Source organism: Phocoena phocoena, chromosome 11 (genome assembly GCF_963924675.1).
Source record: "Phocoena phocoena chromosome 11, mPhoPho1.1, whole genome shotgun sequence".
In the NCBI taxonomy this organism is placed as follows: domain Eukaryota; kingdom Metazoa; phylum Chordata; class Mammalia; order Artiodactyla; family Phocoenidae; genus Phocoena; species Phocoena phocoena.
In genome coordinates, this window is record NC_089229.1 from 47,604,581 (window position 1) to 47,676,669 (window position 72,089).

Sequence of the window (72,089 nt, forward strand, 5' to 3'; positions counted from 1 at the left end):
GATTAACAAATACATTATGCCACCTTAGGAGCCTCCTGTGGCATGCTCCCTTGACTGTATTCCTCTACCTCCCTGCCTCCGGAACTATTATGCTAAATGTTGTTCATGACTTCCTTGAACTTTTCTATTGTTTTCTTTACATAGGAATCTCTAATACACACTCAAAATTTTGCCTGTCTTGGAACTTTACATAAATAGAATAATACGGTGTGAATTCTGTGACTTGCTTCTTCCAGTCAATATAATTGTAAGACTCATTTATGGTGTTGTGTGCAGCTAGCGTTCTTGTCTTTCCAGCCTATGTAGTATTTCATTATTATGGATGCCCTGCTATTTATCTGCTCTATTGTTGGTGGGCATCTGAGCCATTTCCAGTTTTTTTGCTATTGGAAATAATATTGCTATATACATTCTTGTAAATGCCTCCAAGTACAAAGACACAAGGTTCCCTGGTGTATACATGCACATTTACTTTACAAAGCAATGCTAAACTGTTTTCCAAAGTGGTTTTAACAATTCAGACCCTTTCCAGCAGTATTCTTCATTGCACCATCTCCTAGCCAATACTTAGAACTGATTAAACTTTTTTTTTGTGGGGGGGCAATCTAGTAGGTGTGAAATGGCACCTGTGATTTCAATATGCATTTCCTAGATCACTAACTTAGTTGGGTATCATTTCATATACTTACGGAATATTGTGTGAAGTATCAGTTCATGTCTGTTGCCCATTTTTCTACTGGGTTTCTGTCATTCTCTTATAGGTCTGTAGTTTATTATATATTCTTGATATTAACCCTTTGTCAGTTTTATATGTTCCAAGTGTCTTTCCCCAGTTTGGGGCTTCTCTTTTCACTTTGTGGTGTCTTTTAATGAACGGAAGTTCTTAATTTAATTTATTCACATTTATCAATCTTTCCCTTTATGATTTGTACTTGTATCTTAAGAAATCCTTCTCTAATCCAAGTTCATAAAATTATTTCCTGTATTTTCTTCTTAATAGACTAGCTTTGCCTCTCCCATTAAATCCACATTTAATACACCTAGAATTGATATTTACGTATAACATTAGGTAGATCCCATTTTTCTATTTCAGTATAATCCATAGCATTTCCATCTTAGCATAAAATCTAGCTTTCATATATATGTGGTTTCTGGTCCCTCTATATTGTTTCATGGCCTACTTATTTATTCGTGTACAAAGTCTGCACTATCTTATTACAGGCCTTGGTATGTGACAAGAGCAACTCTTCCCTCTCTTCGTTATCATTTGCTTTTAATTCCGCATAAAGTTTAGGAGACTGTCATATCCAGTAAGACCTGACAAACCTCTTGGAATTTTAATTGGATTTGCACTGATGCTAAGTTAACTTGGAGGGAATGGCCATATTTACATTAAATCTTCCTATTCATGAACATGGTATGTCCATTGATTTGGGTCTATACGAACGCCTTCCATTAGAGGTTTAAAACTTTCTCCTAAAGGGCTTGCACATCTTTTATTAGATTTAAAACTAGCTACTTTATATCTAGTTTCTATATTGATGTTGTGTCCACAAAGCTTTCTAACCTTTTGATTCTAATAATTTATCTGTAGAATCTTTCATACCATCTCCTATCTTCTGTAACTAATGACCAGTAAATCCCACTGTCACATTCTCTAGATTTGCTCTTCTGACCCTAAAGTGGATTACTGCTCTGCTATTGAATCTTCCTAAATTTGTTTCCTCACCTGTAAAATGAGGAACTCCAATGGAATTGATTTGATGCTAACATTAAAAATACCACCTGGGAAAGTGGCCAACATATATTAGTCTCTTCAATGGCTTTCTTCCAGACAGCACATGGTTTTCTTTCTTTGTGTATTCATGGTATTTTGCACATGGCAGTCATTTTGAGTATTCACTGAGTATAAATTACTTTATTTCCTGACTCTCGAAGGGCAGAAAAAATATTCCTTGGCTTATGTCCCCTTCCTGAATGCCAATTTTAGCAGAGTGGCCACTCAAACGCTAAAAACGATAGGCTTTTTCACCTAGGGTTAAAAACAAAAAAAGTATTATATAGCTAAGTAAAATTAAGCCCACACTCTTATACCTACCACAGAATTCTATTCAGAATGACATTAGAATACTATACTTTCCAAAGAAATGTTATATTCTCCATATAATCTATATATAAATACAAAATATGTAGGTACAAAATTCCTTCCCTTCAAATGACCCCTATTATGTGCAGAGAAAATTTAGAAACATTTTCAGTATAACGATGGAAATAAAAAAGGTTTTATTAACTGACTTCATCGGAATATTATCATTATTACTTTGATCTTTTGGTTTGACTATATTGCTGTGACTTAACAGGGACAATGATTAGAAAAGAATCCTTCAGATCTTTCTTGGATAAGAGCCTGGCTTGAATTTTTCAGTTCTTGAGTTTGTCTTTAATTAGTTATTACTTTGGGTCCGAATGCATACACTTATCTGTTTCCTCAATTACAAAATGAACTTACTAAATTACAACTTACCCTTTTTTCTTACATAGTTATCACTAGATGGCAGCACACTAATATTTTAAAATATTAAGCCTCTGTAAAAAAAAAAATCACAATATTTTAATATATCAATTTTCACCTCTAAAACCGATAATTTTTAAAGCACCCATTATTGAAAAGGATGTGGAGAAGTACGCACTTTCATATACAGCTGTGGTGAAGGTCAATCAGAGGGCAACTTCATGTGTCAAAAACCTCAATTGTTCATACTTACTGAATCAAGCACCAAAAGAAACTTTTTGGAAAAGACGTGCATTTAGAGCATTTTCATTATAATATCCTTTATACAAGTCAAAAGTCTAGTGAGATAACCTGAGTACCCAATGATAAGAATTAAAATGCCCTCCACATAACCTACGTGTACAGTCTCTCTATAAAACTGACTTATTAACACAAAATTCATGTCCAAGAACTTCTGCTTACTAATTACATTACATAAGATTCAGTGCGTGTGTTCCTGAACTATATCGATAGTATTTTTTCCTGTGATTTCATGACTTAACATTATGTAAACCAATAAAATGTGAGTGCAAACACAACTGGTTCAATGTAAAACTATGTTAAGTGCTTTGGAAAGACTGGCTAAAGATGAGCCACTTTAAAAATCAGTTGATAAAGAGGGACATTACACAATGAGAAAGGGGTCCATTCTCCAAGAAGACGTAATTCATTTTTTTTTTTTGTGGTACGCGGGCCTCTCACTGTTGTGGCCTCTCCCGTTGCGGAGCACAGGCTCCGGACACGCAGGCCCAGCGGCCATGGCTCACAGGCCCAGCCGCTCCGTGGCATGTGGGATCTTCCCAGACCGGGGCACGAACCCTTGTCCCCTGCATCGGCAGGCGGACTCTCTCAACCACTGCGCCACCAGGGAAGCCCGAAGACATAGTTCTTAATGTGTATGTGCCTAACAACAGAATATCAAACTACATGAGGCAAAAACTGATGGAACTTCAGGAAAAAAATTAAATAAAAATCACAGTTCACAATGTCACACCTCACACCCAACAAGATGGCTATTAGAAGAAAAATGGAAAATAGGTTTAGTAAAAATGTGGAGAAACTGAAATTCTCACGCATGGCTTGTGGAAATATAAAATGGTATAGCTGTTGTGGAAAAGCTTCAGGGTTCCTCAAAAAGTTAAATATAGAATTACCATATGATCCAACAATTCCACTCCTAGGTATATATCTAAAAGAATTTCAAGAAGAGACTCAAACAGATACTTGTACACCAATGTTCACAGCAGCATTATTCACCTCAGCCAAAAGGTGGAAACAACCCAAATGTCCACTGACAAACTGATAAACAAAATGTGCTATACACATACAATGGAATATTCACTCTTAAAAGTAATGAAATTCTAACACATGCTACAATGTGCATTTTGAAAACATTACGCTAAGTGAAATAAGCCAGCACATAGGACCAAATATTGTGTAATTTTACTCATATAATGTACCTAGGACACACAAATTCATAGAAAGTACAGTAGAGGTTGCCAGGCTAGAGGGGCTAGAAGTGGGACAGGAATGGGGAGTTACTGTTTAGTGGGTACAGAATTTGTTTAGGATGTTCTAGAATGTATAGTGGTAATGGCTGAACATTGTGAATGTACTTAATGCCACTAAAATGTATATTTTAAATGGTTTAAATGGCAATTTTTGTTATATACAATTTGAAAGATGCTGAATTAGCTCTTACAACTGTACTACCATAAGCATAAGCTAACAGGATAACGTGGTAGACCTAAACCTTAAGGACATTCATTCATTATGTACTGAACATCTATGTGCCATACCCTTATGTAGGCACTTGGGACTTACAAGATATACGCTTTCATGTGCCTGATAGTCAAACAGACAACAAAGATAACATCTTGTGCTAGGTAACAACATATATTATGTTAGGAACACACAGAAAAATAAAGCAGAACTAAGGGAGATATTGGGTTCCATTCTTCAATAGAAAGGTGAAAATAAATCTCATTAAAATGATACTGTCATGCAGATATCCAAAGCCTTCCAAACAAGGAAAACGGCCCATACAAAGGCTGAGAGGAATATGCCTGGACTATTTGAAAAAGGCCAGGGGAATTCCCTGGCTGTTCAGTGGTTAGGACTCTTGAGTTCTCACTGCCAAGGGCCCAGGTTCAACCCCTAGTGGGGGAACTAAGATCTCACAAGCCACGTGGCATGGCCAAAAAAGGCGGCGAGAATGGCTGGAATGCAGCGAGCATGGGGAAAGGTACTGGGAGGTCTGGTTAGACAGGTAATAGGAGCCAAATTATGGAGGAACCTTTTAAGGACTGGAGTTTTACTCTAGTACAAATGGGGAGCCATAGCAGGATTCTGAACAGAAACCACAGAAGCTCTGACAGCTGTGCTAAGAACAAACTGCAGGGAGGCAGGAGTGGAAAGCACAGAGAGCTGTTAGGAATCACTGCAGTAATACAGGCAAAGAATGAGCGCAGTGCAAGCAGTAATGGGTTGTCAGATTCTAGGTATTTTCTGTGGTGGACAAGATTTCCTGATGTACTGGATATGGGGTGTGAGAAGTCAATAATTTCAGGTTTTGACCCTAAGCATATGAAATGATGTTGATGTTAGCTGTTAGGGACAACTGTGGGCTGAGCAGGTGGTGGGGAATGGGTGAGGATAAAAGAATTCAACCTTGGCATGTTATGTTTGGGATGCCTGTTTGATATTCAAGTAGAGATGTCGGTAGACACTTAAATCTCCAGTTTGAGAAAAAGGTCTGAATTGGAAATATAAATTTAGAAACTGACAGCATATTAATACTTAGAGCCATGAGACAGGAAAAGAGGACCAAGGAATGCAGGGAGGCTAAGCCTCCTGGGAGTACCCCACAATTCAAAGGTTAGGGAAGAGAAACAGAAGACTAAGAAGGATGTAAGGAATAAAAAAATTTTAAATTAAAAATCTTCATTTATGACCCCATTTTATCTATTTATGTTGAACTGATCAACTTCTAATAAGAAGGCATGTTCCATCCTCAACATTCACGTAAGCATGTGAAACAACTGGTAAAAGGTACCTTCAGGTCATCTCACCCAGGGGTGAGGAGTTGTGCCATTTATCTCCCTCCTCCCTTTAGTGTTCATCTACATACTCAGATCATTTAGAAAGCCAAGGACAATATAAAACTGATTACCACAGAAGTTTACAGGTAGGCAGTTTCCCGGTGTGTAGATATACACAGCATGTTGGCTGCCAGCCATCCTGAAACAATTTCTGAGATGCATAAAAATGATTTCAACAAATGTTTACAATGGATATACTATTATTAACTGGGAAAAGCCAGTCATCACTAAATTCAGCAAATAACAATTAGCTCCAGTCTTCAGTCTGCAAATCGCTTTCTAATAAAATGAGCATGTTCTTAGGCTAAGTTAGATGCTTAGTTAGATTCCAGCATTTTGTTTTCATTTTCTCCCTTACTTGGGAAAAGTTGAAGAAAGAGTAATGTAAAATGACTTACCAGTTTCAGGGGAAAAAGAACTAAAGTGGTACACAGTGATACTCGAGTTTCTATACTGCAATGGGGTGCGGCCCAATTCCTGAGTCAATGCCAAATTTTCCCACAATGTTAAATTAACATTTCCACAAATGTTACTCATTGATCTTATATCTAATAGGACAGCTACAGGAATTATGTCAGTAGAACCTGTACAACTATTAATATGAAATTTTAAAAAATAAAAATAACGAGATACAACTGAGTTGCTATGGTCCGTCCTATACAGCACAGTATATTTTACAGAACAGGTATGTTCAGTATTTGTGGAAATGAACATTTTTTGTTTTGTTTTGTTTGGCCACACTGCACGGCATGTGGGATCTTAGCTCCCTGACCAGGGATCTAAACCCTGCACCCCCCCCGCGTTGGAACAGCTCAGTCCCAAGCACTGGCCAGCCAGGGAAGTCCCAGAAATGAACATTTTAAAGTAATATACTCCTAAATGCTTACAGCTATCAATAAAGCTTTTTAACTTAACAGCAGTGGGGGCTTAGTTTGATAACCATTCAGCACACAAGCTGTGTGGATTTGCAGTCATAAACCTACTCTAACTTCAACTCACCATTCTGCTAGCCATAACCCCTCAGAGCCTGTTGGCTCACTTGTAAAAGGAAAAAACCACCTTGTGTACTCGACAGGGTAAGAAACTCTATCGAGATAATAGGTACAACAGCAATTTTTAAAAAATGCTCATGGATGGACCTTGAGCATATGCTAAGTAAAATAAGCCAGACAAGTACCCTATGATATCATTTATATGCGGAATATAAAAAATCAAACATGTAATGAATCCTGATGGCACTCCCCCCACCCCCAAAAAAACAATGAGGGCATGGGTGATTCTATTCTGCAGCTGGGTTGACAGCCATTAAATTGAAAAATGATGAAGACTCCCCCCATTATTTAGTTTCTTCTCTATTTTAATTGTTACTACAAAGTTATGGCTTTAATCCACGTCTTCTAAACTCCAAAACCATGTAACTATTGAATACATGACTACTTGCTATTTCTTGGATCTCAAAGGCATTAAATTCAGTGTCTTTTTCCAGTGTTTCCCATCTCAGGCAATGACAAACCTACCACTAAGTTCTAAACATCATCCTTCCAAACTTTCAGTTATTACCAGTTTTGTCTCAAGTCTTTCACCAAATCAACTTTTCTCTACCACTATTATTCCCACTATCTCTCTAGTCAAAGACTCTTGCAATAGTTTCACTGGTTTACCTCATCTATTCTCTACCTGATTTTATCTGCAGCCAAGCTTTCAGAAATGCTTTGACACTACACACACTTCAGTGATGCCACATCATTCCTGGGACAATCTTTAGTGTGATTTACAAGCCCTGCAGAGTCTTGGTCCTTGTCTGTTTCTTGAGCCCCACACACAGGCCATGCTTTTTTTTTTTTTTTTTTTTTTTTAAGGCCATGTTCTTCATTCCCTACTTCAGTCAAATCAGTATTCTTCCTAATACGCTCCCTCATACCAAAAGGTCTTTTGTGCAAACCTCCCTTTGCCTAGAAGGTACTCCCCTTCCCTTTTCCCCAAGTTAAATCTTATTCCTTCTTTAGGACTCGGTGTAACTTAAGGACGTAAACTATTTTCTCAAGTTTTCCTGTAAGTCATAGGTTTTTTGAAAAGTTTGTAAAAAATATACATGTATTCCTTATCTAACACTGAAAATAGCAACTGACTGGAATTGATATAACATGAAAATTCAAGAACTGTTAGTGAAATATAAAAGAGAAACAAAGATACAAGACAAGACAGCATTGGAAACTATTTCTAATATCATTTACTTTTGGAATTAAAACTAGAAGACTGGGAAAATTCTGTCTACGAATCCTTTATTATTATTATTTGGTCGCACCACATAGCTTGCAGGGATCTTGGTTCCCTGCCCAGGGATTGAACTTGTGCCCCTGCAGTGGAAGTGCCGAGTCTTAAGCATTGGACCGCCAAGGAACTCCCTTAGAAATCCTTTATTAAAAAGCTCCCTCTTTCACTAAATCAGGCCTTGACTGACTCCTATTAAGTTTTGTGTAGCACCTGATTAAAAGATGTTCCCAATAATCTTTTCTTTCAAATACTCTTCAAGAGACTCAATTAACTCAATGCAAGTGAGGATCAATGAACACAATCCTCTTTAAAATGTAAACATATAACAAAGAATATTAGGGAAACTAATAAAACCTCAAGCACAATTTTAATGGGGTCGCGGAAAGAGATCCTAGTAATGGTCATTTATTTCTTATATCGTTATTTCAACTGTTCAGAATTGCTACCTTCAACATACACTGAATCATACATATGAGAAATCTGGGGCCTGATTTAACACCTAGCACACAAATCTTTATTGAAATCATAATTTGTTACTGTTTAAAAAGTACTCTGTATTACTTCAAAGCTAGTATGAAATATTTTTGCTGCAACCTAGAAACATTTTTACTTGATTAAAGTCTAGTAAGGTTAATAATCCTCTAAAATTAGGCAAACATTTTCTGAATCTTAGACTTAAAAATAAAGCAGCCTAGAAATCTTTTAGGCTTCTAAATCCTAATTTAGTCACATATCATCTGCTTTAAAGACCATCAAAAGGCCAAAACAAAATGACCAGTATCTAGGAGGCTGGCTTAAAGATAAAATACAAACAGTACAATTTCTGTTATACTGCATATTGCAATTAGATATGAATTATTCACACCATACACAATGGTTAAAAAATTATAAATCAAACAAGACAAACTGCAAAGTATTATAAAAACTGTGTTTTATTTTCAATACAAGATAAATACCATGCTCATTACTAGTGCAGTTTAAAGGCCAACAATGGCCATATAGCAAACTGCTGAACAGTCACCTAAATGCTAAAGAAAGAAAAGACAGAAAGTAAACATTAAACACAAAATTGCAATTACAAACATTTTAATAAAATGGGATAAGCTTTTTAATAGAAGCGAATATGGAAGTCTAGTTCTCAGGGACACCAAAAAGATGTTTATTTGATCAAATATCACCTTACCTTTTGCACAGAAATCTTATTGTGAAGTCACCATAGAGTCAATAGCTAAAATTTTAAGACTTTCTTTGGCCTTCTGGTATTAGTCAAATTATTTACAAACCATGGTTCAGTAATGCATGTATACTGGTAATATGATACAGTTTTTTGTTAAGGGCTTTCGATTAAAAATTGTAAAACAACTTTGTAAGGCTGTACAAGGCTGTAAACTACTTTGCTAATATACCATGGAATGAAGAGGAAGAAGGAATAATAGACCTTTCTTTAAGGCTAAAGTCAATGTTATAGATGCATTCCTTAGAATACATTATGATTTACCCCAAAGGATCCTTTCCCATTAAATACCACCTGAGTACTACAATTTTCAAAGTAAAAAAATAAACACGAATTCACCATTTTAAAATAATTTAACTTACAGAATGCTGAGAAGTGTTACGCAGTAACAATGAGACAAAAAGAACACATCTTCAAAATGAAATGTTTTCACTAAATGCAGGGTCTGTCCAATTATGAAATTAATGTAAAACATTTACACCCATGGTGGAGTTTTAGGATACTCCCACAGGAAAAACTCTCCGTAGTATTTATTATCTGCAGATACCATTTCAAGATTTGTGTGACTTCAATTAAACTCCACCTAATATTTTAAAAAACTTCCATTACAATATGCTAATTAATATAGCAGGAAGTCTTTAAAACATTAACATCTGTCTATACCTAACCAAGTGTTTATATGTCCCATACAAAAACCATAGTAGCTGCATACTCAGAGTGAATGCCAACAACCTGAAATTTTAAAGAAATTGGTTAAGACAAACCTAAATCAATCTGAACAAGATACAACTGCCTGAATATTTTGAATATTCATAGAAATTCATATTGCTTCTTTCTAATACCAAGAAAGAAGAGTATAAGAACTTCCTCCCAGAAGCCTAGACATTTTAGACATTTTAACACATTTTCTATTTCAACTTACAATAAGATACTTTAATCCTGAATCTTTTGAGTTCTCTAAATCAAAAATCTCACATTACAAACATAAGGAATGCTATATGTAAGGCCACATCTTAATAAATTTATAATTTTTGGTTGAATATTTATTAAAAAATTAGTCTAAGGCTTCTAAGAGTCAAGTTGCTAAAAACTAAAATACACCAGTGTTTAAACTGAAGGTTAACGTAAAAAACAACACACACACACACTGTAAAAACAGAAAAATACTTTGCTACAAAAATCCCACTTAATATATTTTAGCACAAAAATGTCTTAATGTGTACAATGGGTAAGCGTGCACTTAAAGTACATACAACTATGGGAAATATTACAGATGGCTATGGGATGCAAATGAACTTAATGAATAAAATTTAAAAGGCAGTTATCTGTAAAACAGCTAGGATCTCAATACTGTATTCTCAGTAAAGAAACAGAACATAAACTTCCTCTTAAAATAACAAGCTGAAGCTTAAAACACAAAAGTGAAGCCATCTGACAAGATACAGAAAACGCAATGATCATTCAGGTATGAAAACCAAAATGTCAGAGCACGCCAACAGAAAGTCTTGTAGTAGCATCTCATTGTATAAAACAGTATGTATTTAGGTTATTGGCACATTTAAATACATAAGGGAAAGAAAGTCTTTACCCTTCCAACAATTTTTCCCCCTCACTATAAAATGTTATACAACATTCATTAAAATCTCCATGTTTATTTTAAGAACTGACCTTAAACTAGTAGAAAACAAAGCAATATTCTCCACAGGAGAATTAACTGAAAGTAATACCTTAAGCTACAATCCATAAGTTTTTTGTGAACTCCAAATTGTAGTTAACTGCTTAAGAATATTCTAGGTAAATGGGCTAAACTATGATCATTAGCCACTGTAACTTACTCCGAATCTTGCTTATAAAAATTGACAAACACTTATAAATTTATACTGGAATATCCTTTCCAAAACCTATGTCCATTAACCAAAAGCAGCACATTCAATTCAAAGTACTGCTTCAAAAGCAAACCATTCAGGTGCTGCATCACTCATTCATAACTTTACTGGCTGAAAGGAATGTGATGGCATAGCACTAACAAGTGCTATGGTTTAAAATTAAATTCAGTTTTGTTTTCATATCCACTATAATTATTATTAAGAAGAAATGAAAAGATCTCTGGGACTCTTTTTTTGGTGTCTATGTAGAGATTTATCTCTTTGGATTGTTTTTAAACATTAAAAAAAATTTTTCAAATAACATCAGCCCAATTAAAAAAAAAAGGGATATGAAGAATAAAACATAGCTTGCATTTTCACCCTCATTGCTATATATTCATGTATCAGATAGAGAAAGACTTGGCAAAAATTGGTCAAATCAAAAAGTTATTCCCTTCTGATAACATTTATAATACACTAACAGCAAACAATTCTAGTACACTCACATTGTCTGCAACAAAAGTCACGTAATGAGATCAGCCAAGTAGGGAGAAGAGTGATATAGTATGAGCAATTAAAGGGTTCCACTGATTTAAAAAAAAAAAAATGAAAAGGTAAATGAAGGATTTAATTAGTACAAAATTTCCAGTTTTCATTTCAAGTTCAAGCAGTTAAGATTTTTATGATCCCATTTTTAAATTGTTCAGAGAAAATTGTATCCTTATGGACATTTACTTACCTTTTAAGCTTACTATTAACTAATTCCCTTGTAATATATTTATGTCCATACTTCTTCGCATTACAGCATTGTAATATAAAAAAAATCTAAGAAATAAAACTAACAACATCTATACACAAAGCAAGAAAACCGATTTTGATACAACTCTCAAATGTTAAAAAGGCAACTGCATTTTCAACAAGATAGAACACTTAAAAAATCATTTCTGAGAGCAAACAGTTCTGACAAACACCAATGATTCCATGCACAAATACTCTAACCACAAAATGTTTTAAAAATAAAGCTGGCAATAATATGGATAATTTAAAACAGCTAATTCTGCAAGAACTGGTATGATGGTGGACAAGATGAAAGTAAAGAACTGCAGTTCTCCGGAGGGCTTCTAAGGTTGCATTTACATAATATTTAGGGTGCCTAAACAAGCAACGTCCTAAAATTTGGCTATGTTTAAAAAAAAAAAGAAAGTGTATTATCAGAAGATCTCTCAAAGATAATCAGATTTTAAAAACATTAAAAAACATATTAACTTGCTTAAGGATTTTAACTCAAATTTCTGAAGTAATGATTCAGAATGAACTTTCTATAAAAATGTCTAATCAAATTGACACTCTGCCTATGCTAATTTTACAATTAAGAACACATGCTAGCCAGGTGCTTTTAATGTGGGCTTATATGCAAGGCAGGTTTGAAAAAAATCTTTGATTAGGTTAACTTTAGCATGAATTAATAGGTTGCATGAATACACAGAACTCCTTAAACTGTGGAGATCGGTACACCTATAATCTCCTATTACACATATAGGAGAATACAACCCAATGTTAATAAACATCACACCCTTCAGAAATCTATTTCCTGTAACTGGAAAATAAAACTAAGGCTTTCTTTACTCACATTTGTCTGCTGCACGGCTGCCTATATTTACGTTGCCCATGGCTTCAACAATAAACCATAAGCACTATCGATATAAAATAGCTAATAACTGCCGCATCAAATCAGAACTGTCAAAATATTTCTTCAATGCTAGCAGTTTACAATTAAGCGTTTCAGTACATCTGTGTTGTAATTAAGCTGCATTACTGTAGCAAATCATGTGTGGGTTTTTACTAAAATGTTAAAACCACAAAATCTTTGTTGACCCCTAACACAATGACTGGGTTGTTATGTTGTGAAATTGCAGTTTTTACAAGTTTACATACCATTCAGCAAAGTCACAAGCTTAACTAGGTAAAAACAGCTAGAAAAGCAGAATATAGAAATATTAAATACCCATGTAATCACCTATTCTAATATCAAAATCAAGGGCAAGAGACACTTAATTAGTATGTTTAATTCACTGAACGCAAGATTAGATTGATGCATATCCAAAAATGCTATTGCAATGTTTTTTTAAAGGACAGTATAAATGTCGTAGTAACATTATCTTTAGATATTGCTGAACACAAGACTTTCCCTGAGGTGTAAACATCAAATAACTTGAACAGCTTTACACATCAGCCCCATTAAACAGTTTATTACAACACTACATCTATTGTAATCAAAGTGGTGCTGTTTACAGACATTATCGTATGAACATTTTTAACAAGAACAAACTACTATAAAACAAGCATTTACTTGACGTTTTTTTTTCCAATTGCTTGCACATTATAATGGCCAAATGTATATAACCAGTAATAAAGTTGCAAAAGCTATAACTTTTTAAATCACACAGGTTTCCTTCAAATAAAACAGGTAAGCAACATAAAAAATAAAAGTAGAGCTACTGGTTACCATTTATGCAGATTTGCTTTATTCAGATCTATTCCTGTTCATTTTATCCATGAATCCTTACAGGTTCAGTTCAATCACAAGAAGCAAACTGCTGGACAAGCGTCATTTTTCCCCCATGAAGACTGTTTTGTCTTGGAAGGTGTTCCTCTTCCTTCAGCTGTAATGTGTCAAAATTTATGATGTAGATTTTGCTATTCCCCATAATACACAGAAAAATGCTGGCTTAACTATACATACACAAGTCGTGCATCTACTTCACTGTTATGTATTCTAACACAAAATAAGAATTAACTGAAACAGTAGCTGCCTTTGTGATGGAGAAACGCTCCCAAATTTATGTGATTAAAACTGAGACATTCTGATTTCATTCTTCTTAAGTATTATTGCCTTATAAATTTAATGACTGAAACGGAAATGAAAATGTAGCAGCTACTGTTTCTGTGAAGATGGAAACATTTATAAGTCATTTTCTAAAGTATGCGTACTACAAAAATAAATGGAAAAACGCTTGGATGATTTTAATGTAAATATTATCATTCACCCACATAAATTCTATATAACTCATAAACAATTAAATGAGAACTGAATATAAATGCAATAAATTATTTTACAGATTAGTTGTATTTATTTGACATACAGGAACTTCTGCAAATGTTATAAATCAAACGGTCCTCCATGTTACAAAATTTATAAATATAAGCTCAGTATGCACATTTAAATAAATATGACATCCACGTACAAATCTTTAGACATATACAAATTTATAACATTACTGTCCCTCTATTCCACCTACACTGAAATATCTAATGTAAATATATAAACTAAGCCGAAACAAGCTAAATGGGCATCTACAATGATAAATTTCATTGAAAACTCACATAAAGAAAAAAAACCCCAATAAATGAGATAACCTAAAGTTTCAGGAGTACATAAATATGCAAACTTCAGGTAGAGGTTCACAAAAGAAACATTCAATTAACGTGGATATAAGTGATCACTTGAAACACCAGATATTTAAAATATAAATTCCAAGAGTGTTTCAATAATATGATGTAAGAGGCAAAAGGGCACAATGTTTAGTGATAGTATCCCATAAAAGTAACTGAAAAATACTTTTTGCTCTACAATTAAGAGTAATTAATATTCTGTCACAACTATAAATCTTCTTCTATGTCCTTTCCTCCTCAATTAGGGTGTAAGCAACTTAAGAGCATCAGTACACATACGCATTCACATTGCCTAGCAGTAAAAACTTAAATTTTACAACTACAAAATGAAAAAGCAGATGTTATAATCCTGGACTTTTAAATAGTTTTTAATTTGCCCATATTTTTCAAATAGATACTTAAGCCATTTCTAATGTTACCTTTCATGTATTTTATCTTATGCTGATAAAGCTTTTGGTGGAATTATTTCATGGAAAAAAATCTAGAAAGGTAGCTTCACACATTTTATCTTTACTACTTTGCAATATACTTAAAAAAACTGGTATTAAAGTATTAAAGAGAGACAAGGCATATGTTCTAATCTGAAAAAATAATGGGAAATTCATAAATCTCATTGCAAAAAGATGTTTATCTCCCAGTTATTTTATCATGCTGGAAGGGATTTAAATAAGAGGGAAAAATTAAGTCACAGTGAGCAAAACAAAAATACCCAACCCTTCCAAAAAACATGGCATACTCTGCAATTTTATATCACTCCAATGGAGAATTTTTACTATATTTTAGGTAGAGAATCCTATTTGTGAAATTACAACACATATCTTTAGGATGAATGCACTTATCTTTTGTCTTATAGATAGATCTTTACTATTAATAAGTCTCTAATTTTCACCATACAGACAAAATCTGGGGGATAATCTGACAGCTTTTATTTCTATTTCTAAACACTTTACATTTATCCATTTGGAAATACAAAATTTTACAATCTCAAAAAAAAAAAAAAGAAAAAGAAAATTTGAAGGCAATACAACCCATTTCCAATAACCCAATTCCATATTATAGGCTCAAGTTTCTAAGTAGAAATCTACATAAACACAGATATCAAAAAGAAGCTTAGTGACAAATACATTCAACGGTCATGTTTTTAGAATACCATGTGGTCAAATCTGTAATGTCAAAGCCACACAATTTCTTGCTTTAGCTATCAGTTATAGAAGGAAGATCTATGTAAGCAGTTGTTAAAAAAACTAAGACAGATGGAATCTATGGCTCTTTAATGAAGTATATAAAGTGAGCACTAAGTTAAAATTTCAATACAGAGAAGCACCTGCATTTTGAGATAATGCAAGATCAAGTCAATACTAACAACTCAAATTACGAGTGTTTCTGTTAGAAAACTTATCCAAGCAAATTTACTGGTATCAGTTAATTCACCTTTCAAGTAGAAGATTCAAATATATATTAGATATGGATCTTTTACAGGTTTTCACATTAATACACTGAATAAGAAGGATTCTAATATAATTTTAGAGATATACTCTTATTAATGCAATATAATAAAATTCACTTTTTTCTTAATGAGAGGAAAGGAGATGAAGTGGGCAAAAGAACTAGAAGTATCTAAATACAAGTGAACTCTTTAAAATCAAAATCCCTTCTTGCATTGACTAGAACATATTATACAAAATCCTGTTTGTTGTAGATGTTTACAAAAAACTCCCTTACTACCAAAATATTTCGTACTTTCATCTTTGCATCTCTGCAGATGGTACTTACCTCATTTTAACTAATGCATTTCATTACACTATAAAACATATACAGGATTGTTGCTCTAGGCAGTTCACTAAACAGTAGAAATAAACTTCACAGTTAAAGAATACCCAGCTTTGCCCAAAAAATTTGACAAAATGGACATTTCAAAATAAGCTGCTGTGTGATTTAGATTTCACTGTGAGAGTTAAAACATGCTACCACCAAGGCAAATTAGTAAATTTGGACAGCATATATGACACCCTTACTCCTTTTTTGGTTATTAGATTTCCTTTAAACAATGCTAACTATTCATTCAAATCATTATTTATTCAAAACAATCTAATTTACAAACTAGAACAATGGTAGTAAATTTCACACTGAGATGAAGGTGAGAGATCAAGGTGACTCACATTGGCACTGATTTTTTTTTTTTAAACAGGGAACATTAATCATTTGTAAACAAAACCATATTCTTAAACCACAGTGAGCAAAACACACACTATACATCCATTCTAGGATCACTTTTTACCCTCTTCTCACTTTAATTAACATAACTGTGTAGTCAGGCAGGTTTTGCAAATAATACTAAAAGCAAGGAAAATTAGAGTGAAAATAATGAAAGCTGGCATATCCAGATGAAGTGGTTAGGATATATGGGGAAACAATACACACAGGGCTGGACAGTATTAGTCAGATCTCAGATGACTTAAGAGTTGCAGAAATAATTTTTAAATCTCATTACCACCTGTATCATTCATCAGATGATTAGAAGAATTTAATTTTCACATAAGACTCAAAGTAACATTAACTCTTGAGGAGATAAAAGCATCTTAACATTTATGCAAGAACTTTTGATTCTTTTGGCCTCCCCCTGCCAAATTAATGCAAAGCTATAAATTGAATAAGGAATGCAAAATACCCTAAATCTTGTGCAATGACAACAAAATCTAAGATCATGGTATTTGTGAAAGGAGAAAAGTAATCATACAGCAAAGCAAAGTATAGTTACTTAACCTATACCCCGTATATGATGCTTAAAATCTAATCAAAGGAATGGATAATGATTTGAGAATGTGTAAACATCATGTGTCAGAGAGAGGAAAAGCATGAATAAAGAGTATTTAAAAAAATAATTTCAGTTCATTACTCTTCAGTATACAAAGAAAAGTGGAACTGTTAACAGAAATCGCTGAGTAGGGTTGTTCCCAGCAAGTAATAAGAGGAACAGAAAAGAAAACAACTATGAAAACAAAATTATTTCTGTAAAAAGCATATAATCTTAAAACACTGAACTACTTTTGTTTTGCTCAGAGTGGTCTGAGAATAGAGGCAGAAATTACAGAATATGAAACACAATATATTTACATGCTGAAATTTACAATACCGATATTCCCATTAAAATATTATATATTTGAACTTAGATATTAAATGCTTTTAGAAAAACTAATACATTTTTTAAATGAGAGAATGCAATTAACATTACCAACAGTTCAAACACACAAAAAAATTAAGATGGGACAGACATTAACAGCTTGCCAACATCATTTAAGTTTCCAGTTAAATTAAGAACTTGCCCTTTTAGCCATTCATCATCACTTTAATAATAGATTACATTATTGTTTTATTTGCATACAGACTTACTACTGACATTCACTTTAGCTTCCAAGTTACTCTTATTCCATTCAGTCCATTTAAGATTTACATGAAAGTTCAAAAGGACTCATATTTTAAAACTTCTAAAAAAGGTCAATAGACCTCATTATAATGGTGATTAAATGTGCAGATATTTTTTATTTGCTCAAAAAAGTTTTTCACTCAGATATATTTAATCCCAGTCCCTACCCATTTATTCACATCTATGTTCACAATAAATACTGTTTGGTACAGCAAAGGTACAATATTCCAGGATAACAGAATTTTTTGCACTGGAAATGCTTATGTAAAATTTTGCTTGGATGAAGGCACATAACAATATTACAACTCAATTCTGATTAATGCACAAACAAAACATGGGAATTTTGGTATGGTACACATCAGTGATTAAGAAAAAATGTCAACAATAGTTTGCAAGTTAGGAATTCATAGTTAATGTCTGAACGTAATGAAACTCAAACCATGATATAGTTAGGTGTACCCATTACCGGAATGTAATGTTAATTCAAAGTATTTAAAATTAACAATGGACTTTTCAGAAGGAGTTTACTTAACTATGCTAAAACCATTAAGAAGACTTGTTAATTAACTTTGGGTATAAACTGGCTCAGAATGCCCTTGATGGGCATATCCAATCTTGGAGATGACTGAAAATGTATGCAAGTTCCATTATCATGACTACAGTAACTAGAAGCTTGTTGATAACTGACAAAGTCTAAATAAAAATATAAATTGAAGGACCTGTACCTTACTTTAAATGAAATGGCTGATATACGTTAAACATTTCCCTAAGTTGGCCACAATTCACCTTAAGCACTGATGGACACTGAGAATTTTTTCATAAGATGGGATCAGATCTATTCAACTGGGGGGTGGGGTGGGCGGGAGTGGGAGAGGCAGAGGGCTACATCTTTAAAATTTAGTATTTAGTCTTACATGATACAACATTCAGTTCTTACATCCAAAAACAGTATCAATTTCAATAAGCTTAGTTTTAAAAATAAAAAGTTTTGCCTCATATTAAAATAATGTTTTGAGAATTATTTATGTTATGTTCTATAATACAGTACATGGAGAACTATTTTAAAATTAAGGTTTTGATATATATTCAAAATGCATATTCAAAATGCAAGGAAAAGTATTAAAACTTGCCTTTTTACTTCAAAAAGCCCTTAAAACTGTAAATAATGTAATAGGTTATTTGTGTACCATAAAAATAAGACTTACATGCTTATTTTCTAAGTAATATTACTTAAAAAGGATCTCGTTTGCTAAAATATATCTAAAGAAACTGTTATTTTGTCACAGAATTACATACAATCCTTTGATTTTGCCCATAACAATTTAAATACTAACAATTACCATAATTGAATTTTCAATATTTCCCAATTTTATTTTATGGAAAATAATCATGTAAAGAGTAATTACCAATAAGGGGTTTGTTTTAGCCTAATTTATTTTGGATATGCCACCAACATATGAAGAAAAAGAAATCTGTTTACAGAATAACCTTTGTGTCACATGCACAAGCCTTATAGTGCCCTCTCCCCACTTTTCACATGAATAAACGCTGTGCACAAATATAAAAATAAAATTACACGTGAAAATGAAGTATAAACAGACAACTCTTCCCGCTTTATGAAAAATGTACACAATAGTTTTAAAATACAGAAAAAAAAGACACAATGATTATGGTTTATGAGTGAAACATCAAAGAAAATTATTTCAAGGTTATTCTAACCTGGGATGTATGATTTGGTACAATTTAAAATTCTCTATATGGAATACCCTGAATCCATTTTAATTGAGTAACTTTCTTATCTTCTTTGCAAATTAAAGAATACTGTTTCTTTTCTTTTAAAAACAAAACCCAGATGGCAGGAAAAGTGTCTTTTCTAAAAAAAAAAAAAAAAGTTTTTCTCAATGCTGAGAAACCACCCTCCTATACTCTTCCTGTATTATAAACTATTATACTGTCAGATTTTCTTTAAAATTTTTAGGGATAAATAAAGTTAGTTCAAGGAAAGAAACTTTATTTTTTGAAGTCCAAGCATACTACATATAGTATGAATTAACTCCCTATATTTTATATTTTAAATCACATGAAAACTATGTATGTGATTAAGAGAATTCCAATTTTTAGATTTTTAGAAGTAGACAATGAGTCCTCTTGATTATTTCTTAGGACCATTAACAACCTGAAACCTAAAAGCTGTAGCTCAAGCAAGCAACACAATATTTAAGGATAAGAGGTCAAAATGTTTACCTGTTATTACTCACCTGTCATTTATCTCAGATGTTTCCAGAAGATTAAATTCAGAACAAGTAGTTGAACCATGTAAAATGTGGGTATATACTGCATAAACAATAGCCTTGGAGTTATAACTACTATTAATAATACATATGTTAAATACAACAGGAACAAGGAATACCCACCTTCTAACGATGACGATACTCGCGCTCTCGGTCGCGCTCTCGATCACGGTCCCGGTCCCGGTCCCGGTGTCTCTCTCGTTCTCTGCTTCTCTCTCTGTAATAATCATCATGACGATCTCTACTGCGGGATTTATGACGCCGACTCTTTTCTCGTGATCTACTATGATCCCTTTCTCTTGATCGTTCACGTCTTCTAAAAGAAATTACTGGATTAATGCTCTCCATAATTAGATAGCTTAAAAAGATATTCAATATTTTGGTGTTTAAAAATACCTATGGCAAAAAATAACTTATAAATCTAATTTAAACTAAAATATCCTGAACTGCCAATAATGATTTACTCACGTACAAGCATGAACTAGAAACCCCGTTTTTAAAAACATTCACCCGGGACTTCCCTGGTGGTCCAACGGTTAAGACTCCTCGCTCCCAGTGCAAGGGGGTCCTGGGTTTGATCCCTGGTCAGGGAACTAGATCCCGAATGCCACAACTAAAAATCGCATGTGCCGCAACTAAGACCCGGCGCAGCCAAATAAATAAAAATTGGGAATCAGACACACCATGGCAATACACCATATCATCTATTATAACTAGCAGCCTAAAACAGACATGTAGTATTTACTGAATGAAAAGCAGAAAGGTAAAGGAGAGAAAATTTCAAAGGACTTGTGTTTCAAGCTAAAGAACATACAGAAGGTAGTTTTTTAGACACAAAATTCATGGAATCACTCAATATATAATGAGACTTAAATACATAAAACTACCACCCATTAATACAGGTTACCTAAACCTATATGTAAATATCAATTTTACATTTAAAACTAGCCAAAATATGGTTCATCATGAGTGTTACCCCACTAAGAAACTTCCTAATGAAATATATTCGTAGGTATGCTTGGGGGGTGGTGGTGCTGAGGGGCATGGTGGGAAGCAGAGAAGAAACTTAGTAAACATGACCACCAGAAAAGACTGAGATACTATTCTCATTTTTATTTAATAAAGAGAAATGTTTCATGAACTGCCTTTAAAAACAACAAAAAAAAAACAGGTACTTTAACCAGAGTATGTATCTTAGAAATCCTACTATTCTAAATTCTGAAATTCACAACAAGGAAATAACAACTGGCTATTAGTTTAATCTCTATTTTGTATTTCTGCACCAGACAGCTCAACTTAGCAAACATTATTAAGTGCTAAGCCTGTGATTAAAGTATAAGTTATTATTCTAGACTTAAATAGTTAAAAGAAGACTATATAACATACGGTCTTCAGCTATAACAAACGTGTTCAGGTCCAAATATCTTTATACTGGGTCAAAAAGGTAATAATTATAAAGTTGTGGACTATGACAAAGACAAGCTCTCTTTTCCTAACTTAATGAAGACAACTCTACCACTAGATAAAGTACACTAAAGACCTGAAAGTATCATGTCAAGGTTAAAGATCTACCTTTTGAAAATATGTAAAATTTCAAGGTTAGCAGTAATGCCAAAAAAAGGAACTGCCTAATTAAAATAAAAATACTAAGAAATAGATTATTAATTCCTTTGTTCAAGAAATATTTATTTAGCACCCAATCTGTACCAAGCACAGTTTCATCATTACAAATATTGTAGCGAACAAGACAGGTAAGGTCCTTTCCATCTTTTGATGTGTTCTAGTGAAAAAAAATGTGCATTAGTAACAAATAAGAATAGACTGTAGTAAGTATTATGAAAAATAAACAGAATGAACAAGACAATAACCTGGGAGAAGACCCCTCTTAGCAAGTTAGATTGAGTTGAGGCATGAAGGATAAGGAGCCAGCTATTAGAGCCAGGGAAAAGGACTCCCAGCAGAAGAAATACGAAGTACAAAAACAGCGAGGTGGGCATAAATACCAAGTACAAAAACAGTGAGGTGCGGCTTCCCTGGTGGCGCAGTGGTTGAGTCTGCCTGCCGATGCAGGGGACATGGGTTTGTGCCCCAGTCCGGGAAGATCCCACATGCCGCGGAGCGGCTGGGCCCGTGAGCCATGGCCGCTGAGCCTGCACGTCCGCAGCCTGTGCTCCACAACGGGAGAGGCCACAACAGTGAGAGGCCCGCGTACCGCAAAAAAAAAAAAACCCAAAACAAAACAGTGAGGTGGGCAAGTGCTTGATGTGTCAAGAAGAAGAGAAGGGAGACCAATGTGGCGAGAGAACAGTGAGCCAGAGGAGGGGTACACAGTGAGGCTGAAAAGATAGGTAGAACTATATCACACAGCACTTCAATATTTACAGTCTTATTCTAAGAATAACTGGAAGCCACTGAAGGGTTTTAAGCAAGCAAACACCAAACATTTGATTTAGGGTTTAAACAAAAACAACAAGATCACACTAGCTGCTAAGTAAACAGTAATAAGTAAAATCAAAGTCCTATAAAGTCCCAAACACAGTATTTTTTCTATTTGCAAAGCAGCAGTTTTAAACAGACATGAGACAGGAAAGTTTTACCTTGATCCAGAACCATAAGACTTGGATTCAATTCCATGAAGGCAATCTTGCAAAGAGCTAATAAGAACTTTGCAACGATCATCAGCAGATACTTTGGATTGTTTAATTAAAGAAATTGCAGTTACCAATGTCTCAATAGCACTCCCATAATCACCTGTGAGTGGAAGGAGAGGGGCCGAAGTCAAATAAATTTTGTTTTCAAAATACCACCAAACCATTTGGGGCAACCATTTTACAAAAGGAATGCACTTTAAAATCACTACAGAAGATGTCTTAATTTTTCTCAGAGTTTCACCATTCTGAAAGGCTTTAATGTACATGAAGTTAACACCATTTGTTACTATTATAGCTGTGTGAAACACATAATCATTTAGTAAATATGAGAATAAATGAGCTGCCTTAAGGTCCCTGAGCCATTAAATGTCAGGGCTAACATTTAAATTTACACCTAAAATTTTTAAATTAGGGGTTTTTCCACTACACTGTGACATACAGTTCCCTTCAATGCCTTTTAAATAAAGTACAGGTAATGATTTGTAAATATAAAAATAACTACTACATGTAGATGACCCATCTTCAAGACTGTACTTTTTAGGTCATTCCTAATAACATAAATAAGAAATGTTAATACAGAAAGAAATATACAAACCAGCACTGGCATCAGACACAGCTCTTGAAATAGCACTGCTTGAGATTGCCCTATTTCTATTCATGATTTCTTCAAACTCAGCTTCACTCAATGGTGTTCTTGCAGTATCCATTTCCCTGTAAAATCGAAATAAACCTTAAATCATACTCAAAAGATTTTCTAAATTAGTCACAATAGTGTAAAGCAATTCAAATAATTGCTTTTGACAAGTGCCTTAGAGCTAATAGTTACTTTTTCAGATTGAAATGTGATCTTTTTCCTACGAAGAGAGAAGGTCTAAGCAAAATTCCCTTATCTTTCAGCTGAAATAAAGTAGCAACTTAGAAACCTCATCTTTCTGGAGGCCAGAAATTATGTATTTACGTAAGTATAATATACTATTTTTCAGAGTCATACAAAAACAGATATAATAAATTGTTCTGATGTCCCGACACATGTATATCTAAACAAAAAATCCTGACTGCAAAAAATACAACCCTACACTATCAAGGGATGGAATTTGGTTTCATTTATATTTGGATCCTCTAGGCGCAAGGCCCAATTCATAAAAGAAGGATAATAAATGTCTGTTGGACTAATAAAATTTCAGGAGGGAGAAGACTTTAGACTTATCTTGTTTGCCACTGAATCCCTAGAAGGATATCTGGCAAATAAAAGGCACTCAGTACCTGTAAATATTTGTTGGAAAAAAACAGTAAAATCCCAAGATTTTCTAAAGCTGCTGGACAACTTTAAAAATTGTGACTGCATGTGCAGTATAGGAAAAGGTAAACTTTTTGCCATCTTAGTTATTAGTTACTTGGTAGGATGTTGAACTGAGGTAAGCAGTAGCAGTTCATTCTAATGAAATGAGGAAACAGCTAATATAACCTTCTTGTTTATAACGTATTATTGTTATTCCCAAAACTTTATAAACAGCCCAACCAAATCACAAGTTGTTCAAAATCCATGTATGATTTCAATTAATTTCTGTGACTCATACCCATCTGATCCCCTAAAAATAAACCCACACAAGATAATCAGTTTTCTCCAATTTTCAATTAAAAATTACTCAATAATAAGTAAAAATATACACACAAATGTATTCTAAGAAAAACTGACACTGTAGAAATTCTATTATGTTAGAAAAAAGACATGAGATTCAAATTTTAAACTGTCAAACCAAACCACCTAACCCACCCCTATACACTGAGTGGACACTTAATAGGTAGTTTGCTCACTGAAATTAAGCTGAACAGGAGAAAAGTTGTGCTAGCTTCCTAGTTATAACGTTTTTCAAAAGAAAACGAACCAATTTTGGCAGTCACATAAAGACACAAGCTCTATGGTAAATAACTGTCAGGAGACTTTGTTTACAACATCAAATTTATTTCCCTGGCCCTGTGCAACTGTATGGAATTAGGCAGATGCTCAAATCCATCCCTGCAGAACACTGTCAGACAAAACAAAATACAAAGTCATTCAACAGTGATAGTTAAAGAATATAAAATCAAATGATAAACTCAAAAGAAACTGAACGGGGCAAATTCAAGTAGTTCTTAGAGATTAATCTCTAGATTATGATTTGAGTATGGATAGCTTTAAAAGTATTTTGAAAGGGGGCTTAGGGATCACTTAGTTCCACCGTGACTTCCATGCAGCTTCTTTCTAAGGATTGCCATTAACCATTTTAATTTCCATAAAGTCTGTGTTTTACAAGTCTTTGTCTACCCAAATATGCTTGTAAATTAATGTTCCCATTTTAATTAAAAGTTAGTAATTCTGCTACTCAGGACTCCTGATAAGCATGAGATAATCAACAGTACCTATCTAATAAACTGACCTAATTCCTAAACCAATGAAGAAACTTTAGCATTCTATGTAATGTCATCAATGGTAAATGAGATTGACTTTAAAACCTTGAAAATAGCTTAAGGATCCCATTTGCTCGCTTAAATTATCTTTATTAACCTCTTTTAACTTAAAAATGATGAAAACAAAGTGACTTGCCCTAAAATCACATGGCTGTATAAGTGGCAGAGCTGGATTATTCCCAACCCCGTTCAGTATGTTTTTCACCATATCACACTGCTTCTTCTAAGAGAAAACAATACAAAAAATTATGTACCTGGGGAAAAGGTCATGATTTTTTTAAAACTTCACTGACAGAGAAAAATACCTTTTGCAGATCAAATACACCAAGTCTACTTTTATAGATACATACTAACTTACCTTCCAGGAGGCCCATAGTCACCCCTATCATATGGTGGAGGCCGGCCATATGGATCCGTTGGTGGTGGACCCCGGCTATCTGATGTAGGCATGCCGCTGTTAGTTGGTGGAGGAAAGAAAGCGGGGTTCACATGTGGAGCTGGTGGTGGGGCACCTGGAGGTGGTCCAGGAAGATGCGGAGGAGGAGCGAGTGTAAGGGGTGGCCCAAGAGGGCCAGGTGGGCGAGGTGGAAAGGGGCCTGGAGGTGGAGGTGGTCCCTGTTGTGGAGGTGGTGGACCAGGAGGGGGGCCGTAGCCTGGAACTGGAGGTGGAGGACCAGGAGGAAGCGGACCCAATGGAGGCTGCCCAAAAGGTTGTCCAGGAAAAAGAACTGGTGGTGGAGGGCGATCTCCTCGATTAGGAGGCCCAGCTAAAGGAGGAGGCAGAACCTGACCAGGAGGTGGAGGACCTGGTGGACCGGGTGGGCCTGGTGGACCTAAGGGTGGACGTGGTGGAGTCTGTCCAGCTATAGAATAAAGGGGAGAGAGAGAGAGAGAGAGAGAGAGAAAAACACTTCAATAAGGCAGTTTATCTTCACGCCAAAATTATACTTTTAAAGCGTAACTCATAGACCAAGACTCTTTCTCTTTAAATGCAACCCATATGGTAAATGCTACACTAACAATTACAAAGGCGAAGTTTATCCTTACACATTTAGCTAGCTCAATTTATGTTTAAGAAAAATTACTGAAACAAAAACTTAATAGATTACATTGCTTAGAGATAGTTTCCATCTTTCAGTGTACACACATTTCTTACAGTGAAATCACCCACCTTATAGTCTACTCTGATGCCAAGCTAGAAAGTGAAACAAGGAAAAATGGTCCTGAAAGGATTTTTTAAGAGGTAAGAAAATAAGACGGATGTAAATATTCTATATATAAGTCAAGCAAGTTTGGAGAAAAATAAAGACCTTTTAGGCCAAAAATGGGTATTTCCTCTATGCTGTGCCCCATATGCCATGGAATCCTAGTTTCCAGGAACAAAGGCCGAGTTCCTTTAACAAGATGCTTGATCAAATTTCCTGGATTCCAAAAATAGCATAACAAGGAGAGTAAGTCACATTAATAATGCATTACTTGAAAAAGAGAGAAAAGGAAAAGAGGTATTAGGTAGACACATTTTATCCATGGTAATTTAAGAAAAATTTTACCTGGAAAAGGTGGAGGTGGCCCTCCTGGTCCTGCTGGCCCAGGAAATCTGTCCCCACCAGGAACAGCCCCTGGAAAACGGGCCCGTCCTCTACCACCTTGTGGAAAGGCTGCACGTGAACTGCCTCCCGGAGGACCAGCTTTACCTTCCCCAGACATTTGTCCTGACTGCGTAGCTGCAAATATCCAAATACTCATAAATAGCATTTATTAAAATAGCTGATACATAACCACTGTTAGATATTAGAAACAACTCTATTTCAAAGTTCATTTACACTATATATTAACTTGCAGATGCCTTGGGCCTGTCCAAACTACATGAGAAGTACCAGTTTAGGAAAACATTCATATCTATTTAAGTTCTTTTGAAGCCTCAAAAGATCCAGGCTTAAATGTATTTCCAATAAGCAAACATGAGTTACTTTCAAAAAACCAGTACTCTGCAGCCGCCAAGACCAAAATTCTCCAACAGAAATCTAAATGTCAGTAAGTATAAATCATTTAAATTTTGTAACATTCGTCAGTTGAGTGTTAAGTGCTAGAACATTGAAACAACCACTTGAATTTCTGTTAATTGCCTGATCATCCATTTATCTCTTTAAGTGATAACATTTGTAAGTGTATAATGGCAAATCTTCTCTATAGCTACTTTACCAAGTAGTGAAAGGTCTTGGTGCTAAGCAGAAAATCAACAAATACTTTCTGATTATCAATGGTTCCTCCCCCACCATAACAGACACCACATAACTTTCCTTCAATCTAAGGATTAGAATGTAGTTTCTTCCTTTTTTTACGATGGGAATGACAGGGCTATAGAACTTGTACACTGTTGTATAATGCTGGGTCTGTGACATCTAGAGAAAAACGGGAGTAGGTTCCCAGTACACGGGACCAGTCATAATCGGTAATTTAAATCAAATTCAAAGCATGGACTTTCTAAAATGGATTCTCCAATGAACTAAATACTAAGTATAAATATTAAGACGACTTCTCCAATATAACATCTAACAAATGCTAGCAAGATTAGTTAAAATGTACAACTTTTAATAAAAGCCTTTGAGGGGTTGCTTACTTTTCCTGGACTGCATTTCAAATTGACTCAGGAACTGTTTATTGCATGGAGTTACAACAGGATTCTGACCATGAAGTTCTCTTTTAGGCAACAGATCCATTAACTTTTTTGAGGATGCTTCAGATCCAACACCAACAAGGGCAAACCTAAAAGATGTTTAAAGGGGTGTGGGTAGAAAGTGAGGAGGGATTAACTGTTATTACTCTTATTAAAAAGGAAATGGTCTGAATTTAATTTTACCTAAGAAAACGGAAAATATTTCTTAGAAATATACAAAGCTCACACTTTGATCTTTCACTTTTTTTTTTATAACAACACATCATACTACCTACTCACTTTAAGTGTATAGAATTCAGTGGTTTATTTTTTTTAGCATATTCAGAATTTTACAAACATCACCACAATCAATTTTAAGAACAATTTTCATCACTCAAAACACTCCCCATAACTGTTAGCTGTCACTCCATTTCTTCCCATCCTCCAACCCTAATGAATCACTAATCCACATTCTGTCCCTACAGATTTGCCTATTCTGGACACTTCATATAAATGGAATTATACAGTATGTGGTCTTTTGTGATTGGCTTTTTCCACTAAGCGTAATGTTTTCAAGGTTTATGCATGTTGTAGCATGTGTCAGTGCTTAATTCCTTTTCATGGCTGAATAACATTTCATTATATGGATATACCACATTTTCCAAAAATTGACAGACATTTGGGTTGTTTCCACTTTTTTCATTATTATGAATAATGTCACCATGAAAAGATGCTCAATATCATTAGCCAACAGGGAAATGTAAATTAAAACCACAATGATACCATTTCACATTCACTAACCAAAAAGACAATTAACAAGTGCTGGTGAGGATGTGGAGAAAACTAGAACCCACATACACTGTTTGATGGAAAATGTAAAGTAGTGCAGCCACTTTGACAAACATCCCGGCAGCTCCTTAAAAGGTTAAATACAGAGTTAAAAATACAATCTAATAAATCTTCTCTCCTGGGAGTTCCCTGGTGGTCTGTCTAGTGGTTAGGACTTGGCGCTTTCATTGCCGTGGCCCAGGTTCAATCGCTGGTTGGAGAACTGAGATCCTGCAAGCCTCATGGCAGAAAAATAAATCTCCTGGTGTATACGTGTACCTAACAGAATTGCAAATATATGTTCACACAAATTGGTACACGAATATTCACAGGGGCATAATTTATAAGAAAAAAAAATGGAAATTTTATAAATATTTATAAATTTAACTTCTTTCACTAAATATTTGTCTGTCTATATGAAAGGGTGGTTCTGGAACAGTGCCAAATCATATGGGGACTACAGTGTAACCTATCTTTTTTTTTCACATTCTACACTGATGTTATTATTTATCAGTATTATTACAGAGTTCCCTGTTTACACAATTAACATACATAAATCAGGTATAATGTATTGGACCAATAATAAACTTCCCCCAAAACAAGACAAAAAAAGTTAATAGTGCAATTTAACCTATTGTTGGCTCCCAGAGAATTTGCACCTTAGAATGAAGAAGAAATGGGATGCTTAGTACACAGTTTCCACAGTCAGACCTCATCTCCATGTGCTTCTCACAATATAAGTAGCTCACTTTGCTTATGATAATCTATCTAGTGTTTAAAAATACAAAATTATTTTTCAAAATTAACATTTTATAAAACAGCCCCAAATTCAAGCTATTTAATCAAGTAGTAGCAGTGGTAGAAGATATAATAACAGTGTAACCTATTTAGATGAAAGAAACAATTTCCTTAAAAAAAAAAAAAAGAAAATATATGCTCATACAAAAACTGGTATATGAATATTCATAGGGGTCTTATTCATAATAGCAAAAATGGAAACAACCCAAATGTCCACCAAATGATGGATGGGATTTTTAAAATGTGGTGTATCCACATGGTGGAATATTATTTAGCTATAAAAAGAAATTAAGTACTGACACATGCTACAACATGATGAACCCTGAAAACATTATGCTAAGTGTAAGACGCTAGTCACATGGGACCACATTCTTTATGATACCATTTCAGAATAGGCAAATCCACAGAGACAGATTGCTAATGCATATGGGATTTCCTTTGGAGGTGATTAAATATTCTGGAATTAGACAGTGGTAATGGTTGTATAACTTTATAAATAAACTAAAACCCACTGATTTGAAGACTTTATAATAATGAATTTTATAGTATGTGATTATATCTCACTAGGAAAAATAAAGTTAAAATAGAAAAAAAAAATGAATGAGCGTCAACTCACAGTTATACAATATTCTAAATTATTCTCAGAAGGACTCTTAGGAGCCTTTTCTCCCTGGTATTCAAAATTGTCCTTTGGGACTTCCCTGGTGGCCCACTGAATAAGACTCCATGCTCCCAATGCAGGGGACCCAGGTTTGATCCCTAGTGGGGGAACTAGATCCCACACGCATGCCGCAACTAAGAAGCCTGCAGATGCAGGGGACATGGGTTCGTGCCCCGGTCCGGGAAGATCCCACATGCTGCAGAGCGGCTGGGCCCGTGAGCCATGGCCGCTGAGCCTGTGCTCTGCAACGGGATAGGCCACAACAGTGAGAAATCTGCGTACCACAAAAAAAACCCAAAAAACTACTAGATCCTTGGGGTTCCTGGTGGTGCAGTGGTTGAGAGTCCGCCTGCCGATGCAGGGGACACAGGTTCATGCCCCGGTCTGGGAAGATCCCACATGCCGCGGAGCAGCTGGGCCCGTGGGCCATGGACGCTGAGCCTGCGCATCTGGAGCCTGTGCTCCGCAACGGGACAGGCCACACAGTGAAAGGCCCGCGTACCGCAAAAAAAAAAAAAAAAAAAACTAGATCCTTGGTCAAAAAAGTCTGCTGTCTGATTAAAGATTATCTTGGGTCTCAACATTTAGAAATAATTTAATTAATTCACTAATTTAACAAACATTTATTGAGCACCACCTCCTATATCCCAGGCACCATTCTAGGGTTAGGGATACAACAGTGAGCCAAGCTCTTATGGAGGTTACAATCTAAACCTAGTAGGAGACAAGACAATAAACGAGTAAAATACATCATTAAGAAAAACTAAAAAAAGGAAACAGTGATGGGGGCAGAAGGTCTTGCATAGGGTGGCCAGGGAAGGGAACTCAAGCAAAATCCTGAATGAAGTGAAAGATCCCAAATGTGGACATTCTGGGAAAAAATAAACCAAAAAGAAGAAATAGTGTAAAGGTCTTAAGTAGCAATGTGTTTGAGGAACATCAGAGACTAATGTGGCTGAAGCAGCATAGGGAAGGCAAAGAGTAGTAGGAGATGAGGTCAGAGAGGTAGTGGGGAAACTGGTCTTAGTGCCTTGTAGGCCACAGTGAAGATTCTGGGTTTTACTCTGAATAAAATAGATAACCATTAGAAAATTCTGAGCAGGCAAATATTGATGTCACTTTTTTTCAACTTCTGCTATGTATCATGTATATAGACTGTAGAGAATCAGAGTGAAGGCGGAACACCACGTAGGAGGCTATTACAGAAGTTCAAGTAAGAGAGAACAGTGGCTCAGATCAGGTAGTAGAAGTGAAGTTCATGAAAAGCAGTCAGACTCTGTACGTATTTTGAAAATATTCCTAGTTATTGAAAACTGGCATATTAAACAATATAAAGTAAGTACATTAAGCATATTTTTTACTTTATCATTCTGCATCTAGCAAATTACCTTTTAAAAAGTCCAAAATCTGAACCTAAAGATTTATATAAAACGAAGCCTGCCACATTATTTATAATAGGCAAAAACTGGAAACCCAAATAACCAAAAATTAGAATGGTAAAATAAATTACAGTAGCATACAAGGTATGATGGAAAGAACTTAATACATTAGGGAAGATGTATGTTTATTGTTAAATATTTGTTTTACTCTGCGTATCAAATACATTATAACACCTGAGTTGTAATCCTATTGTTTTGGCAGTAAAAATTTAAAAACCTGAAAGTATATTCACTAAAATGTCAAGAGTGATCATCTATGGATGATGAGATTGTGGCTTTTTATTTTCTTACATTTCAACATCTGTATTTTATAATGATCCCGTAATGATCCTACCTCATTTGTGTAGTTTAATAGTTTAAAAAAATAAAGCAAAACATCCATGTTACATTATTCTTCAGTTGCCCATCTTCCACTATCCCTTAATTACAGGGATAGCAATGCTTCTTCAAACTGTCATTTCAAAAATCATTTCAACCATAGATGGAGAAAATTCAGGAAAATTGGAAAAGAGACCTAATCTATCTACACTCCCAGCTCCACTAGTTTTAGTGAGGTAGATCACAGGATACATGAAATGAGTATGAATCTTTGTCCAAGAACCTCCTGACAATGTAGAAATAAAACATCCTACACATGTGTAGTTAACATTAACTTCAAGGAAAGTTACCCCCAAAATTGTAATCACTAGCTACTAACTTCCATTAGGGAAAAAAAAGAATTAAAACAAAATTCTTACCCCTTTGACTGGCCATTTGCCCGATTTTCAAAAAATTTTATCTCCAAAATATCATTTACGCCCAAAGAATGAACTGCTTCAGTTAAGTCTTCATCTGTTGTCCACTGCAAGATATTTCCCCCTCATTAACCATCAAAACATATCCAAGATTTTTATTGTTTCCATTTATTTTTTAAGGGTAAACTCAGAATAAACAAGAGAAAATGCTCAGTGCAAATTAAGTACAATTACTGCCAGTCAGCCTTCAATTTTTAAATAGCACAAAAGCATCTGAGGATATAATTTTAACCCTTGATAAGAGTTTTGGAAATTAGAAGCTACATACCCTTAGAGAGAACATAGATTTTTTTTTTTTTTTAAACTCTTAATGAGTTTTTGGTCTCTTCCAGCTTTCAACTGCTACAACTTTAAATTTTCAATAAAACCAATGTCACTTGTCACTTCCTTTCCTTAAAGGAAATTATTTGGGGAAATAAACTCCATCTTATGTTTCAATGCAAGATGGAGAAAAACAAAACAAAACAAAACACCTAACATGTATTGAGTACCTACCATGTACTTTATATCAAATATTTAATTCTTAAAACATAAAAGTCCTATATCACTCCCATTTTACACATGGGATAGAGAGGTTAAAGAGCTTTTCCAAGGTTATAAAACTAACATATGTAAAAACTAAAATTCAGAGGCTTACTTAGCAACCATACTCTTCATAACTACATTGCTACTGTCTCTAATATTTAAAAATTGCTCAGGGACTTCCCTGGCGGTCCAGTGGTTAAAACTTTGCCTTCCAATGCAGGCGGTGTGGGTTCGATCCCTGGTTGGAGAACTAAGATCCCACATGCCTCAGAGCCAAAATACCAAAACATAAAACAGAAGCAATACTGTAACAAATTCAATAAAGACTTTAAAAATGGTCCATATCAAAAAAAAAAAAACCCAAAAAACTTAAAAAAAAAAAATTTCCTCAGACTGGGTAGTGGGAGATAGATCAATTAGTTTTTTAAAAATGTAAACATTTAAAAACAAAATGCTATTAAGGAAATGGAACAGTAACAAGTTTTGATTTCTAGACAACTAAAAAATTTTCAATTATGTGTAGCAAATGTTTCTAAGTAGAGATGCAAAAATTCTATAGGACTATTTTAGTAAATATTTAAGATTTAATACTAATAAAATATAGATAACACTGAACATCCAGCTAATGAAACTCCCAACCAATAATAATCCTACAGTCTCATAAATAACCCAAATTAAAATACAATGTATATAGCAGCATTTCCATAAATCAGATTTCAAATTTATGAGCAAAAATGAAACTCAACACGTCTGTAGTATGATTTAGATAATGAAAACTCTTAAAACCAGGAGTTGTATTATGTTTCTCTCCTGCACTTCTGAATCTCGGTTTGAGACTTTATGTGAGCATTTTTCTTTGTAAAACTGGGATAGCTGAAGTGTAGGAGTAGTAAAATAAAAAGAATTGATTTGAAGATAAAATCGAACTATATTTAACTGGAATCTCTACCAAAACAAGTTGAATGTCTACAAAATTCAGAACTAGAAGATTTGGAATTTACGATATTTTAAAGGTACTTGTATTTCCCTCCTCGTTGCATAAGCAAGCATGTAGAACCCATCTAGTAACTTCAAATTCTTATTTTATAAAACTGGAGAAAACCAACTACTGAAACAGTTTGAAATCAATCACCTATGCTTTAATTCATATGTTAAGTCACTTACCCATGTTAGATTTCCAATATATAATGCAATTCTCTTTCCAGTATATGTATAGACAACATTTGGTGCTGCTCCTTTACCCACATCATCACCAACAGTTGGTGGGAGAGTATCCATGTAATCCCGATCTTCTGGGGCATCTCCATTATTTGCAGATGGAGAGATGACATCATCATACAAATCTATCTGATCATGCCCACCATATTCAGCTTCCTGAGATACAGAAATAATGCTCTAGATTATACAATAGTCAGACTACTACTAAACAGATTTGAATGCAAATTCATTCAACTATTTTGTTTTAAACATTTGGTAGAAGATAGAAACAGCCAAAGATCTCAGTACAAATCTTTTCATTTTATGCCACAGACGTATTCTTCTTGAACAGTGCCTATAAAGCGAATTTCTATATAATCAATCCTATTTTCCCACCGATATTTATTATAATACAGGAAATAACATTCCTCTAGGAATAGAATAACATGTAGACAAAATAAATAATAAAAAACTTTCCATGGAAATAAAATACTCTAAAAGTAACAACACATGAATACAAATAGATGGGCTTACATTTTTTTGACACAAAAATATCACAAAAATCAGAGCCATTACAAGTATTTTAATATTTAACAGAAAAATACAACTATTGTTTTCTTTGGTATTCAGTATCTTGCTTCCCAACTCTGAAAGCTATTAGTTTTAGAAAAAGCATAGTGAGCTAAGCCACAGGAAAGGGATAAAGAAATGTGGGTATGTAAATGATTCCGTATGTCACAACAAATGAACAGGGGAAAGAGAAACAATAAATAAAACACAGGTTAAACTATCCAAATTAGTATCTATCAATAGTTTCATTATTCTCCGTCAACAAAGAGTTAATGCTTACCTGACTTCTTAGTCAATTGGCAAAAGATATCTACATAGCCAAGAGAAAAGGGATACGAACAAGGATCTAGTAAAGCTTTGCCATTGTCAGCAGCAGAATTAAAGCAATGCTAGTAGATGCCACTTACATGCCCAAGTGATATGCAAGTAAGAGGTAAACGAAAAAAAAATATGTGAACAGGAGAAAAATGGAAAAATAGGGTTCAATCTGTAAATAAGCACAAGAAAAATGAAATGCAGGTACTGGCAGAACACTGAACACCATTTAAATTGCCTTTAGTAACAGTTACTGGGCCACAGGCTTGACTAGCCAGTATCAGAGGAAAAGTTCTATTTTTATCTTCCTCCCTTTCCATCGCCAAGTACCTAGATGGATGTGAACTATTTTATTCTTATGAGGTAGAATATTTGAGATAATAAGGGAAGAGAGGCAATTACACTTAGAAAACAATAAACTTGAAGAGTTCAGACATAACTCATATCATCTCCATTAATACAATTCACTAAGGATGAATACAAATGGCACATAAGGAAAAGCTAATAGTTTTAGGGACTATTATATGGATAAAGAATGACACAGAGAAGATATTTGTGATGACTGTGAACAGATCAACAAAATATTTTTATTATAGGTCCCAAGGGGACATGGCTGTTGTTTTGTTATTCAGAAGGGAGCCAGAAAAAGATTTTTTAAAAAAGAAACAGAAAAAGAAGAAAAAAATCTAGAAGGGGAAATACCACTTATAACGCATAGCCAAAGGGACCTGAAATTTGTAAAGTCATTTCAGGTAACCTTCTGCATAACGAAGTTATCCAATTTACTGATTATGTAACAGAATCTCTACATAACATTGTTAACCAGGTTGAATGTCTGTAACACTTAACAAGGAACAAAAATCTCAAGGTAAGTCAGAGAACAAAACCATCATTAGCAATGGGCAGAAACTAAGACCACAAGTCACTGAATAATGCCATAATTTTGTTTGTACAACAATACCAAAATAACCTTTGAGAACTGAGTTTTTAAAAACCAAGCAACATGATCAAATCGCAGTGATAGCAAAAATTAGAAAAAAGAAGGGTGAGTTTTGTTATGAAGTTTCAGTGTAGCTGAAGCTTCAGGCGGCATGGCTGCAGCAGTGATTCCACACACTTAAGATACTAAAAACCTTCCCGCAAGGGGTAGTGGGCACTTTAGACTCTTTGGCAATCCAGTTCTGTACATCAAGTAGAATTATTATTACTATTATTCAAAAGGAGTTGTGTTTCCATCCTCCTCAGCAGAGACTATAATCACACTATATGGTCTGAGGGAGAGTAAAAGAGAATGCAAGGGTTATTAATAGCAGCACTAAAAGTATTTAGATTTACACTTTCATGAAACAGGTTAACACATTATGATTTTTCATCAGTTGTAAATCTAGGAAAATGTTCACATAAGTAGACATCATTTACAAGCATAATTGCAGCTACACTAACCTGGTGAATCACCATGACTTACTATTTTTGTCCATCCACGAATTCCTATGTTGACACCAACCAATTTTCCATACTGATATGATTCTACCAATATTTAGGATCAGCCATTTTGTCTGGTAGCTGGACTGCTTCCAACTGGTTGAAGTATGATGCTAATTGAGACCATGGTCCTGGGGTTTGATCTCCATGTGGACTAGTTAGCTTCGCTCAGTTCCAAGGCCACAGCCTGTACTTCTAGCCCCAATGGTATGCATTTGGACTTGGTGAAAAAATATTAATGAATCTGAATACATTTGCCACCATTACTAAAATGCAACTCAAAACACATACTCTTCTGTAGTATCAGTAATCTTCCTTTTCAGCTTTAGCATATCACACCTATCCTCCAGATTAAGGAAAAAAAAAAAATATATATATATATATATACACACACAGAACACATCCTACTTTCTGTTCCCACTCTAAAAAGGGGGAAAACATGCACATTCAGACATTATGGAAAATGTATATCACGGGTCACAAATAAAGAAGGTGAGCTCTGAAAGTCTATTGGACAAACTTTGTCAGAGAGATAGCCCACAGTGTCAAGTTCTACTATGTAGTCTTTTTGATTATTACCATTAGGAAATTTTAATGGCATTCAAAAACAACAACAACAAAAAATAATCAACATTACCCCTCTAATTATTTTAGATACCAAATACTGCCCAATTGTAACTATCTACTTTTCATAGCAGCTAATCACCAATAGAGCTGTACATTATATATAAATTCCAGTAGGCAACAGCTCGTAGGGTTTGTTAAAAAATCCACTAAGTTATTTCATTCCCTACATTCTAATTACTATAATCATTTTAAAGGCAAGGTATCCTTTCAAGATTGTACACTTCAAGATTATGTTCCTCATGATATATGAGTAGCTGTTGCCCAGAGAAAACACTTAAATTAAGATGGATAGTAAAATAACCAAAATTCAATTAGCTCCTTTTAAAAGCAGTGTTTCTCAACCTTTTTTTCATTATCATTAACCCCTCCCTCCAAAGAATTATTTTTTAGACATACTTTCCCTAATCACCTCCCATAAAATTTTCATGTCAGATATACTGTATACCATTATTGGGATGACTGTAGTATAGTTGTACTATATTTTCACTCTCCCTGATAGGCCCAAGACTGCTTTTGGTGGTCCTAAAATTGTATTAATACCACTCCTGCATTCTATGATACTACCACTAATGGCACAGCAAAGGCCACTTGTTCAAAGTCTTCGCAGTAAAAAAAAAAAAAAAAAAAAGGAAATTTAATAGTCATTTCCATTTAGAGAAATATAGCAGGGGGAAAGGTTTTATTTTGCATTTACAAAATGTATTCTATACCATGGAAGAGAATATAATATACCAGCACATAAAATCCAACAGCAAATAATCTAATACATATTTATCTTTTTAAAATACTTCATTTTCTGATTTTGTCTATGTTTCAAGTAGATATTAAAATTAGTTTGTAATCCCTGTAAAAAGCTCAACTAATGGTAAGGAAGCCAACTTGGTACTAAAAATATGCCACATAAACCACAAAGTGGGCAACTGAATGAACTACTCATAAATAATAAAACTGAGTAAGAAGAGTTCCAGCTCCCCTAAACATTTCTTCTATCCAAGTTTCTGAATCAATCTCTACCTACCTCAGTTTCCACCTTACAAGCCTTATCTTAGAGGGTTCTCCATTCAACATAAATTTATCAGAAATAAGATTTCACTGATATTTGCCTAATAAACTTATTTTCCAAAATTAGCTAGACATTGGCTATAGTAGATACACGATAACTAAATATAAACTATAATGACTCATGATATAAAGGCAAGTAGAGTTATAAGCATGTCTAGGTCTCTAGCTTCCAAATGAATTTTTTCCCACTACCTATATACATTTTCATTTTAAAGCTGGATGGTCAGATTACTAAGTGAGCACTGCTATCAGTGACCTACCACCAGGTACATCAATAACTAAATGCCACATTAAGAGCTTTTACTCCCCAAACAAGCAAAATACACACTATTTCAATGCACCCAGCATAAGCTTTCCTGAAGTTCACAGAATCTGACTTTCCTCTCCTCTGCCAACAAAAATTCTACAAAGATACACATAAAAAAATAAAATAAAAAAAAGATACACATAAAGGAGTGGTTTCTGTAACACATGACCTGTCAGTGTTATATTTATGTATGTGTCTCCCAATCCCACTACAGTGCACTCTAAGGACAGACTATCTAAACTTTGTATCCTTCCTTGTTGGCATGTAACAAATACTCAAGATATATTAAACAATTGACCAACAATTTGGTCAAAATAAAAATCTATAATTATTAAATATTAGGCTAGTAACTACTACCTTCAAGTACAAATCCCAGTTCAAACTGAATTGATACACACTATAGAGTCTGAAACCATCCACTTTCTTCTCAACTCCAAGGTAGAGGTTTGGAAGTGCAAATTCTTCCACTGGAGCAACTGTTCTCAATTTGGTTGGTTACATGCAAAGACCTTCAACTTAAGAACTAAAAGAGCAGCTATAAGGAATAGTTGAGTCCCTTGTGCCTTCTCCCTTTCTCCAATTTCATTCTTCATTCTCCATTCTTAATTCATCTGGTGAAGAAAGGAACTATTCTATAGTTTCACTAACTTTTTCTCACACCATATCCAAATGAAAGTTTCTTCTAAGACAGCAGAATATCTCATATTTTGAAATAGGTTTATTATACTGTTCTTTACCAAAACACACATGGAAAAAAAAGCATCATAAAAGTATGACCATTTAAAATTAAAAAAATGAAAAATACATGAATTTCAAAGCATACTGTGCAATTAAAACTACAGCTCACATTGAAGAACAAAGATTTTTTTCAAATGTTTACAGCAGTTTAGAAGCCAAAGTCATGACCCGTTATACTTAGCAAAACATTTTACTCAACTACAACAAAATAAAGAGTCATAGTTGGGACTTCCCTGGTGGCGCAGTGGTTAAGAATCCGCCTGCCAGTGCAGGGGACACGGGATCTAGCCCTGGTCCAGGAAGATCCCACATGCCACGGAGCAGCTAAGCCCGTGCGCCACAACTACTGAGCCTGCGCTCTAGAGCCTGTGCTCCGCAACAAGAGAAGCCACGCTCACCGTAACTAGAGAAAGCCTGTGTGCAGCAACGAAGACCCAACACAGCCAAAAAAAAGTCATAGTTTACTACAGCAACCAGCAGAAGTAATGTCAGTGCAAAGTAAGAGTGCAAAATAAAACAATCAATAATAATTTTGTAGTTGCCTCTAATTCTGATAAAATTTCAGATAAATATTTCAATGATAGTAACATTATTAAAAATGAAGGATGAACCTTAAAACCCACCAACTATCCTTATGTGGCCATATTTTGAACAGGAATTACCACAGCAAGCAGATTACAAAGGCCAGTGATATGCAAAATAATAACAAAAACAAAGTCTCTTTAATCCCATTAACCGATTGAAAAGTATAAATATCTTTCTAGTAAAAATCATGCAACTATGTGTGAAATATAATACTATATGTACGAATCAACAAAAAGTTACATTTTTAAAAGAACCCTTTAAAGCAGTTCCTCATCAGGGCCACAGAATTTTAACCTCTTCTTACCTCCTGCTCAGTCAGCACTAGTTACTGCACAGGGATAAGCAAGTATCACTACATCCAGCTATACAGGTTAGAGAAATGCCCATCCCAAATTAAACAGGCAAAAGCCTAAAAAATATTTAATTAAAAGGTTCTGAGGAAAGCTCAACTTCTAAAATTGTAGCCCAATTCTTCCTTTATTGTGGGTAGAAAGACAAAGCACATATATTTTCTTGTAAGAAAGCTAATGAAGACTGTCTTGAACATTTAACTCTGCCTTTACTTTCAGGTACGGACCCCTTTTCGATGGAATGTTACACTTATTTGATAAATAAAAGGAAAAGAAATTTCCTGAGAAGTCTTCGTCTACTGACCTTAAAAAAGGGTTAGAATCTGACTCTGTTTAACACTCAAGGTAATTTTCTAAACTGTCATTGACACAACTCAGGCATCATATATCCAAAATATAAACACAACAAAAAAGAAAAAATTTTTAAACTTAATGTTTGATTACAGTGGGTTACATTTAAATATTCAGTCTTTAATGGAGTAGGAAACATTTGAAGCTAATTGCATTTTTTTTCTAATATTTAAACCAGGGGCACAATCATCTCTCAAAAAAACCAGGAAAGATTTCTAGCTTTCCCTATTTAAAATAAAATCTTTAGCCCCTAGTCACAAATAAGATCCTTAATGGAAGGGGGAAAAACCCACAAAAACACATTAACCAGAATTTTACTAAGCTTCTCATATGGACCTGGAAAATATAAGAGATAAAGCGATTAGGTGCACTGCAATTACGCACAATTTAATTTTTTAAATGTGTTACTACATAAAAGGGAGTAGAGATGTGAGCAGTAGGCTTACAGCTTAAACGTCACTACTCTAGTAACAACCCTTCGCAAGGATGCCCAACATCAGACATCATAGCTCCACAGCTAGTCCTTCTAGTCTACTGTGGCCAGTGAGATACCGGAAAAACCTTGCATTCTCACTTTCTCCAGCCTTTCAAAACCCCTCGGAGGACAGTAAACATTTTGCTTTCAGAAATCGGGTCATAGCTACAATCCTTTATTTTAAAACCAACACCATGTGAATTTCGGGTGAGATTCTTTCATCACACCTCTGATCTCTCCGTGAGCTACCGCCTTTTTTTGTTCCATCCAGCCCTCGGGCGTCCAAGTCTTCCTTTCCGCCCAGGCCACCTATCTTCACAGGTATTTTCATCACAAAGGCCAAGCACGAACGACTGGGCCTCAAAGGCACTACAAGCCCTGGGCCACCGAGGCAGGGAGGCAGCGAACCGACTTTTTAAACACGAGCCATGGGTCCGAAAGTCAAAGGACTTGTTGCAAACTTGCCCGCCACGAAGCCGCCTTCCCGGAGTGTGAGGGGAGGAGGAAGAAGGCGCCACGCCGAAACCTGTCGCAAACACGAGCAGGGGAGCGCAGGAAGCAGAGCGCGCGGGATACAAAGGGCCGTGAATGCGGCCTTCCATGAGGCGACCGTGCTCCGACAGAGACAAAATGGAGCGACCGGAAGAATCGGAGCCCGAGCGGCAGGGCCGGGGGCGAGACGGCGGCCGGCGCGCGCCCCGCCAGGCTTCCTCCTCGCCCCGGCGGCCGGGGAGGGGGCGCAGGGGCGGCCGGCTCTCCCCCCGCGCACAAGCCGCCCCTCCGCCCAGGCCTAACACGGCGGGAAGCGCCCGCCGGCCGCCGCCAACAATGGGGAGCGAGGCAGAGAAGAGGGAGGGGTCGGCGGCGGCTGCACGGCGGCCCGCGTTCGCGCTCGGGGACCCGCGGCGGGTGGCGGCGCCTGCCGCCCGCAAGACGACGTGCTAGAACGAGGGGTGAGGGGAGCGCCGCGCCTGGGTCGGGCGGCGCGGCCCACAGGCGCCAAGGGCGCACGGGCTGCAGCCGCGGCGGCTCGCGGCCCACGGTGGGCCCCGGGTCCGCATCCCGGCCGCAGCACCGCCTACTTCGGCGGCGTGGGCCCAGGGCCTTCACGTACCTGGTTGAACTCTTCGCCCACATCCGCGTAAATGTCTATGTGGTCCACACCGTCCGCCATCTTCCCTCGGCCTCGGCCGCCGCCGCCGCTACCTCCTGCAGGTCCGCCCGCCGCGGCAGCAGCAGCGGATCTAGCGCCGGGGGCGGGGCGCGCTGCGTCACTTCCGAGGGCTGAAGCGGGGGCGACAGGGGGCGTGCGTCTGCTCCGCTGCCGCCAGTTCCGCAGGCGGAGAATCAAAACTGCACCTCGGAGGGCACAAGCGGTTTCTTTTGTGTGTCTGGATTAGGCTTGGGGGGCGGGGCGGGGCGGGGGTGGTCCCAGTCATTTCCAGAGACTGGTTTCACGTTGTCCCTGGCAGACTCAAGCGTTTTGTGATATTTTCATTTCTTGGTTTTTCTTACATTTCTCACAGCCAGGGCTTTTAGAGAGGTGGAAGTTTTATGTCACGATGAAATACAAAGTGTAGCTCCGCTTTCTGTGAGCGCCCAGAGAGGATGTCTCACCCCTGCAACCTCAGAGACCAGCAGAATTTCGTTTGCCTTGTAAACGCTAGTTACCCGTTGATGATTATCTTTAGTTATTTGCATGCTACTTGTGTCATTTGCATGCTGTTTATCTTTCCAGCTCTATCATCGGCATCGTCTTCTTTCCTCTCCTCCGCGTCCCACCTCCCCCCACCCCCAACCTTTCATGTCTCTTCATTTGTTTCCTCCTTTGAGCTGCAGTTGGTTTTCTCTGGGATAGTTTAAATGCCTCTAACTTGAATGCGGTCCCCCTTGGACCCACCCTATAAGGTGGAGGTATCTTCAGGCAAGGGCTTCACTCTTAGACTCATAGAATGTCAGAAAACTGGAAAAGGTGTCATTAAATCCAAACATCTTTTACAGTTGAGAAAGGAAACAGAGACCTAAAGAATCGGTTTTTCCTAGTGGCATGGTGGTTGGGTATCCGCCTGCCAATGCAGGGGAGCTGGGTTGGAGCCCTGGTCCGGGAAAATCCCACATGCTGCGGAGCAATTACGCCCGTGCGCCACAACTACTGAGCCTGCGCTCTAGAGCCTGTGAGCCGCAACGACTGAGCCCGTGTGCCACAACTACTGAGGCCAGTGTGCCTAGAGTCTGTGCTCCGCCACCGCAAGAAGCCCGAGTACCGCGACAAAAAGTAGCCCTGCTCTTCGCAAGTAGAGAAAACCCGTGCACAGCAACGAAGACCCAACGCAGCCAAAAATAAATAAATTTATTTTTTAAAAAAAGAACCGGGGCTTGCCTGGTGGCGCAGTGGTTGAGAGTCCGCCTGCCGATGCAGGGGACACGGGTTCGTGCCCCGGTCCGGGAAGATCCCACATGCCGCGGAGCGACTAGGCACGTGAGCCATGGCCGCTGAGCCTGCGCGTCCGGAGCCTGTGCTCCGCAACGGGAGAGGCCATAACAGTGAGAGGCCCGCGTACCGCAAAATAATAATAATAAATAAATAAAATAAAAAAAGAACCAAAGTGGTTTAACCGGAGTCACGTGGTTAATAAAGAAAGCTTTTGCCACCAATACAGCAGTCCTCCCTTAAAGAGGTTTTCAGTTACCTGGGGTCAACTGCAATCCAAAAATGTTAAATGGAAAATTCTGGAAATAGACAATTTCTAAGTTTTAAGTTGCTACCGTTCTTAGTAGTGTCAAGTAATCTTTAGCCATCCCACTCCAACCAGCCCTGGAAATGAATCATCTTTTTGTCTAGCACTTTTTTTTTTAATGTTTTTTTATTGTGGTAAAAGTCACATAATATAAAACATACCATTTTAACCATATTTAACTGTACAGTTCAGTAGCACTCAAATTGTTGTGCAATTCTCACCATCACCCATCTCCCGAATTTTTCACCTTCCTAAACTGAAACTCTGTCCCCTTTAAACACTAACTGCCCATTCCGCCTCCCCAGGCCCCTACCCCCTGGCATCTACCAATGCAGTTTCTGACTCTATGAATTTGACTATTCTAGGTACCTCGTATAAGTGGAATCAAACAGTATTTGTCTGCATCTAAAGTATATTGGAATGCATTTTTAAGGTTAACTTAATATATGTCCTGCAGACAGATTGTACCTTTTTTTCCCCCGTGCTGTACAGTAGGCACTCACCAGCCATCTACTTCACACATAGTAGTGTACATACGTCAATCCGAATCTCCCAATCCATCCAACCACCCCTCCCCCCTTGGTGTCCATACGTTTGTCCTCTGCATCTGTGTCTATTTCCGCTTTGTAAATAGGTTTATCTATACCATTTCTCTAAATTCCACATATGTGTGTTAATACCTATTAGTCCAGGAAAAAACATTGTATACGTAGGGGTCAGTACTATCTGCAGTTTCAGGCATCCACTGGGGTCTTGGAACATATCCCCTCAGGTAAGTGGGGACTACAACACTCTATTCAAAGGTGTCTCTCCAGTTTGAAACCTTCTCCCATTCTTTATTTCTTTTTCACCTTTTTTAAAACCCACCAAGTTAGAGTGTGTTTCATAAGATACATACTGCCCAGAAATTATTCATACAATGATAAGCCAAGTGATAACTGTGCTTAATATGGTAGAAAAGCTTGGTTGGAGTCTTAGAGACCCGTCTGGTGATCTGGATACAAATTTCTAGTCAGACACTTTAAGCTAGATGACCTCCTTCAAGTTACCTATCCTCTCTCATGTTCAATTTCAGAATCTTTAAAATTGGGGTAATAATATTTACCTCACCAAGGTTGAAGATTGATAGTGGTTTAAATGACATAGTATGAAAAATGCCTGTCTGCTTCTGCTTCTTGGAAACACTGATTTCCTTTTTTCTATAGGGCTTCCTAGAAAAAAAGAGCCACTCATGATAAAGGGCAAGAGCATTTTTTAGATTGGTAATGTGGTAGGTGCAATAATGGCCCATCATAGAGTTCTACATCCCAATCCCTGGAATCTGTGAATATGTTACCTTACATTCTAAAACAGACTTTGCAGATATGATTAAGTTAGGGATCTTGAGATAGGGAGATTATCCTGGATTTCCTGGTGGGTCCAAAGGAATCACAAGAGTCCTAAGAGTCCTATAAGTGAAAGAGCAAGGCAAGAGTCAGAGGAGAAGTGGGGTAAAAGCAGTTTTTGTTCTTTCAGTACACTTAAAAATCACTCCAAGATTCTGACTTCTATTGCTACCTGTGAAAAGTCAGCTGTTAGCATGACTGTTTTTTTGAAGGTCATTGGAGATTTCCCCCTCTGGCTGCTTTTAAGATTTTTTTCTCTTACACTTTGGTTTTCTGCTCTTTTACTGTGTATGTCTGGAAGTGTATTTCTTTCTTTCTTTCTTTCTTTTTTTAATGAATGAATAAGTGGGATTTATTATAACAAATGCTTTAAATATGAGATTTAAAGTTATTGGAAGTGGATTTCTTTTTATTTATGATGCTTGGAATTCATTGGGCCTCTTGAATATATTGATTGGTGCCTTTCATGAGTTCTGGAAAATTCTCAGACACTATCTCTTCAAATATTGCTTCTGCCCCACTCTTTCTTCTCTCCTATAATTCCAATGAAATGTTTGTTAGATCTTTTCTATCCACTATTTCTCTTACCTTCTCTTCTTAATTTTCCATGCCTTTATCTCCCCCATGCTTCTTTTTTTTTTTTTTTTTTTTTGCGGTACGTGGGCCTCTCACTGCTGTGGCCTCTCCCGTTGCGGAGCACAGGCTCCGGACGCGCAGGCTCAGCGGCCATGGCTCACGGACCCAGCCGCTCCGCGGCATGTGGGATCTTCCCAGACCGGGGCACAAACCCGTGTCCCCTGCATCGGCAGGCGGACTCTTAAACACTGTGCCACCAGGAGAGAAGCCCCCCATGCTTCATTTTGAATAACTTTTTTTCTGGTTTATTTTCTGGATTACTAATTCTCTCTCCTATAGTGTTAGATTCATCTGTTGAGCTGTTAATTTTGTTTTGTAGCTTTTTTTTTTTAATTTTAGGTTCTAAAATTTCTATTTCATTCTTTTTAAAATCTGTTAGGATAATTTTAATGACATCTTTTTTTTTTTTTTTTTTTTTTTTTTTGCCAAAACTGTCGATCTTAGGTTTTATCTCTCTGGATATCATAACTGAATCACTTGAAGAAATAATGTGGGACATATGATGATTTTTTTTCCATAGAGGATTTTCATTTTCTTCTGGCATGCACCTGGTGATACCAACAAACCCAGATGATTGGGAATCTTGGGGAGATTGCTTTAGTTTGGTTTGCCCTTACTTCTCAGGGTACTGTCCTTGTGAAGACCAGCCCAAAATATGGTTTACCAAAATCACCACTTTTGACAGGTTCAGAATTATTCTTTTGACAGGTCCTAGACTCCATATTTTGTTCCCCTAGATGTCAAAAGTGGAGTTAAAACTCTCAGCCATCTCTTTTGAATCTAAAAATGCCCCCCAGGACAAAAGCACTCTGAATGTATAGACACTATCCCCTTCTGCTTCTTGGCCAGATAATTCCTTACTCACTTCCTGGTTAGCTTTTCGATTATTTTATTTTATTTTTAAAAGTAATTTTTATAGCTTTTCATTTTAATTTTTGTTTTTATGGCCATGCCACACAACTTGTGGGATCTTAGTTCCCAGACCAGGGATTGAACCCATGCCCTTGGCAGTGAAAGCATGAGTCCTACACACTGGACTACCAGGGAATTCCCATATAGAGTTTTTAAAGATTACTTTCCATTTACGGTTATTACAAAATATTAGCTATATTCCCTGTGTTGTACAATACATCCTTGAGCCTATCTTATACCCAATAGTTTGTACCTCGCACTTCCCCAACTTTCTGATGATTTTAAAATGTTGTTGCAGGGTACTTCCTTATTTGGCCACAAAATGAAACACTGTAGTGGGTTACAAAGGAAAATGCATAATAATTATGACAACAATGACAAACTTTTTTGCTTCTTGAGTACTTTCTGCATAACAGTCTCTTTGTTAGACATCTTACAGCTGTTAATGTACATAGATGAAAGACAGGAGACTTGGGTTCTTGTCCTGGCTTTACAATTGACTAGTCAAGTAACCTTAGACAAGTCCTTTTCCTCAAGTCCTCCATGAAGGTCCCTCTCAGTTCTGAAATTCTGTTGTTCAGATCTACATAGAATTGAAGGTTCAAGGTGCCTTGGGAGAAATTTGATAATAGTATATGAAATATTGCAGAGGAGTTTCCTTCTAGCTCACCTGCATTAGTTTCCTATTGCTGCTGTAACAAACTACCATAAATTGAGTGACTTGAAGCAATACAAATTTTTTATCTTACAGTTTTGGAGATCAGAAGTCTAACATGGATCTCACTGGGCTAAAGTCAAGGTGTTGGCAGGGCTGGATTCTAGGAGGCTCTAGAGGAGAATCCCTTTTCTTGTTTTATCCATCTCCTGTAGGCTGCTTACGTGCTTTGGCTATGGCCCCCTTTCCACAATCACATCACTCCAATAGTATAAATAATATAAATTAAAATATTTAAGAAGAGTAGCAAAGAGATTGGAAGGGAGATAAGTAACGTTCTAAGGTTCCCTATTGTACATTTGCTTTTTCTCTGTATAGAGGAACTTGCTCTCCTTTTCCATGTACATGGCCTTGCAACAATGGCAACCTCAACTCCAGAGTTCAAATAACCACTGTTCAAGAACATGGCCACCTGTCTTAGTTTCGATTACAAAATCTAAGGAGAAAGCAACTGATTAGCTCAGTTTTAATAGAAGTCTACTCCTAGTCCAATCAAGTTTGTCTAAGGCAGTAGGGTCACAGAGTAACAACTTGGCTTACAAATTCTACTCGTGTGAGTTAGGAAAGCATGGAGAATTGTCAGTGAAAGATGGTTGCTTTGAACTAAGCGGACACCCCAAAGGTTGTCTAACACATTCCACCTATTGAATGACAACACACAGACAAAAGCCTGATGGTTGGGGATGGAAAATCCAAATCCATAAATATTTAACACATGCTATCATTCTGACTTACTCCAAATAAGTCAATGCCATAACCTCTGCAGGAACATGATTTTGGTTCTAACATACTACAGGCCATAGTTTAGTGCTGTGGTCCCCAAACTTTTTAAAATACTTACCCCTATCAGTATAACATTTAAAAACATACAGCCATAGTATATGAAAATGTAAATATTATTTCATTGAGACATTTTATATTAACATTTTTATACCATGAACATGTATACAAATATACAATTTTAGAGGATGAAATAAATAAGATTTTTAAATGTCTTGCTGGGCTTCCCTGGTGGCACAGTGGTTGAGAGTCCGCCTGCCGATGCAGGGGACACGGGTTTGTGCCCCAGTCCGGGAAGATCCCACATGCCGCAGAGCGGCTGGGCCTGTGAGCCATGGCCGCTGAGCCTGCGCGTCCGGAGCCTCTGCTCCGCAACGGGAGAGGCCACAACAGTGAGAGGCCCGCGTACTGCAAAAAAAAAAAAAAAAAAGTAAAATGTCTTGCTAATCATAATGGCCTTGTATTATCATTAGTGGATGTTAATCCGTATTTCAAATCTTCTTGAAATTTTGGGGTTTACGCTTGTCAAATCTGATTGCATCATCATTGTTTTCATCTATATGTACCTGACAAGGGTTCGTATTAGAAGTAGATAATGTTGGTTCTGCCATTTTCCTGCTTTCACTTGTACTTTCATTATTAGTATTAACTGTGAAAAAAAAAAAAACTGTGAACCATGGTTTCTTAGGATTGTTTTTAAGACGATTGGACATTTCATTATGGTTAGTTTGGTTAAAGCTAGAGAATATAATCTGTAAGTCTGTATAACTGGGCTCTCATAAACTGCCACGTATCGAAATACACTGCAAGTGAAATGTATTAAGTGCCTGTGTGAGGGAATCTTTCTAGAATCCTCTGTGTTGAGGAGGAAATTACCCTCTTTCCTCAGAATTGCCCCCAGTAGGAGAGATTATGTAGGAAGCAAAAGGAGTTAATGATTCAAAGCTCCTCACTTTCATGGGCCCTTTCCACAATTTGAGACCACTATTCCTTTCCTCTGTCATACAATGCCCCCTCATGCTGGATGGGGGTTGGAATGGCAGTGGGCATCTTATTGAGTCTAAGTGGAAATTGAATGATGGGGTACATTTAGTTTGGGGTTAAAAGAAAATATTTATGTGTAAGTTATTGCTAGCCATCCTGATATAGGAATGCTTTCTAGAAATTTTTTTTTTTTTTTTTTTTTCAGTACGCGGACCTCTCACTGTTGTGGCCTCTCCTGTTGCGGAGCACAGGCTCCGGACGCGCAGGCTCAGCGGCCATGGCTCACGGGCCCAGCTGCTCCGCGGCACGTGGGATTCTCCCGGACCGGGGCACGAACACGCTTCCCCTGCATCATTATGCGGACCCTCAACCACTGCGCCACCAGGGAAGCCCTCTAGAAATATTTTTATTGCTACTGTGCCGACTCACCCAACTTCTGTGGTACGAATACACAAGGCCAGATGTCATACTGTGATCTGGGAGTGTCCAACCGTGCTAGGCTCTGGAGGTATGTGGGTAGTGGAGGAGAAACAAAGTTTGAAAGGTATGGAATTATATACTATTCTTTAGAAAATTAATCTAAAGAGACATGCAAAATTTTAAGTGGAAGATCTGGTTCTCATTAATGGCTAGTCAAAATGAAAATCTCTACTGACAGGAATACACTAAATAATGAGGCATATAAAATTATCAACTCACCATACATTTTTTCCTCTTTTTTAGAAAATCACATGAACTTGAAATTCCTTTTTCTTTTCTTCTTCTAAATAACAGTTTGCTTTCATACCTTATTTTGTATTCATAATCTTTTTGTTCTTTTTCTTTAAGAAAGTTCCCCAAATATAGACATATTGGGCCCCAGGAAACCTCGATTCATACCTTCTATATACGTTAGTGACATAAAACCATTTGACATATGAATTGAGTGAGGACACTAGTGTCAATTCACATATTAAATATTAGTTCAGCTGAAGTTTTCAATTTTTTAAATAAAAATTATAACAGTACATGATCTAATATCTTTCTATATCCCAATGAACAGATTTGTATACTCCACTTCAGAGACAATGGTTAAACCAACTATTTTGTGATGGCTAAATAAGAAAGACCTATTAAAGTCCAGAAAAGTGGGGCACTCCCCACTTGAATGCCACTTGAATTCCCCACTTGAATCAGTCAGTTTCATATTAAAGCACTGCACTTCCTGTTAACCAAATTCTGTTAGACTGAACCACCTAAAATTGCAGTTTTTATAGGTCAACAGTGGTCTAACATTGGTGAATTCACCCTAATATATGATTTAGGATGTAGTCAGCTGCGAGTAAAAGAAAGAGGACTCAAGTTGACACTGAAAGTAAGAAAATATACTGTGAGGTATCCATGAACACACAAAATTGACTAAAAGGCTTGAGAACTGAGTTTGGAAAACAGGCAGAAGAACCAAAGGAGGCAAAGTAGAGTCAGGATCATGTTGCAGAGAGTAACTGCCTAGGAAGCTTTCACCAGCATTGTTGCCACTAGATAATTGCTGTCACTCTGGCTGAACTCCACCCTTAACCGTTGATCCTTGCTAGACTGACACACTTTTTACTGAGCTGAAGCCACCTCGTACCTATTCTGTGTTGTTTTTTTGTACATTCCCTCAAGATTCAAAGTCCAGGGCTGGAACATTAAGCAAAGGATCATGTACACACTGCCAGGATCAGATACTGGCCAAAATAAAAAGTTCATCTCAAGTATGTATAGACAAAATACTGGCTACAAAGACATCCAAATGTTAATATCATTTTTGGGCAGTGGATATCTGAGTATTTTTAGTTTCTTATTTATTTATACATTTCTGTTTTCATTGTTGCTATAATATATATTTATTAACTGTATAATCAAGAAAAATTTTAACTTCAGTTTAAAAATAAAAAACCATAGAATTAAGACTTTATTGTGCATTATAGCTATTCATTTGGACTCAGGATGGAGCTTGGAATTTAGAAAATTATAATCCTAATGAGACACACCTGATTAAAAAATAAAAACATCTGAAGGCTACACTGTAGTTTGCCATAGGCTATTTTTCAACATTTGTGTGAAAATATATTTTAAAAAATAAACAGTTCTCGCCATGACTTTAAAGTGTGTTGTTTGTTACAAGTGGCCTTATTTTGTGCTTTGTAAAATGTATTTGTCTTTGCAAACAAATCTTTGCGATTTGTTTCTGGAAATTACTGGAGGTGAAATGGAAATATAAAGTCCATGTGAAGGACTGGACTTCAGCAAAACACAATAACATTAATATGAGTGGAAGTATTTTTTTTAATATCAAAAATCAATTTTTATGGAGCTAATGGGGCTCAAAATTAATAATCATACTGTTTATTTTTTCCTACAATTTATACAGCAACTAAATAAATGTATAAGTGATGACATAATTTATTCATTCCATTAATCAACACGCATATATATAAATTTTTTAGCTGCGTGGCTTGCAGTATCTGACCAGGGATTGAACCTGGGCCCTCAGCAGTGAAAGCACAGAGTCCTAACTACTGGACTGCCAGGGAATTCCTTTAACACATATTTTTAATGCAACTACTATGTGGGGCCCACCGTAGTAGGTAGTAATGAGTGTTACAAATATAAATAAAACTCCATCATGATGTAGTAAGAAGTGGCATGGTAACATGCAATGTGACAGATCTAGGCTTGAGACTCAACACTGTCATTTGAGACCCAAGTGTGACATTTTGGGCAACAGTTACTTAAACTCAATAGGACCTGTTGAAAAAAATAGGGATAATACTATCTACCTCAAATAGAGTGTTAGGATGAGGACAAGAGAAATGGGAAAGAGCCAACAATTATTGAGCATATAGTAATATGTGCCAGCCCCTGAGACAAATGCTTTATAAGCATCAGCTCAAATTAGAAAGTATGGGCTTCCCTGATGGCGCAGTGGTTAAGAATCCGCCTGCCAATGCAGGGAACATGGGTTCAAGCCCTGGTCCAGGAAGATCCCACATACCGCAGAGCAGCTAAGCCTGTGCGCCACAACTACTGGGCCTGCGCTCTAGAGCCCGCGAGCCACAACAACTGAGCCCGTGTGCCTAGAGCCCATGCTCTGCAACAAGAGGAGCCACCGCAATGAGAAGCCCGTGCACGGCAACGAAGAGTAGCCCCCGCGCGCTGCAACTCGAGAAAGCCCGCGCAGCAACAAAGAATCAACGCAGCCCAAAGTAAATAAAATAAATAAATTTATAACAAAAATTATAGTATGTGTGGTGTGTGGGATGTGAGGGAACTAGTAGTCCTTAGAAGCAGTGATACTCTTTTGGAATTCTCTGGGAAGATGTGCCAGTCAGAACGCAGCAAGAAAGAGATGCCACACTCAATGCGGAAAAGAGAGATTTTTTTTTTCACACACACACTGTATTTTATTTTTACAAGAGATAAACTGACACCAAGTATTGTAAATGGATGTCCACAACAAAAGCAACAATGATTGCAATTACCAAACACGAAACACACTCATACTATGTCATAATACTGACATTCAGTCCAGTAATCCTCCACTGTAACAGCTGCTTTACTTTGCAGTGAAAATTGATTTCTATATGAAAAGAGAGAATTTAATAGAGCAGTGATTTACGAGCGTGTGGGCAGGGTTAAGAGAAACTAATAAAGGGTGATGAAGCACTGTAGGGCAAGGTTGAAGGGACAAAGAGAGCAATCAGTTACTAAAACTCAGAGAAATCAGTAACTGTAAGAGAAGACCCCTTGCCTAGGCTGTAGCCTTCAGTAGAGGCACACAGAGGAGAGAACCTGGAAAGTAAATACCTGATATTTCTCCACTCTTGACCTTAGATCTCCTGGTAGGGCCTCCTGTTGGATGAACCCAGCTGGAAAGGTGGAAGAGGTACCACTGATATGGTCCATAAAGGTCACCCACTGAGGTAGAGAGCAGGGTGGAAAAGGGTAAAAAGTGGATCTGGAGGGTCAAAGAAGAATATGTAGAATAGAAAGTATAGAAATGAGTAAATGTTACCTACCATGTATATTCACTTGTGGGATCAAAAAGCTAGAAGGGATCTTTCTAGGCTAAGCTTACTTTACAACCTTTATTGTTCTAAATTCTAGCCCAAGAGTAATGAGATTAAAGTGTATTAGTCAAATCTGGTTAAGCCTTCCACATGGCCAGTTCAGTGATTTAATTCTTCAATAGTGAGCACTTGTACTAGTTTCTTTTTTTTTTTTTAATGCCTCTTCTTCACTCAAGTCAAAAAGAAATGTTTGATCTCAGGAGCTAAGGAAGCTATTATGGAGTTCTGACTAGCAAGCTAGTGTATCTCCAGCTCCACCTCATTTTCATGGATCCTTCCAAAAGGAAGCTAATCCTGCCATTCAATCTTTTTTCTGTATGCTGTCTCCCTTCTTCAAGAAACAATCCCAGGCGCAGTGGTTAAGAATCCTCCTGCCAATGCAGGGGACATGGGTTCGAGCCCTGGTCCGGGAAGATCCCACATGCCGTGCGCCACAACTACAGAAGCCTGTGCACCTAGAGCCTGTGCTCCACAACAAGAGAAGCCACTGCAATGAGAAGCCTGCACACCGCAATGAAGAGTAGCCCCCGCTCGCTGCAACCAGAGAAAGGCCCGTGTGCAGCAATGAAAACCCAACGCAGCCAAAAGTAAAATAAATAAAAGAAAAAAAAAGAAAAGAAGCAATCCCAATTACATGGAGCCAGGAAAGGAAATACCTAGGGTAAAGTTACAAACTATCTCTGTACTAGGCAACAACAATGTTTGGAAGCAAGCAGGCCTGAAGAAAAGCAGGCCTGGTGGTGATGATAATGATGATGATGATAAACCCAAATGTCACACCTATTATACTGTGAATTCCCTGGGGTCAAGGAACACATTTCACTCATCTCTATATTCCCACAGCATCTTGAAGAATGCCTTAGTTATAAAAGGCATTAAATGAATGATGGCTGAATTGGCTTGTTAAAAAAGAATCAAGAAATTTCAGAGCTAAGAAGGACCTATGAATCCAAGTTCCCCTTTTTTTTAATAGAAGAGAAAACCTAATTCTAAACAGGTTGGTGGTAGAGCAGTGATGATCCCACATAAATCTTTGAATAACCAAGTAAAATAAATTAGAACTGAGATATAGGTGTTTACTAGGTAATGTTGAAAGAAATGAAAAAAAAAAAAACTGTTGAAAAGCCTGAGCTCATTCAGTCTCAAAACTGTTAAATTTTTCTTTAACTAGTTCTCAAATACTTTCCATTCTTCTATTATTATTTTGTCCCAGGGCTTCATCACCAACAAAGATGATCTAATATAATGTGCTAGTTTTACAACAGAGGAAAGTGACTTGCTCCAGATCATAATTAGAAGGGATGCATTTGGTTCCCTCTTATAAACCATTATCAAGTTTTGTAAAGTGGGAATGGAATCCTGATCTACTAGCAAATACTGTGTTGCCTTAGTTTTCCTAGCTTCCTTTGCAACTAGAGACTTGGTTCTGGCCAATGCAAGCTAGTTGGAATTCTGCTAGTAGCTTATGAGAAAAGTTTTGCTTTCTTAATAAATAGGATAAAAATAAATAAATAAATAAATAGGATAGATATAAACTTTCTCTTCACCTCCCCCTCTCCTTTTTTCTGTCTTGAATGTAAACTTGGTACCAAATGGAGTTATGGCAACCGTATGGCAACCATGAGGCAGTAAACATGTATGTAAAAGCCAATGTGATAATGATGCTAGAATAGATAGAAATAGCTTGTGCTAAGGTTCTGTTCTGGACTATGATAGAACTATCGAATAACTTCAGACATAGGTTGAAAAAAATTATATGTTAAATTGTTATATTATTATATATGTTAAATATGTTACTCAAAAAATTAAAGGTAACCTCCAAAATTAGAGTTCTGGAGGTCAGAAGACTGAAATGGGTCTTGCTGGGCTAAAGTCAAAGTGTTGGCAGGACTGTGTTCCTTTTTGGAGGCTTTAGGAGATAATCTGTTTCCATGCCTTTTTGATAAAAGATCAATCTTCAGCCTTAAAAAATATCTAGCGGAAACATTTGCTGTGTGGTTACTTGCCCAACAACTCCCAAGTCTGCAGCACAGAAATCCCTTTTGAAAACTAAGCAGCCAGCCCCAAGTGGAGCACACTCTACAAAGCCTACTTCAGATGTGGCCACCGAGAAGAATGGACAGGAAGAACCTCCCACAGGACAAAATTTGGGGTCATGGAGAAAAAAGGGCAAGGATTCAGGAGAGAGGTTCCCACTTACCCCACCTGTCCACCCCCAAGCAGCAATAATAGCGACTGCCATATGGGATAACCTAGGGACTCACTCCAATACCAGTGAAGGGAGTCTTTGCAATTACTGATCTGCAGGATTTGATGATTGCGATGAACCAGAGGCTGCTGTGTCTTTCCCATTCACCTCTTTTCAAATAGATGGTTTAAAAGGGAGGGGAAAAAATATATGGAGCAATCTTATTTGTGCTCTACAATTTATAACAGGATGATTGGAGGCAGGTGACTTTCTTTTAGTTTATAGGCTAACAGACCATGAGGAATTATACATGGATTCTCTAAATAGGACTGAGAATTAAACAGAGATTGTGAACTTTGAGCTGGATGCAGAAACTGGATGGGACTTTGGTGGTTTCTTCCCCCAGGGAGGAAATAAATGTGTAGGAAAAAGGGTACACATGGATATTTGGGTGACTAGAGGGGCAGAATGGGCTGGAAGCTGTTAGTTGTCCTTCTACATGTCTTCTCTTCTTTCTTAGTATCAGAAGTCTTGAGTTTGGCACATGGCTACCGCGGAAGACAATATATTTCCTTGCCGTGCTTACAGCTAAATTATTCACATAATTAAGTCCAGGGAAATGGAATCTGAGTGGGAGTGATGTTCATGACTTCTGGGTTGCACTCTTAAAAGGAGTGGCATATTCCCTTCCTCTTTTCTTTCTTGTTGGTTGAAATGTGATACGATATCACATCTGGGACCAGGAAGGCCAAGAGAACACCATAGGGCTGGGGATGCAATAAGATAGAAGGAACCTGGGCCCCTGACGCTGTGGAATGATTTACCAGACTTACATGAAAGAGAAATACCTTTTCTCCTGTAAAGCCACTATTATTTTAAGTCTTTATGTGTGTAGCTGAAACCATATCTTAACTTTCATATACATGTTGAGTTTGAGGTGCCTTTAAAATTTCTTATGAAAAGTATCAAACATACACAAAGTAGAAAGGATAGTATGATAATTTCATGCATACTCAACTTTAACTTCAACAGCTACCATTTCATCTATCTGATTTAAGCTAAACCCACACCTCCCCCTCTTTCCACTGACATATGTTGAAGCAAATTCCAAATATCATATCATTTCTTCTATAGATATTTTAACATGTATCTCTAAAAGACAAGGATTTTTTTTTTAAAAGAAGAGTTTCAAATGCTTTTGAGTAAAAAAAAATGTAGTTATCTAGTAGGCAGTTGGGCATACTTCTTTAACATTTGGGAGAAAGTTCTGGCCTGAAGGTACTGCTTTGAGAGGTATCCTCATGGATGGTATTTAAAGCCTTGGCAGTAGACGAGATAACCCAGGGAAGGTGGCCCACTGATTTGAAAAGAGAAAAATTATATCAGTTTAGATGAGCAAAGGTTTCTTTACCTGGTGTCAGGTAGCATGGGGAGTTGTGAAAGATAAATGCACATGGGTAGGAAACTTGCACAGACATTATTTTCACTACCCCAAATCCATTCCATATCCTGATTTTCTTCAGGGTAGAAAGTTCCAATCTTATTTCCTAGGTACTAGTTAATTGTTCAGGGATGGTCATATATCTTAGCCACAGCTGATGAGACCCAAGGAATGTTTACTGGGACTTCTAAGAAACGCTCTCAGTTCTTGAAGAACTACTTGCATCTGCCTGGATGATGTGGTGTGATGGAATGTGCTGCAGCCATTTTGTTATCTCGAGAAGATTCTAGAACTACTGAGGGCCTTGTTGTGGAGACTGAGGATGTAGTCAACATTGAGTGCAGAGAGAGAGAGAAACCCAGTCCTTAATGATACAATTTGTGCTGCAGGTTTAAGCTTCTTAAAGCCAGCCCTCGCTCTGGATCTTTTGAGTTATGGTTTACAAATTTGCTTTGTTGTTTAAATCACTTTAAATTGGATTTTCAAGACCTGGAGGGACATCAGTGCTGGTCATCTCAGTTTTAGCATGGGTCGGTAATATGTTTGCATAAGAAAAATAACTATTCGATGGCCTCCACTCAATATATTTCCTTGATGTTCAGTATCAATAAACATGGATTGCTTTCTGGCAGATAGGAGGATTTCCTGCAGGCTTTCTCTAGTGGCTTATACCTTCTGCAGGTACTGGCCAGTTGATGGGGGTAATGGTGGTACTTAAAGGTATGGGTAAATAGCAAATGTGGAACCAGCTGCTGTGAAAGAAAGTGTTCTGGGTAGTGAAATGCAGTGAGTTGTGTATAAAATCTGCTTTGGTTGTGGGATAGACCTAGTTCTTCTCTGTAGAAGCACAGCATGGAGTATTGCTCTAAGACTTACCTAATACACCCAACCAAGTGGACAGTAGGATACAAAAATATATCTTTTTGAACCATATCCTTCAAAACAGCAGCCAACACAGCAGTTGTTAGAGGCGGATATTTCTTTGACAAAATGTTGGGGGGAGGGAGGGTGGATGGTATTGATGGAGGGCTAGAACAGGAGATGAAATGTACCATATTGATGCAGGATGACCTCAGCCTTCAAGGCTGCATTGAATTCATGGGGCCATCATTACCTGAATGTTGTTTCATTCTGCAGCACCGACACTTCAAGTAATCATTAAGCAAAGAGCGCTCAGTGATGTGGACCATTACTAAAGTCACCCCCTCAGTGATTTTCCTATATGCAGAAAGGGGAATTTCTATTCCTTTTTATGCACCATTGAGAAAAAAATGGTAGCCATGAGGACTATTTTCCAGGTAGAGTACTCACACTTTTTGACAGTGATCTGTCAGGGAAATTAGCTGAGGTCACATATCTCTTATTAGGTAAATGGAAGACAGCATATGAATATTTCAAAAAAGCAATTCATATCTATTTAAATTTAGCTCAGAGTACTAAAGTTTCTTAAAACTCCATAGACAAGGGCCTACAGAGGACAGGCTTATTTTCATTTTTGTTTTAAGTACCTAGAAACCAGCATTTGGAGAAGCCAAAAGGCATTTATAATTTAATTATAAAGTATTTATGAACATTTGCATTAGCCAATCAAGCATCTTCTTTGGAATGTAGATACTAGGATAACTGGATTAGTAACCACATTTGACAATTTTAGAGTAGGGAGAGTCAGCTCTCTTAGAAGACAGCAAAATACCTCAAGTGGTAGAGGGAACTCTTGGAGACAAGAGTACAGAGCCCCCTGCTGGCAAAGACAAAGACCAAAGAAAAACAGAGACCAGAAAACAGAGTAGAAATATTCATTGGAAATGTTGTGAGAAATAATGAAGTGGGAGACATAGAGAACAGGCTTGTGGTTGCCAAGGGGGAGGTGGGTGGGGGAGGGAAGGATTGTGAGTTTGGGATTAGCAGATGCAAACTATTTTATATAGAATGGATAAACAACAAAGTCCTACTGTATAGCACAGGGAACTATATTCAATATCCTGGGGTAAACCATAATGGAAAAAAGGACGAAAGAAAGAAAGAAAGAAAGAAAGAAAGAAAGAAAGGAAGGAAGGAAGGAAGAGAGAGAGAGAAAGAAAGAAAGGAAGGAGGGAGGGAGGAAGGAAAGAGAGAGAGAGAGAAAGAAAGGAAGGAAGGAAGGAAGAGAGAGAGAGAAAGAAAGAAAGGAAGGAGGGAGGGAGGAAGGAAAGAGAGAGAGAGAGAGAGAGAAAGAAAGGGGCTTCTACTCATAAGCAAAAGAAAAAAAAAGAAAGAAAAAAGAGATAATGAAGTGGATCAGAACGTGACGATTTAAGGTTGGTAAGGAAGATTAAGATTGTTGTCACCCTTGGCAGGAGAAGCTGAGAGTTTACAAGTGTATCCTGAGAGTCAGGTGTAAAAATTGACCCAACCAGTACAAATGAAAATGGCAGAGGACCAGAGTGGGAGTCAAAAAATCAGTAAAGAAGTAGAAGTGGCAGTGGTGTGACAAACCAGAGTTACAAGTGTTAGTCTTGCAGGGGACAAAGGAATTGGTCAGCATAGACGTGGCAATCCAGGTCTGAGGGCAAGTTTAGCAGAAAACTTCTCCAGAACTAGAAAGAGTTTTTGAGATGGTAGCCTCTGGATGCTCCTGGCCAGGAACCTAAAGTGCATATTCATCTAAGATCTACCTTCAGCCCCCACTCCCACCCCCACCCCTGGGCCTATTTGTGGAAAAGATTAGGAGATCTGCCTTTATGTTGACTAAGGGACCTCAAAGAGGTCACTATTTGCATTTGTTGCCTACTGCTCTTAGGCCCCAAACTTCTGGGCCACCCTCGGGCATTCTATTCCCCTGAAGGCAAGGACTGTGTGTGTGTGTGTGTGTGTGTGTGTGTTAATGTTTTCAGCCCCTACCCTCCCTAATACAATGCCTGGCTCATAGTAGATGTTTAATCCATATTTTTGAGGTAAATGAATAAATCATTAAATCAGACCTGTGGGAGGCCTATAATTGGGTGAGGTCTCAGAAGAATAATTTACTTATGTATTCATTTTCCTCTCACTTTATTTCTGTTCTGTCCTCTTCCACAAGGGATTCCAAAAGCTTACAAGAATACATATGATCCATTAGAAAATATAAATAACAAAGTCAGGATCATTAAAAACATATATTAAGCAAAAACATGTCAGTGGAGTGGAACGAGTTACATAAGCAATAGGATTTTATATAATTATCTAAGCTGAGCTACAGATAAGGATTTGAGTTTTCTGCTGAAAAATGAAGGCCAGTTGTGATTTTTCTTGACTACAAAGGCAAAATGTTCTAGTTGTTCAAGCTTTTATTGGAACTTAGCTCTAAAATAAATTTCTGGTGTGGAGTTTTATATCTGGGACATTGAGTAATGTGGTAAACAGTGTCCTTAATGATATTTTTACAAGAAATTCAATAAGGGGTTTGTTTTTTTTTTGTTTTTTTGTTTTTGGCCGTGCCACGTGGCATGGGGGAATCTAGTTCCACCAGGAATCAAACCCGTGCCGCCTGCATTGGAAGCACAGCGTCCTAACCGCTGTACTGCCAGGGAATTCCCTCAATAAGGTGTTTCTAAAGCTGTGTCTTAATAGGGTGCTTCTAAACCTGGTGCATGATCTGTAGTGTAACTCATTGAAAGCAGTTTTATGGAAGACCAGGGAAGTATGGTTTGAGATCAAAAGTTTCTAAAATTTTAGCTAAATCAAAGAATACATCTAGAAAATCCAGAAGAGTGCAAGTCCTTCAAACAGTTCTCCATTAAGATCACCTCTCTGAACTAGATCTCTTACAAGGGCTGGGAGCAGAGTTTATATCTTCTCTCAGAGCCTGAAGGGTGATTGTTCTATGTTGTTCATTTAGGATGGCAACACATACTATAGTTATCCAAAGAGATTTTTACCAGCTTTTATGAAAATTGAGACACCTAACCAAACCATTCTTCAGAATAGATGTCTAGTTCTCTTTTTTTGTTATCTATCACTGCCTAGCAAACTACCCCAAAACTTAGTGGCTTAAAACAACAATGGTTATTATTAGTATCTGTCATAGTTATAGGGGTTGAATGGGTTTAACTAGGCAGTTCTTGCTCTGCTTTTCTCATGCAGTTGCAGACAGAGACTGGGGCTGGAATCACCTGAAGGTCTGCTCACTCACATGTCCGGTACCAGGTTGAGAAGACTCAGTCAGCCGGGAGCTGGAACAGCTGGGCTCCTTGGGCAAGTCTATCTCTATGTAGTCTCTGCATGTAGTCTGTCCAGCAGCAAGGCTTTAGGATAACTGGACTTCTTACATGGTGGCTCAGAATGAGAGGGAGAGAGTCAGGTAGAAGTCATATTACCTTTTTTGACCTAGCCTTGGAAGTCATATACTGTCACTTCTACCACATTCCATCCATTGAGACGTGTACAAAGGTCTGCCCAGTTTCAGAAGGAAAGGATATAGACTCCAGGAGGTATTAATGGGGAAGTGGTAGAGTTTAGAAGAGCATGTGGGACATAAAATATTGTTGTAACCATTTTTGTAAAATACAATCTGTCACACCCTCCTCATTTCAAAGGTCCACCAAAGGAGTATCTATGACAAGAACATTCTTAAGAACCTATTCTGGTCCTTCAATAAATGAATGAATTCAAGTCCCTGAAGTTTCTTTTCTTTTTTTTTTTTTTCTCATCATGGAGTATGGACGAGGTGACTTAGCATGGAAGATTTTCAAAGAGGCTTTTACTAATCACTCACCACAGACATAGAAAAAAAGGGCATAATGCGTGCATGAAAAGTCCAGTTCTGAGCAATTTTGAAGCCATTTCTAATTCATGTCTCCAGCAGAGGGGAATGTACCCAGGTCATCCAAGGGTTTTCTGTCATTCAAAGAGCAGTTGATAAGAAGGTGTGGGAGGTAGAAGAACACAGTCCTGCTTTAGACCCTTCAATGTAGTTATCTGGTTTGCCAGGAGACAGATGTGTCAGAAAACAGATACTGACTCTTGCTAAGATGTTAAAATGCAGCTTTTGTATAAGAACCAAGAGCTGGGAGTTAGTACTGTGCTCAGGAAGCTTAACGTAGTAGAATCATTCTAGTTCAGGATTAAAGGCAGAGGAAAGGTAAGTCAAAAGGCAAACAGGAAAAACCAACTCTATAATTCATTTACTGTATTTAAGTTTCTAAGTTGTGCTCATTTAATTCCAAGAATGGGAGGCTACTAACAGTCTATTATATTATTCTTGGTAATTTTTTCTGTTAAGTAATAGTGGAGTATCTATGCTTGAAACTTGTATAAAATATTGATCCAGAAATCCTCAGTCTGACGTATCTTAAGGAAGAAATAAGCATCAGGTTTAAATGGACCATTTAATAAACAGATGGGTCTATATTTTAGAGGATGTCATTTGAACAGGCTTTGAATAACTTTGATAGCAGAAGGTCTTCACCTGCTGCTTTATTTAACGTAAGCCTTCTAACCAAATGAATTACATGAGGCGATATTCCTAGGTACCAGTGAAGACTTCAGGAACAGCAAATTTCAATGTAGTTTTAAAATGATACTAACAGGAAGAAAGGGTGACCTCCCAGTTGTCAACTGAGATTTGTGCTTATTTATGCTTACTGTAAATTATTACATCTCCAGATCTATCTTTATTATTGGTTCAGGCAGTAAAAACCCAGGCCTCCCTACAACATTCACTAAGTCAAATTTTAGGCAAAAGGTTTAAATTGAAGGAGATCCTGTCTGATCCTTCATGTTCCTTTTATACACCATTGCACCAAGCCAAGTAATGTTTAGAGGAGTATTAACTAGAATTCTTAACTCCCAGGACTCCAAATTCCACCAGCCTCTCAGGTGGATGTCCTGAGAAGGTTCTCCTCAGATTCTTCTCCTTCAGAGACCCAGTGGGAACTGCACTCAGGTAGTGTAGGGAGAGCAGGAACCTCTGTTTTCAGACACCCTGGAGTGGCTGTGACAGATACTGTTCATTGTACCCAACAGTCCTTAGGAATAGACCCCCCCAGTGTTTTTGTTTTTGTTTTGTTTTTTTTACTTTTATAGAGGGATAATACCTAAACACCAAAGGCACCAATTCTAAGAGTATAGCTCAATGAATTGTTGTATCTGTATATACTTGTATCATTACCACACAGATCAAGATCTAGAAAATTTCCAGCACCTCAAAAGATTCCCTCTTGCTTCTTCCAAGTCTGCATCCCAATTCCATGGAGAGGAAGGGTGGGTAGTCACTATTCTAACTTCTATCATCATTGATAAGTTTTGCCAATTCTTGAACTTTGTGTAAGTGGACTCATATGTACCTTTTAAACTTGGCTTCTCTCACTCAGTAGCTATGCGATTCATCATGTTCTTGCATGTACCAATGGTTTGTTCCTTTTTATTGCTAAGTAAAATATATTCTATTTTATGAATATGCCTCAATTTATTTACCTATTCTTCTGTTGATGGGCATTGAGTTGTTTCTGCTTCGGCTAATATGAATAAAGCTGGGATGAACTTCCTTATGCATGTCCTGTGTGGACATATATACTCACTTCTCTTCAGTAAATTCCTAGAACTGGAATTGCTGTCAAGTGGTTGGATATATTTAGTTTTAGCAGAAACTGCCAGATTTCTGGTTTACAAAGTGGTTATACTGTTTTACATCAGCAATGTATAAGAATCCCAGTTCTTCCACATCCTCGCCATCATTTAGCACTATTGATCCGTTTAATTTTAGCCATTATGGTTGGTGTCTAGTGGTATTTCACTGTGGTTTTAAATTGCATTTCCCTAACGAGTAATGATGCTGAGCATCTTTTCATACACTTATTGGATGTTTGGATATCTTATTTTGCAAAAGCCTATTCAAATCTCATGTCCACTTTTAGTTGGGTTGTTTTTTTCCTTATTGATTTGTAGGAGTTATTTACATATTCTGAACATGAATATTTTGACAGAAATATGTATTGTAAATATCTTTTCCCAGTGTGATTTGTCTTTTTATTATGTTAATGGTACCTTTTTGGGGAATTCCTGAAAGAATTTTAATGAAGTCCAAATTATCAAGTTTTTTCTTTTATAGTAGTGCTTTTTGAATCTTGGTTAAAAAATCTTTGTTTACCCCAATGCAATGGTATCAGTCAAGTTTCAACCAGATAAGTAGAACCAGTAGATTTATATATTAAGAGATTTATTGCAAGAAATTTTCGTATGTGAAATGGGGGCCTACTAGGCAAATTCAAAGTCCATAGGGCAGGCTATCAGGAAGCATAGGATGGAACTCCTGGCATGGACTGGAGCTGATGTCCACAGGCAGAATTTCTTCTTCATCTGGGAAGCGTCAGCTCTGCTCTTAAGGCCTTCCACTGATTGAATCAGGTCCACCCACATCATCTAGGACATCTCCCTTACTTAAGATCAACTGATTATGAACTGTAATCACATCTACAAAATGCCTTTACTGTAACACTTAGGTTAGTATCTGATTGAATGACTGGGGACTGTAGTCTAGTCAAGATGAGACATTAAAAGATCATCACATGCAAAACAGCATGGAGATTTCTCAGAAAACTAAAAATAGAACTACTGTATGATCCAGCAATTCCTCTCCTGGTTTATATCCTAAAAAAACAAAAACTAATTCAAAAAGTTGCATGTACCCCAATGTTCATAGCAGCATTATTTACAGCTGCCAAAATATGGAAGTGTAGCAAAAAAAATATGGAAGCATGTTTCCATCAATAGAAGAATGGATAAAGAAGATGTGGTATATATATATATATATATATATTTTTTACAGTGGAATACTACTCAGCCATAAAAAAGAATGAAATTTTGCCATTTGCAACAACATGGATAAACTTGGAGGGTATTATGCTAAGCAAAATAAGTCAAACAGAGAAAGACAAATACTGTATGATATTACGTATATGTGTAATCTAAAATATAAAAGAAACTTGTAAATATAGCAAAAAAGACACAGACTCACGGATGTAGAGAACAAACTAGTGGATAACAGTGAGCAGAGGAAAGAAGGGAGGGACAAGATAGTGGTAGAGGATTAAGAGATACAAGCTACTATGTATAAAATAAATAAGCTACAAGGATATATTATATAGCACAGGGAACATAGTCAATATTTTATAATAACTGTAAATGGAGTATAACCTTTAAAAATTGTGAATCACTATGTTGTACACCTGAAACTTATATAATATTGTACATCAACTATACCTCAATTAAAAAACATAATCATAGCCATTAACATATTTTCCATGTTTTCTTCTAAAAGTTTTATTGCTTTACTTTTTCATTTAGTTTGATGACCCCCCTTGGAATAATTTTCATGCATGGTCAAGGCTGAATGGGGTATGGTTATGGGGAAACAATATGCTTAGGGAAGATGAGGTCTGGCCCCTGCCTCAGGGGATGAGTCACAGATTGATCCAAGCCAATCATGGTAATTCTATGTCCTTTTCAGTCATTCAGCAAATATCTATTAAGTGCTTACTATGTGCCAAACATATTCTCAGTTCTGAGAATACAACAATGAATAAGACAGATAAGGTGCCTGCTATAGTGGAATTTCCCTTTGCAAGTAATTGATTAAAAATTAGGTATGTGACCCTGTTCTGAGCAATGGAACCCGAAGGGAAGTATGCTGTGAACATCTGGGGAAGATGTTGATTCTTGATGAAAGGGACAGTTAGGAAGAAAAACTCCCTGCCTTGCATATAGGAGCACGTGATATTTGGTGTTGCAGCAGTCATGTTCTGACCCTTAGGGTAATACCCACAGAATGACAGAGAAGCCAACCCAGAGTCCTGACATCTTTGAGCTCCTTTATTAACCAATTCTGGAACAGCCTATCTCCAGGTTTCTTATGTGACATAATTAGATATTCTTATTGTTTAAGCCAGACTTGGGCTTTCTATTAGTTGTAGCCACAGATACATAGATTTTGTAGCATGGCACCACTGCTGTCTAGCACATGGGCCATAACTCACCTCTGTTCCTTTCATCATCCATCTCCAGCCTTAATTCTGCCTTAATCCTTAAGTCTTAGACACTTAGACCTTCTCCAGCTACCATTCTAACTTGCTTTGGCCTTTAATAAACTAAAGTGATCTCTTCTGCTGAGGTCACTCTACTCCGAAGTGTCCACATCAAAAAAATATCCATCACAATTTTCCTGCCACATCCATCTTCCCTTTCTAGTTTGTCTTCCATCTCCCCAAACTCCACATACACTAAGCTCCAGTTGAAGAGGTAGGCACTAAATTATGGTTACATAGTGTATGAGCCACAGTTGGTGCGTTTTTTGATGGAAAGCCACATGAAGTATGATTCTAAGGAGGAGCAGAAACTAAGAGCCTTGCCCAGAAGCCAGACTTCAAAGACCAGAGTGGACCTAGAGCAGAGTTGAGAGAACACATTGTCCTAGATAGACAGAGAAAGACAGAGAATAGCTGTCCAATGATTCCCAGTTACCAGGAGACCCTGTATTCCCCTGTATTCTCATACTAAAACTCTTTCCTTAAGCCACCCTGAAAGGCTTTCTGTTCCTTGCAAACAAATCACCTTGACTATGTGGTTCTTGTAGTCCCCAAGGGGCCCTATTCTTTCAAGTGTACAATCCCCTCTGTTAGAGAATGTTATCAACTGTTTGGGAGTTAAGCCAGGTATCTGTTTAGTACACTTCCAAGTTGCACCAGCAATAACTTCTGCAGGTTCTAGCCTAGGATTCCAAAATAGGGAACAAATCCTTCCTCAGAGTGGGTTCCTAAATTCCTGCAGTTCGCTTTCTTGAGAAGCTGAGGGCAAGCATTTAACTCCTCTCCTGTCTTAGTTTGGGTCATTCTTCCCCAAAGCAGAGCCTGGGACTCTGAGTTGACTTGAGTTCAGGTGGTTCATTTGGAAGGTGACCTGAGGAAAAAGGAGAGGGCAAGCAGAGGGTGACACAGGGCAGGAGGAAAAAGTCAGTAAGTGGTACATTATTGGGCTGGTTACCACTGCAGGTGGCTAGGGCTCAGCTCCACTGGAAATGTTATGAAAACCCAAGTAGGAGGTGCCTTAGAATCCACCTGCTCTGTCCACCATTGGTAAGGTTTGTCCCCAGGGTATTAATTCCCCTATCCTTTTGGACTGTCCTGCACAGGCTGAGGGAACTCTTGTGGTTTCAGAAAAACCCCAGAGGCAGAACAGCTGAGAGTTACAGGGGCTCTATGTTGGACGTAGGCAGTGAGCATGGGAACCATTCAGCTTGAGCTGAATTCAGAGGTGGGCTGAGGGGATGTGCCACAAACCACCTTCTACATCCTGTCTTTGGGTTTTATCCTAGTATCCTTGGACCTGATTATGAGTCCCCAAAAGCAGGGACCCTAGAAGTATGTATGGTAATCTTTGGTGACAGACTGCTATCTGCTAACCAGAACCCCACACGGTCCTCTTCTTCCTGGGTATTCTGCTGGTCCATATTTCCCAGCCTCCCTTGCAGTTGGGGATGGCCAACTGACAAGAGTTCCAACCAATGGAATGTGAGCAGAAGTAATGGCCGCTAAAAACCCTCACACGCGTACTTCTCCATGTCCTTTTCCCTCCTGCTGGCTCCATGTTGATTCTCAGGTGACGTTGGAAACCACATGCTGAAGACAGGGAGCCTCTGCCAACCTGGGTCCTCGAATGACTGCCTGTAACCCAGCCTCTCTTCCTCCCCCACCTCCCATTCGTGCAGCCCCACCTCAGCCACCTGGAACTACCTTGCTCTGAAAGACAGAAGTAAACTTCTATGGTGTTTGGGTCATTATACACTTGGGGATTAATTTTTTATAGCAGCTATTCTACTCTAACTAATTTACCCACCACGACATCTTATCACTCCCTAGGCACAGAGTGACTCTTCCAATGTCTCTGAACTACACTATTTATGAAAGACTTGAAAGTTTAGAAAGATAATGATAAAATTAATACATACACAGGTAAAAAAAATTAAATACAAGAGAGTCTAAAATCAAAGTAAAAATAAATAAATTAAATCACTAAAAAATGTAAATAAAAATAAAATCAAAGTAAAAGCCTCCTCCCTTCTCACCCCATTTCCAGCCCCACTCCCATTGGGTAACCACTTTAAACTATTTCCGCCTGTATTTTCCTGATTGTTATCTCTATATTATCTCCTCTGTTTCTGTTTTTATCATCATTAAAAAATATTTAGTGGCATTCCACTATGAAAGATGAATTGTTACCAAACATTTCTTTTAACCTCGGAAAGTGAGGAAGAGTAGTAGGCAGGTGAAATAATACGATGGTAGAAAAACCTCACACCTGCTTTAATTATATGAAGGAGAAGCTGTGTGGTGATCTGTGGAGTTTAGCTTCCATTGCTTATTTGCACGGTTAGGAGGTTTTTGTGAGATGAAAAAATGCATCTGCAGGTATTTTGCTATGGGTTCATTCCTCGAAATATTTGCGGGGTCTTCACACATCGCCAGACTGTGTGGCTGGTGTCAATTAATCTTATTGTCCACTCTTAGAATCAGACTGCTCTGGAAGGTAACCCGTATGAAGTGCCTTGCACATGAGCAATTCCGCCCAATTCCAGCACTTCTTGCTCTAGCCAGTAGAGGGCAGTAACATACACAGTGCATTGGCTTTTAGAGCAAGGAAAGTCTTGCTTAGAAACCATGCCAAAGTCAGATTTGAATTATTGTCAGCCTATTAAAGTGCTGGCCAGAAGCCCAGAAGTATATAAAATCGTACTTCTCAAATGATAGATCAATCAAAAATGACTTGAAAAAAACCCCCAGCATATTTCTTATTTAGAAATAATCAAGCTACACAGTAAACACTTTGCTTAACCATCAGGTATCAGCCATGAGAAGATTATGGTTTTGTGGATATTCAGCTCCCATATGAAGAAAACTGCTCATTTGCTTGATATCTGAATTATGCCCAAAGCAATTCTTGTGCTGATTTATGTTACTAAACAAGTGATATCATCTACCACAGAGTGTTCTTCTTTAGTGAAACTCTTCTCCTTCAGTCTGATTAAGGGTTCCAGATTGAACCCTTAGATTGAAACAAACAAACAAACTCCTAACTGACTACTCAGTAATGGGAATTCTCATGAATCCTTAAATTACAGAAATAAATCATGGAGGGAGTCGGCCTTAGACCACAAGTCCTAACATGGATTAAAAAATAGATGTCAGGCTTTCAGACGTGGAAAGTCAGTCACTTTTTCCACTGCTACTTGATCTTAGAATTTAGATACATTTTGATTAATTCCAAGTTGAGGTGGGAGGGTAATGTGGGGGAGTGGGTGTAAGGGGAGCAGGAAGGTGGGAATATGCCTCTTCTTGAACATCATTCTTGAACTTCTTTACCAGAACTAAGCCTGCTTGGATAGAAGCTGAGAGCCTCATTCTGAAAAGGTATTAGTTTAGAGGAATAAAACATCTGACACACAAATGAATTTAATATTTAAAATAAATAATAGATGATTAATATATATTTTAGATGTCTCTCTGTAATAATAAAAGGAATAGTGTCCATCAGAAATTTTCTTAGTTCAATGTACAATTCATTCTCACTTTTTCTGCATGTATTGCTAGACTTTTGATTGAGAATCCTTGCTGACCCTATGGGTTTGCATATTTAAATACAAAAGGATAACATCATCCATCAAATACTCATAATTTATTTGGCATGAACGTTAGAAAAGAAAGTTGCCTTTTTAGATAAAACTCTTCGGGAGGCAGTATTGTGAGATGGCTAACAGACAGGGTTTGATTCAGACAGACCTGATTTCTTTTGTTAGCTCTACTATTGACTAGTTGTGTGACCATGGGCAAGTTACTTAGCCTCTCTGTGTCTTAGTTTCCTATCTGAAAAATAGGGATAATGATAAAATGCTCAACTCATAGGGTTGCTGTACTTGGAATATGGTAAACATTCAGTAAATACTAAGCTTTTTAGTGTTGGAAATAATTTTTGAGTAAATGCCTGATAAATATTAGCTGCAATTGTTATTATATTGAGCCATAACTTCAGTAAATATCAGTTATTTAATTTTTAAACCAGCCTTAGTTCCTCGACTACCTACATCTGCAAACCTAGGACAGTCTACACTCTGATGCGTGTTTCTACCGTAACAAGAATTTTACAGCACCTATCATGATTACTGGTCCTTGTTAGGGACAATCAGTGCAGACTGAAGAATGTAAGCAGATCCCGGGACTGGAATGTCAGATTCACGGTTAAGCCTGCAAGTCTGAGCAGGGGGACATGTATTTAAGACTGAATTTGGGACATCAGCTTACATGAGAGATGGAGGTGGAAGGAGTAAGAGGAGAAAGAAGTATGGAGATATCATTAACCAATTATTTATACTGAATCTAGGATCCTGGGTACCTAGGACTCGACACAGGTAATCAATGGGACTTAAATCACCAGTACCTGGAAGATCTTTATATATGGGAGGCATTCAAGAGAGTCATCAGCTGATATTAGCACCTCAATCATGAGAACACTGGGATTTAGAGGCAAGAAATCCAGACTCTGGAGAATGAGGTACCAGAAGAGATTTGGTTTGGGGGAAGTTGGGGAAAGGAGAAAGTATAGGGAACCAGGGCAGATGCAAGGATTTATTTCAAGGGAATGAGTTGAGATTCTTTTGGGCAGGACTAGCCCTGGGTATATGGTTCCTGTCTATATAAACAATTTGGGTCACCCCAAATCAGTGTGTCAGTGTCATCCAGTGGCTCAGTTTCACGTGATTGCAAGGGAAGAAAGATGCCTGATGGCTAGTGGAGCAATCTGTTCACCAGTCCATCCTCCTGGAACTGGAGCCATCCACAGGCTCCTGGGATAACTCTTCTAAAGGCACAGAGTCCAGAGGTCTTTGGGGATCTTGTTGACCCCTCCACTTGAGCAGGGAGTATTGGGGGCTACAGTGTTGGAAAGTGCCCCAAAGAAGAGAAATGGGGACCAGGACCCATGCAGGTACCGGTCTAGATGTGGATCCCAAACACCAGAAGGGGACTAGAAAAATTTGAGGAAGGTGCTGCAGAGAAAGAGGAAATGTGGGACCCAGCTTCAGAGCCCTGCTTGCCCAGGTCCATGGGTGGTACTCAGCTTAGGTCAGAGTGGAATCAACAGCACATACATATTAACTTATTTAGCTAAAGTAACTGTATGGGAATGGGATTGGTCCAGAGAAGGGATGACCCTACTTATGGCAGTTAAATGCACCTAGCCATGAAAACTAAGCACGTTGCAACTAACCTAGACCAGTGGTTCTCGGTGCTGGTTACCCAGTAAAATCCCCTGAGAAACTTTACGTGTTTTTTTTTTTAGTATCTTTATTGGAGTATAATTGCTTTACAATGTTGTGTTAGTTTCTGCTATACAACAAAGTGAATCAGCTATACGTATACATATATCCCCGTAGCCCCTCCCTCTTAAGCCTCCCTCCCACCCTCCCTATCCCACCCCTCTAGGTGGTCACAATGCACCGAGCTGATCTCCCTGTGCCATGCAGCTGCTTCCCACTAGCTACCTATTTTACGTTTGGTAGTGTATATATGTCCATGCCACCCTCTCACTTCGTCCCAGCTTACCCTTCCCCCTCCCTGTGTCCTCAAGTCTGTTCCCCTGAGAAACTTTAAGACAGAGCGAAACATACACACACACACACACACACACACACACACACACACACACACACGCATACAGTGCTCAGGCTCCACCGCAGACCAATGAAATCAGAATCTATGGGGGTGATGGCCTGATATGATTTGTTTTTTCAACTCTCCCCAGGTGGTTCGAAGTACAGCCAGAACTGAGAGTCACTGCTCTAGGTGTCACTCACCACAGAGTCCCATCATCCACTTCTCAGTGATGGCACTCTTTCTTGCACTCTTGGATTCCTGGGATTCCACTTGATAATTATTGACCACAGATAACTGTGCTCTCCAGCCAAATCTCTTCTCTACAACTGAGGAACCCTCACCTACTCTTTACATCGGTCAGCCACAGATGTTGTAGCTCTTAGCTCACCCCTCTGAAAACTCTGACTTCAGTCTGGCACTCTCTCTTGCTCGGGACCCTCTTTTGCACCATATAGCACACCTTTATTCAGTCAATATACAGCTATAATCCTCAGTGTTCTTGGAATCAAA

At 37.4% G+C, this 72,089-nt stretch overlaps 1 protein-coding gene across 3 annotated transcripts; it reads right to left on the reverse strand.

The window, feature by feature from the left end:
- Positions 1-13,258: 13,258 nt before the first annotated feature.
- Positions 13,259-42,284, reverse strand: CPSF6 (cleavage and polyadenylation specific factor 6). 3 transcript variants are annotated; one of them, XM_065886953.1, is made up of 10 exons: positions 42,167-42,284; positions 34,158-34,367; positions 32,412-32,515; positions 27,913-28,058; positions 26,843-27,016; positions 25,651-26,155; positions 23,440-23,555; positions 22,791-22,944; positions 20,317-20,506; positions 13,259-13,688 (listed from the first exon to the last, which is right to left on the reverse strand). In XM_065886953.1, exons 1-9 carry the CDS (start codon positions 42,224-42,226, stop codon positions 20,320-20,322), a joined length of 1,656 nt encoding a protein of 551 aa, XP_065743025.1. In that variant the 5' UTR covers positions 42,227-42,284; the 3' UTR covers positions 13,259-13,688; positions 20,317-20,319. The 3 variants fall into 3 exon arrangements, with proteins under 3 accessions (XP_065743025.1, XP_065743024.1, XP_065743023.1); XM_065886952.1 differs by having other exon boundaries at positions 20,317-20,509; positions 42,167-42,262; XM_065886951.1 differs by lacking the exon at positions 13,259-13,688 and adding an exon at positions 26,603-26,713 and having other exon boundaries at positions 20,320-20,506; positions 42,167-42,226.
- Positions 42,285-72,089: the final 29,805 nt, after the last annotated feature.

Excerpts from the sequence above, each read along its gene's own strand:
- CPSF6 (XM_065886951.1), bottom strand. The coding sequence starts at position 42,226 with ATGGCGGACGGTGTGGACCACATAGACATTTACGCGGATGTGGGCGAA. Across the intron at positions 32,516-34,157 it reads ATATTGGAAATCTAACATGG|TGGACAACAGATGAAGACTT; the intron begins GTAAGTGACTTA and ends AATATCTTGCAG. Across the intron at positions 27,017-27,912 it reads TGAAATGCAGTCCAGGAAAA|CTACGCAGTCAGGACAAATG; the intron begins GTAAGCAACCCC and ends GGATATTTGCAG.